Raw genomic sequence first — 69,623 nt, 5'->3', positions numbered from 1 at the left:
GAGATCTTTGAGTCATATGGCGCAGTGTTACACTATCAGTGTCTCTGAAATTGGTAGCAAAAAGCATTCGCCTCGTTGTGAGCTCGACAAACTCAATCATATCCAGCGCTCTAAATGTGATCAGTCAGCTGTCTTTTACGGTGAGGTTTAATTTATTTTTTAGAGAATACCCGTGCCTGGTAGCCTAGCTAGAGTTGATGTAAAGGTCTACGGCAACCAGCCGGGCAGTACGCTGTCAGTGCTGCTGGTCAGAGCACGAACCTTGCGAGGGCTTGATACTAAGTTTGCCTGTCTGACACTCGCAAAAGACACGTGCACACTATTTCAAAAGGATGAAACAAAGATTTTGCTATAGGCAAGTGGTACTCAGCAAAAATATCAGGCCCATGAACGCGCTACAACCCCCCCAAAAAAAAGTGTAATAAACGACACCAGTAAATCTTAAATTAGACGGTTGGTAGCGTGCCTTGCTTTTCCTAAAATCGGCGCTTCTTTTGCTGAATTGGCCAAATCCACGAATTTTTTCTGCAACTTTGGAACACGCTAAACAATAAATAGGTAATGCATTGCATAAGGCACGTTTTCTTCGCCAGCAGGCCCGCCGTAAACTTGGACGCAGACCTACGCCGCGTGCGTCTCTGCGAGCACCGCAGGCTGCCGATCCACACTATCGGAGCTTGCAAACAAACTTCCCCCCTCCGCACCCCTCTCCCAAACAATCACCTATATTCCATCTCACAAGCTGTTTGCAGCACTGCGAAAGGCAGAGGCGCCGGCCCAGCCAGGATGATGCGCATTATAAGAAGTAATTGTGCTCCTACGCGTCAACGCCCCGATTTGGTAGGGGCGACAAGAGCATAATTATCTATCGTAGTGCGCCAGGGCGGCCGGCACGCAAGAGCCCAATTATAGTGCCCCTGCCCCTGAATGGGGCAGGAGCAGGCCGACAGCGTGCCCCACTTTCGCGAGGAAGTAGATGAAGCAAAGAAGGTGACGGGCCTCTCTGCCCTGGACCTGGGGCGTGATCCTTCGAAGAAATGGGTAAATGTTAAACCTTTGCCATGCTGCCTAAACTGATTTAAAACATCATTCACCGTATCCTGGTACGTCATAGCATGGCTTTTGCGGTGTTTATGGCGTGTAAGCAGCTAAGGTTATCTGAGCCAAACACGAGTTTATAAATAGCATCTTGAGATTAAGATTTGGAAATTTTTCTTGAACGTTTTCTTCTTTATTTCGCTTTTTCTTCAGAATGCGTAACCCTATTGTGTGCTTACGTAACCTGGCACCATCCTACTGCAAACGTGACGCGTACGTCACAATTTGAACAAAATTGTGAATTGGGAGGTCTTCGGAGTCGTATAGCCAACTAGCCCGCTCGCAATTGGTACTAAACTAAAAATTCTCGTTTCTTGAAAATTGAGCTTTTCATTTCCACCATAATCTCATATTACGTTATGAGCAATGTTCCGACCGTCCCTTTGTAGGTAGGGAGCGGGTCTCCGCAGGAAGCCACTAAGGACCGTGCGTCCCCTCATCATCCAACTCCCCCCCCCCCCCCCCCCCTGCACCCCATCAGCACTAGCCCAAACCATGAACAATACACTCCTCATGAAAAGAGGAAAAAAGCCCGTCTCTTTTCCCTTACGTGCCTAGCCTCTGCCTTCATAGATCGGTTAGCATCAGGTGAAAAATACAAAAAAAAAAAAAAAAAAGAAAAGTCTAACAAGCAATTTGGCGGCAAATCAGGTTGGAAAGGTAAAGAATAAGAAGAAATGCGACTAACGGCCCTTCAGCAAGTGCGGTGAACGCCTTTCATGTGCCACACCCTGCGTTTGTCCCGCTAACAGGTCCACTCGATTGCCAATAATCTGTCGGCTAAAGAGGCAAAGCGCTTTTCTGTTTGAGCTGCATCCGCCTATAGCACAATCTCGATTACTTTGCACAATAATTTTCGTCAGCAGACAAAATGTTACAATTTGACGTGATTCACGAACAAAGGTTCGTGAGTCACGGGCAAATCTCCAAAGTAAAAATGCGCAGACCAGAAATGTAAAACGGCACGTGGCCGCTTCCAAGAAACTGTTCAACACGCAAAAAATAAAAACAAAAAAATAAAAATAGGTGAGGTTCAAAGCCGGTTTGACCTCCTTAAGCGCGAAAATAAGGAACACGATTCCTTTTTATTTGATCTCCGCCTGCTGCTAGTACAAAATTTGAAAAGAATTCCTGTCGAAATGACGTTAGCTGCTAGTTTGAAGGGGCGCTGTCTGAATCCCAAGAGTGGCCCGCCCAAACGAACGCCACCAGCGCTGCCAGAATTGCTTAGTTATTGAAAGGCGGGAGGAGAGGTTATGAATGCATGGTACCTGCGAGGCAGTGGGCGCTTTTAATCCTTTAATCGCGACAGCAACAAAAGGCAAATGATTCCGGGAAATGGACATGGCTCACAAGAGATGTCTTCTGCGCTGCACCCTATTTCTGCCCACAAAACAGGTTTGGCCGCTATGGTGAAGGGAATTCCTGGACTCTGCGCCCTCCTTGGGCTTGACGGGAAACATTTCTGTACCTCCTGGCAAAACACATCAGCATCACAAGATACCTGCAGCACTGCGAAAGGCAGTGGAGCCCTTGCAATAGTGCAGTATACTGTGACCCCCGCCAATTTGGGGAGCGAGAGGCGCGTAGGAGCACAATTGTCTGTTGTAGTGCGTGTGATACTGATTGGGCCGGGGTGCCTCTGCCTTTCGCAGTGCTGCAGACATCTTGTGAGACGAAGTATACATCCACAACCCAATCGGCCCAAAAATGACAGCCCTCTCCAGCGCTCATATATTAAACAGACAACCAAACGGCGCAACGCCGTTCGCAGCATAGGCCCGTTGCGTTGCTTCATTGCCCACCAATTCATAAAAACGCGGCGAAGTCGCATATCGCCAGTGATACGAAGGATGCTAAACTTCAAGTTAAAAGCATTAATACCGTTTCTCGGGCTAGTTGGTTCATATTTGTAAAGTTAAAAGCTCGACCACATTCCAAACATCCCTACCGGCCCTTTGTCTTGGCGGTGGGAACATAACACATAGTTGGAAAACGAGCCCGGAGCGTCACTGCAACGACTCTGGCTGCTGCACGTGGCTATGTCGAGCGCGCGGGCACTGGCTTCGTTGCAAAACGGCAGCCAGTTTGGCTGGAATGCAAGCTGCCTCTCGCTGACGAGTTACCGAGCGCTCACATAGTACGTGACAAAAGCGGTAACTAACAAGCGTGTGTATGTTCTCTTGATAAAGTAGAAGTACTATAAACTGTGTTGCTTTTTGCAAGTCTACGCCGATGACGTTTCAACATCAGTGTAGACTTTTAAGCCGCGTTCGCAACAACATTGATGATCATACGACTATCATAGCAATCGATTTTAGTTTATATAGTACTGTTCCAGCTCGACGAAGGCTGCCGAATAGAGATGTCACATGTGGCGTCTTTTTCTCTGCTTGCATAAAAGACAGCTACAAATGCAATCGCTTTCCAAGCTTCAAAAAGCAAAGAGAAATCGCTTATAGGTTTGCGGTAACATGCACGGCGCATCAGTCCTGGAAGTTTATTGCAGTCTCTATCAGAGAATTGTAAAAGCAAACATGGATGCATTCTGGCAGGCTATAGCGCAAAAAAAAAAAAAAAGGGAAAAAAAATGCGCCAGGAGGAACACGAGTGACTGTTGCACGTACGTGGGCAATACTGACTATTAGGTCGTAGTAGGGAACGCAGTGAGATGACAAGAATCTACAACGAAAGGCTTAGGCAGCTGCATAGCAAGATACGCACTGTTGGAATAACCATCTCCAAGCGAGAAAAATTTTCCTGTCGTGCAAAATCGAGTTCAGCGTGACCACATCGAAGTACACATGCAGAGGACGGCCTTGCACGTCTGAGTTTATAAAAATGCGGGTCAATGTTTAACTGCTGAACGAGCACATTCTTCACCGAAAAGTTGTTTATAGACGCAATTTCATTGGCATATAAGAAAACTCAGTACATCGGAAGGTTGAATCATTTGCACCAATCTTTTCATAAATGTACTTACAAGTTGCCTCTCATTAAAAGTTCATATCGAAGAAAGGTGGAGATTGAATGAAAAAAGAACAGCGAACTTACCATTTTGCGGCGCCGATTGCGACTCGAGGAAGGCATCGTCTCTGTGGCTTGGAGAGGTCTGAGCGCCTAGCTGTCCAGGCTAAGATCGCGCGAAGGAGATATTTCCTTGCCTGTCACTGCGCGCACTGAAATGGCGCGTGGAGGTCGCACTCAACGCTCTTATATACGCTTTGGTCGCACCAGCCACGAGGCACTCGCCTGACGACATGAGAACCGCTCGACGGCGATAGATAGAGGGCATCTTTTAGTAGCGCTTGCCTCTTCTCTAGAAAGCGTATGCACACTGCAGGCACGACTTCTCTCCCTCCATTACTAACCCACCCTTTCTCTTTGTATACCATTCTCTTCTCTTGTCTACACTTGTGTTGGCACTTCTTTCAGTGAAAGAGTGAGAAGTCTGGCTTTTCTTTGTAAGAGAGGACGAAATTCGAAGAAAAGAAATCTTCAAGGGTATACAGTGTCCACAACGAAAGAAGAATACAGTGAACAGCAGATATCACAAGAGAGTTCCATGAACGGGGTAATTTTTCCGCATTAAGAAGGGTTGGCGGAGGGAAGTCATTTTTGGAGCATGTGTATCGAATTTGAATACATTATTCGATGCGCCATGACTCGTCGTAGCGGCACGTGGCATCGGCCTGCGACGCCAGGCGAAATGCATTGGCTCAGGCTGGATGGGTTGCCTAATTAACCCCACCAATGGCAACAAATGAGGATCATGTCATATTGCTCATTAAGCTTTGTATAAGGAACGCTTTCATTATAGAGATATAGCTTGCCGGACACGTACTATACTTAGTCTCACAAAATGTTTGCGGCACTGCGAAAGGCAAAGGCATCCCGGTCCAATCAGGATCACGCGCTCTACAGTAGGCATTGTGCTCCTACGCGCCTCCCGCCCCCCAAACTGGCGGGGTGACCGTAGGAACACAATTCTTTGTTATTGTGCGCAGGGGCGAGAGCCACTCAGGAGCACAATTGCAAGGGCTCCTCTGCCTTTCGCAGTGCTGCAGATATTTTGTGAGACTTGTACTGGTTTGCCGCGGGCTCCTGTGCACGCGCATTGACAGTGGTGAGTGCAATCGCGGCAACTGTGCTGCGTGGGAAACTAAATCTCTCTAATAGCTGCAGGCCCAGAACGCCTGCTGCCCAGTCCGTTCACTTCACATTAGGAGCGACATATATTTCCTGCTTTAGGACGTATTAGTTATGTCCTTATGTGTTATGGGCCTTTGTGAGACGGTCCAATTCGAACCACGGATTTCTTGGGCCTTTCTAGTACAAAAAAACAAATAGCTTCAGCACATTTTTCTATACACAGCCGATCCCGAATATGTCGCACCCGGATACATCGCATTGCTTATATCGAACTCCAAGAAAATCCCCTTGAATATCCCTTGCAAAAGTGCACGAGTGGTGATCGCCTATATGGGACTTGCTTTCGGTACATTCGACATTTCGCACTGCGCGCCGTGCGCCTGCAAGAGGAACTTCTCAATGACACCCCGAAGATTCTTTTTGCGCGCCCGGTCGGCTGCGCAGTCTTGGGCACATGTTGGTAGAGCTGTAAAACCGTTTTAATGGGGGAACGTCGACTCCGCTTCATGTTTTCAATGCGACACTGCTGTCATGCGAAAAATTCTAAGTTCAGTGCACCGGTTGTCATGAAGTGAAGCCAGCCTAGCGGCCTGATCTCTTGCGGCGGCTCTCGCGTATACCTGCATCACTGCTGAAAAAAGAAAAAAAAAAAAACGGGAAAATACTTTAGCCTATATTAACTAAACCGGTAACAAATTGGACCTCATGATCAGCTCAGGCTTTTGCACCGTGCGTAGCAGCTTTGTTGGGAGCTAGCCTAAACATCACTTGTGCCGGTCGACGCGAGTCGCTGAGTGTGAACGCGAGCTCCGGCGCTCCGACCTCTACATACCAAATATTTGGAGGTCGCGTCGCACACGGATATGAGCACACTTCCTCTAGTAGTCTATTTGTGCGAGGGTTTCCTAAAGACTGTTACACGGAGTAGTAGTGGTAGGTTACGATTACTACCACAAAGAACATTTTAAGCAGTACAAATATATGGGACGTAACACAAATAACAAAATACATGTGAAGATCCAAAACAAAGTCAGCGTTTGGGCGCGCCACAGCAATGTGCCTCAGCTTCTCTGGCAGTGCTTTGTTTAAGAAGCGGCACACGGTTAACATCTTATTTTTAATCGAACGCTAGAAGTTAAATAAGAGACAAGCATACAAACTGCTACACTCTGGTTTGCCCGCAAGCAAGACTTTGCACAAGCGAAAATCACGGGTAGCTGGAAGCCTTCGTTGGAATTATTGTAAAGACGAGGAGCTCCCTCGGCCACGTTTTTCAGGCCCTTCAGGCTGCCGCACATTTTTTTTCTTTTTCCGCGAGCCAAGCCTTTCTGGGAGTGGCTGACCCCGCCAGGGAATCAGACATCAATTCTTCACTCTTCATTTTGTTCCTGGTAGGCTGCCCTGCCCGGCTCGGACTCGAGCGACCATCAGCTACTGATCGCACAGGCAGGCCGGATCGGGCCACTGGGGTCCTGGACTGAGGAGCCTGCCCATCACGGATGGCTACAACAAATTTAAAATAAATGTTTTCACCACCTTGATAGCAATATTTTACCGCGAAATCCCAAGGTGATCAAAAAACAAAACAAAAAAAATTACTGGGCTAGACATGTACATGAGATAGACGCTACGTCATCGAGGTGCCACGTGCTTGCTCGTTGGCGAAATGCAAAAATGCACTTATTCTACGTTAGTATGCCTCCACCAGAAACCTCTACTGACTCGCCTTCTCTCCCATTACGGGTGTTGAGTCTTATTGCCGAAGCCCCGGAGCTGGCCCTTCAGAGTTTAGAATTATTACTAGTTTTGTGAGAATATTCGCACAAACAGCGATTATTAGCACTTTCTATCTGTATAACATGGTTGCCGCCATATTGCTCACTGGACTGCTTTTTGTGCCTGGCGCTACCAATCCATCACGCTTATTCCCTTGACCTGGGGTATTTTGCTGTCGAGGGCGTCTCTTTAGCTAGCACACTAATGACCATGAAACCACTCGTCATTGCAGCCTCCCCCTTCACACCTCTGTACTCCCAGCCCAATCGATGAACAATACATGCACTTCCTGGCGCAGGGGGACAAAAGCCTGTCTGGTTTCCCTTTAGCGCTTAATCTCTGCCACATTTTCCAGGGATCGGTTGGTAGCGTCAGGCGAGAGAACCAGTCCAGCAAGCCATTTGTGAGCAGGCTTTGTAGGAGCGTGATACAAAGGACCCTTCGTGCGTGAAACATCCAGCCATTGACGGCGTTGAGCGGCAAGTACGACCGTACGATGCGTTCCAAGGCGGCTCTAATCGCGCCACTAAGGGCAGATGGGGAGAAGAAACAAGAATAGTGATGAAAGTTTCAAGCTGGGATCACGGGAACTCGCGAACTACATCATTTTAAGATGTCGCATTGTGCATTCAAACGCGTATTCTAAGTATGCCGAGACTGCATTCTATGTGGTCCTCATTTTGGTGGTAGGAGTGGGTGCACCAATTCATACTTCGCAGAAAGCGCGTGCGCGCGCAGTTTTTTGCAGACAAAGCGTCTTGACTGGCAGAAAAGCATCTAAGCTCTCAACTGATACAATAGCAGGCGGGCGGTGCGCCGGCTTTGCATTTTTAATAAAATATTTTTGTACGCTTTCTTACATACCCTGCCATTGTGCTTTCTTTCGCCCCTTCTTTCCTTCCCCTCTCTATCCGTGTTCATTTAATTTCTGCAGGTCACATCACACCAGCACGACACCGACGGTCGGCCAAATCCTCGGCCGATCGTGTCTGCGGCTGATCGAGAACCCGATCAAGGTTGGTTAGTCTCTTTCTGTGTGTTTTTTTCCTGTGTGCGTCTTCTTGGCTGGTTAGTCTTTCTTCATGCAGATTTCTTCCCAGTGTGACAGGTTTTAAGACCGCGGGGACACTGGCAAAATCAGTCTGCCGGCTGTCGGTGGTCGATTCTTACGAGCAAAAAGATTCTAGAAACGTGAAACCGACTCTATACGCCATGGCGACGGCGAATCCCTTTCAGCACTTATATATCTAAAAAACAATTGGTAGTGGCTTAGCTCTGGTTAAGCCTGGTAAATTGCGTTAGCAATGACCGCATGCCTACGCTTGTGTGTTCGTTTGTGGCGTAGCTTGTGTGGTTCGATAGTTTGGTTATAGAGTAACACACGACACACAATGGTTACAACTGTTCTTCCGGCGATTCTTCAGCGCGCGGTCTTTGCTTGGTGGCATTGCCGTTAACAATATGATTTATAATTCACTATTTTCGTCTGTTCTGAACTATTCCTTGCAAGTATGGGCAACAACAACAGCAGAAAACATTACAAAGTTGCTACTCCTTTAAAAACGTGCAATAAGAAATATTACTAAAGCTTCTTACCTCGAACATACAGGGCCAATATTTAAGTAGCTAAAAATGGTTGATGTAACATCTTTGTATAACTACAGGCTTTTGCGATTATATAAAAAAGGCATCAGTAAAAAGGACAACACACTAATACTCATAGCAGCGCTTCAAGACAACATAAACACATACGACACCCGTAACCCGGCGCATTGACACGTTACAGCGTGCCGGACGAACTATGGCAGGCAGATGCTTCGCTTCAGGCTTAATTCCTACCAAATTGTAGCGTCCGAAGAAGAAGCGCGATCGATTGGGAAAAGACGACGCTGCTGCCGTGACTCACGCGCGGGCTGGTTCCGCTGCTGTTGTGCTGGACTGTGCCGTTGCCCTGCTGACCCGAGGTCTCTGCTGCCGTCGTGTCCCTGTGTGTCAGGACGTGACAATATTAAATCAATACTTTCCTAATAGTGGTCAAGATTTCTCTCTTCCTCCCATCAAATTAATCCGCGAAATGTTTCTATACATATTTTTAAAATTAGGTGTTCTGTTTTGCGGCGTGTCTGTGTTATTTTCATGTATTTTTTCTGATTTATTTAGTGCTTTTTGTAGTCTAATTATTTCTCCATTCATTGTTTATTCACTGTGTGGGCTTGACTTCTCTGCTGTGAAATGCCGTCATATACAGGGGCAGCCGCCCTGTCAAGCTGCTCTTCGAAGCAGATTTTTAGCGGCTGCTCCTTTCCTTTCCTTGTAGTAAAGGAAAAATAAAGTATTATTATTATTATTATTATTCCTGCGCAGTCATGTGCTCATCAGTAGCCGACGAGGTGGAAGCACTCGGAAAGCTAAAACGTAGTTGCCGAGCTTCATCTTGTGCACGACGCAACACGACGCTCTTCACGTTTTTCCACTGTCTCTTGTGCACATTGTCGCTTCCTTGCCGCAGCTTGTCGTCGACACCTCTCTTTAGCAGCCTGCATAGCAAAGCAGTCATGGTGAGGCCGAAGCAACGGTGAACCATCTGTTCGGCGCTGCAGCGCGTGGGGCTTTAGCGCGGCGCGCCGACAGTGCCGCCATCTGGCGGAGCTCGGCTGTTCAAGGTCAAGCGCGGCGTCCGCCGGGGATATGCGACGGATCGAAATTTGGCGCAGTATTGCTATCGCAATAAAAGTATAATTGATGCATAATCCCTGACTTAGACGCGAGCCTGAGCCGCCGAAATACGCAGGGCCGCCGGATGCGTGCGGAATGTAACAGAAGCATTTTTCGGTCGAGGCGAGGCGATTAAATTCGGAGCACGTAGATTTGCAGCGCGTGTCCAAGCCTCGAGCAACCTTTCCGCGTTTCCGAAGTGCACAGAACATGCAAAATGAACAAAGTATGAGAGAAAGAAATGACGAGAAGAAGCGATTATTTTTCTGGAACCAGCCTAGAGCTGCCGATACTCCTGTACTTCGATCGTTGTGTTTACAGTCATAACATAAAGTGGCTGCGTCACTACTTCGTGAGCCAATTTCAAAGCTACGTTAGGCATCATGCGAGAAATTTTTGGCATAATTCAATGTGTTTCAAGGAATTTGTGCGCGAAGAGAGTACAAGTTTCACTTATAGCAGAACTAACAGCAGCCATGTTCCCGAAGCCGACCCTGTGAAATCCGCCGAAAATCTACAGTTAACAGTATCTCTTGCTGGGCTAGTTGGTGTGACATTGCGTTAAACCAAAGGAAATACAGCGCTAAGTTTTAGACGAACCACACAGAAAGACGGACGGGACAGGCGCTATCCCGTCGGGGATAGCGCCTGTCCCGTCCGTCTTTCTGTGTGGTTCGTCTAAAACTTAGCGCTGTATTTCCTTTGGTTTAACGCAATCTACAGTTCTTACAAGTTCTAGTGATTGTGGCCTGTTGGTCATCGGCTCGTAACTGAATTTCGATCCTTTTTGCAGCGTTCTAGTTGACGTCCTCAAGTAACCGCACATCACCCAGAACGACGAGAAAGTCTGGCGTATCACGCTTATTTTAAGTCAAAAGCCTTTAAGCGCTCATACTGGCGGTGACCGTCTATCCGTTACATCCAAAGAAGAAGCAGAAGAAGAATTAAGAATCGCACGGTGGTCCGAAGCCATCCACTACAGCTCCTCTTTCTCTTAGTTTTCACTTCCACCTTCGCAATGACGCGATAGCGTAAGCTAGCTAAAGCCCCGCTTCAACCGTGCCGTATAAACGTGCCTGTGTGGCCTAAGGATAATGTGAATGCAGGGGTTTTGGCAGGCTGATTGTGATATCACCCTCCCGTATGAAAGGAAGGGCGGAGAAGCCCGAGTTGGCAGCTCCTGCCAAACGTAATTTCAGGAAGCCCGACGTCCAGTTAGTGCTCGGCCATGTCAGCTGCCAGCCGCCTTCCACGACTTCTTCTTCTTCCTCATTTTCTTCCTCTTCTGCTTCTTCCAGACACTGGATGTAAAGGACGGAGAGTCACCGCGAGTATGAACCTTAAAAGCTGCAGCCGTAAAACACCAGGCCGCACCTTATTGCTATACTGCAGCTCTTTGACTGAGTCGTCCCGCGCTTGGAGCCGAAGCTCCCCCCCCCCCCCCCCTCCAATTTTTGTACCAAAAGGCCGCCCTAAAATCCATTGGTAACAACGGACGTTCCTTTCCAGCCCGTTGCAGTCTTCATCGGAACCCGGTAGGTGTTTTCTTTGTGGGAGCTTATAATTGAAGTCTAACACCTGGGTAAGTTGCCAGGAAGATTTACAAGCACTGGTTAATACCAGTGGATACGAAGGACGCTGTATGCTTTAGTTTCTGCGCGATTAAGCCAGGTCTGATGGTATTCAGCAATTCTGCTGATCAAGTGCTTAGAATACAAGGGAGTGAGTTGCTAACAAACTGGCGGAATATGAATATTTCGAGATGTGGATAAACGAAGGACAAGTATACATGGAAATGCATGAACAGAATGCCAGGGAGAAGGAGAAAAGAGAGGCCGCGATAATGAAGCATATAGAGCATTATGAGGTACAACAGGTATGAAGAAAAACATTACAAGGGTTCAGCGCTGCTGAACCAAATATTGAGCGAAAGCATTAACTGCGGATGACCGAGCGTTCTTCTTCTTCACTTTTCTTCTTCCTCAGCCGCATATGAACGTGCCTTCGTGGCCTATAGGGGTAACGTGAATTCCAGGGTCCTAGCAGGCTGATTCTGACATAACCGTCCCTTGTGAAACGAGAGACACAAGTTGGCAGCTCCTGCCGACCGCTTTAGTTGGTAGCCCAGCTCTCACCCTAGTGTCACGTGGGGTGTGACGTCACAGCGTCACGTGGGTAAGACTTGGCTACCGGCCGCGCTACGCTGAAGGCTTGAAACCCAGAGTAGTATTGCTTTCGCAATAAAAAGTATTTAGAAAGCAATAGTGTTGCATAGGTTTTGCTTCGGTAAGTTCAGCCGGGGTCAGAAATAAATCAAAGGACCGTGGGAATATAAGCACTTCGCGTCCACGACGCAAAACTACTAACGAGAGAGTACAAGGAGATATGGGCAGGGCATCTTTCGAAGCATGAGCTCAAAATATTCTACGAAGAACGCATCAGAAAAATGGACGGTAATAGGTGGGCAGCTAAATCATTTAAACGCTCAAAGACGGCAAATGACCTCAGAGCTAACTAGTAATTATAGTCCTGTTTACACGGACCCGAATACGGGGGTCGTAGTTGACGGGTGGCGATTACGGCGGCGTCTCGCCTCGAGACGAACTAGCAGATGGCACAATATTCCGGTTTTCCTTTCCAGCTCATTCCTCGCGTTTCACATACTGTTCTCCACTCCCACTAGTCCCTGACTCGACTCGACAGCGTTTACATGATTCCTGAAGCGAGGTCGAGCGAGTCAACCCACCTCTTGCAGCGGAGCTGACTCGACTTGACCCCTCGACTACCTCACCCGACCCGACAGCGTTTATGTGAACCCAGTAACCGGTTTTCGACCCGATAACTCAACTCAATCTCCACTGTAAAAGCAATGTAAGCCGCTTATGTAGAAAAACGCGACAAAGAAAAAAAAAAACGACATTAAACGTCTGGTAAAAAGGAACACAGACAGAAAAAATTGTAATAATTTAAAGGAAAGGAAGCGAACTCAAAAAAAAAAAAAAAAAGAAAGAAGAGAAATAAGGAGGAGGCATTCGATAACAGCTAAAGAGGCAGCGGCTTTCTCTTTGAGGTTGGACCGGGGTGTTGGAATGCAAAAGCTATAAAAAGAAAAGTTTAACCAAGAAGACGAAGTTTAACTAAGACGAAGCCTGTTCCATATATGTGGTAGATGCTTAGAAACAATTGAACATCGTACTGGAATGTGGCAATATCCATTCAGGGGCCGTATTCCTAGTTTGCGTCGTTATCGAAAGTGTCGCTGTCTCCCTAACCTCGAGTCATCTGACTGGTGGAAACACCGGAACCGAAAGTGATGGCAATGAAACTGACATCCGGTTACGATGTTTCCACCAATCAGATGACTCGAGGTCAGGGAGATAGCGACACTTTAGATAACGACTCAAACTCGAAATACGGCCCCGGATGTCAGTCTGGGCAGTAACAAAATCCGAAGCCCTATAGAGTTTAGAAATACTAAAGGAAACGTAAATGACTCTGCAGTAGGAGTTAGCAAGAAGCTTTGGGAGGATCGATAACTAAAAAACAGGGCGGGAATATAAAGATCCTAAATCAGAATTAAAATGGCATTTATGAATATAGCGGCTATATTACTAAAGTTCATTAAAGTTAAAGGATGCTTACATAAATATAAAAAGCCGTGCTTAAATGTCAGGGTCCATCGAAAGTGATTACAGGTGGAGAGAGCAATCAAGAGAAAAAGAAGGGGTTGTTCTCCTTGACAGGCGACGATCACAGCTTCCCACTTTTTTTTAATAATCTCGCGCAAGCATCGAAAATTCGGCCAGTCAGCCGGAGCCGGTGAAATCGGTAACCAGTGAAACTAGTGAGGAAGAGCTAATCGCCAGAACCACAGTTCACTAAAGCTTCATTCAATTCACGCGGGCTTTTACCAGGTCACGTGGCTCTGCCCGTTCCATTCCATGATGGTAGATCTCGTCCTGTCTGCTTTATCAGCCGTTCCAAGTCAAATCAAGGCGGTCAAATCCGAAGTGTGGTGGGCGTCGTCTTCAACCGCGTGATTGCAGCCGCCCTTGTGTTTCGCTTCATTGTTCACTGTTTTCATTCTAACCGCAGGTAAACATGGTGAAAAAAATCGACACGAAGACCTTTGAGGAATTCCAGTCTACAATTAAATCATTGAAAGCCAAAGGTCTGGTCCTGTGTTTCTTCGCTGGGGCGGAAGATGCGAGCGGCGCAAGCTGGTGTCCCGACTGTGTTGCAGGTAAGGAGGTAAGGAATCACTAAGGCAGAATAATTATGCTGCGCTACGAGTCGATGTAGCGCAGCATAATTGCATGTGCAGTTTGCATGTTACTATGCTTAGCAGAAGCTACCTTTTTCTTTTTTGTAACGCATAGGCATAGACACTTGATATACATTTGCGGTCATGCCTCTAACCTTGTGCGGCAACGTTGATCGTTCGAAAGGACGATAGAACTAAGGTGAAAAGGCGAATGAAGAAAATGGGAAGCACTTATATACGTTTCTTCAAGCCCCCATTTTTACCCTTCCTCACTATAGTGGTTTTCCCGCTAACTTAAATTAGGGAGGGTGTTTAAATATCTATGCGGTGGAGTGGAGTAGACGAAAAGCGGTAGTTTTTGATATTCGCCAACTATAGCCCTTCTAAAAATCGGAGGACGTGTAGAGAAATGACGCGCTAGTTCTGAGCGTCTACTAACCGTTTGGGTGATAGGCGCTTTTCGGCTGCTTGTAATGTACCCCAAACAGCGCAAAGCAGCTTAGCTTGCCTCGCCACACCTTGGCAAATCAACCTAGTTAAAGAAATACACGTCCAATACGTACTCTCCATTTTGTTTCCTTGCCTACAGCAAAACCTGTGCTGGAAGCAGCACTGAAAAAAGCTCCGGAAGATACCACTCTAGTTTCATGCTACATAGAAAGGTCCATGTAAGTACCAAACTCCTGAACAATTGCGAAATGTTTATTGAAAAGCTGAGAGCTTGAACTGATAAGCTGAAGATGTGGCCCACTGCTCATTTGAGGGAAAGATGAAAAAAGAAGTGAAATGAGCACAGCAACAAATATAGAGCTTAGGTACTACAGTATAGGAGAGCATAGAATCCACACACACACAAAGTAATGTACTTCATTCAGAGCTTTTAGACTCGTTTTGTTATGTTATGTAGTTAAACACAATGGCCCGGCCACATCATAAATGTTTTTGTGCATTCAAGATGACTTTTTGGTAACCTATCCCAGGAATGCTGTCAGAATATTATTTTCAGTATTAACAAGCTCATAACTGTTTATCATAGCACAATATCAAATCTAGCTGTAAACAAGACTATAGACACACACTATGCCTTTGTGTGCAGTTCATCCACCTGATGACCCTGTTGTCTGACAAGCATGCTATCAGTAAAAACTTGTGCACAGTTGTCAATGTTGTGGTTCTTGTTGTTACTTGCAATATTATTCTGCTGAACAGTAACAGAGCAACGCTGTTTTGTATGTAATGTGTACACGTTGCTAACCCTCCTATGGTAGGATGCTTCTTCAAGGGACTCTTAAGATAGCTTTAACATGAGTTCAGAATCTCCAGTAAAGCCGACTCAATTTTGCACTGCTTCGACGCACTTCCTGGATAAAATCTTTCCATATCTCATTCTCTGGTTTGCAGCATCATCTGCAATGCTGTTATAAAAAAAAAAATAAACATAATATTTGCAAGTATGATTTGGTGTGCTTCTCGCTTCTCTTAGTTATGCCAACTCAGTGAACACCATACTTGTGTAAGCATTGCTAACTTACTATGAATAAGCGATTAATATGAGTACCAGCGGTGCCAACAAGAATCCTTTATATTTCTCTGTTTTATATAAAAAGTTTGAAAGCCTTGCTCAGCTCCTCTTGCCATGCACAGGCATAACTAATACCCACATTGGGACTGCAGAATATGCTAAGCTAGAACACCTAGGGAATAATTTAATTGCAGGTTAGTAGCTATATCGACTATATCTCACCCAGCTGTAAACTCTTTGTGCATATGAGCAGTTATTCGTGCCAGTTATTTCTAATCATTTCACAAAGTACATTTTGCAATGTTGCCTTTGTTCAGGAGCTTACATGAAGCTGTGCTGCTGATATTTATTGTCACAGACATGAATTCTGCATAGTGTAACTTGTATGCTATCAGTGTATTGCTTTGTTTCACTGAAAAATATTGGGTGCATTATCCTTGCAGCTGGAAAGATCAGGCAAACCCATTCAGAACGGATAAAACACTGAAATTGACATGTGTTCCAACACTGATACGCTGGGGCACAGTAAGTATGTTTAAAGGCTACTTATGAACAGAGATACTTCATTTGTGCACTTCTGCTTTGCATGTATAGAAGCATGCTCAACAAATAGTACCATACATTTAATGCATGTGATGGTTACATAACTATTATCCCAACAATGTTTACTGTCATGAACAATAGTCACCTGCAGCGCGATCCATGTTTCTTAACGGCTTACCAAGATACTTCGTTGGGCAAGTTGGTACACATTCAGTATTAATTTCAGCGCAAACACAAAGACAAAGGACAGGATAAAAGAAAGCCACATTACAAGCGCTTGTACTGTGGCTTTCTTTTATCTTGTCCTTTGTCTTCGTGTTCGCACTGTTTAAATTAATAATGAATTTCTGTAGTGGGTTTCATTTTTTTTTTTATCATTGGTAGCACATGTAAAATAATTTTCAGGGTAAATTGCAAAGTGGAACACTTGTATGACAATGAATGCCTATCCTCCTCCTTGGACCATTTCATAATGCATTAGCGAACAAGTCAGTGGATCAGTTTCAGTTACAGGGCCTGTGAAATGGTTTCTGTTGGGCACTTCTGAGACCCACGCAGCGGAGGAGTCGTTGTGGCTGTAGGAAAAAGGAAAAGAAAATGCACGGGCCTTGGCTCTGTAGCAGAGCCGCCTCCGCTGCCTCGTGCGGACAGAAGAGAGAAAGTAGAGAAGAAAGAAAAGGAGGGGGAGAAAGACGCACGCCGCAACAGCCATTGTCCGCCACCTGAGCGGTGGCGGGTGCAATGACGGCCTACAGCAGATAAAAGTTTAGTGGCAGGCTAGCCCCCGCCGCAATTCCTAAAGGAGCAAAGCTTTCTCATTAAAGCTTGGCAAAAAAAAAAAAAAAGTGCCTACCTGCTGTGTTTTGACTTTGCTCAACTACACACTAATGGTTAGCAGCACTTGCCAAGAGAATACAGTATTTATGCTATTGTAGGTCTACCTGTTTTTTAAGTATGAAAATTATTAGTTGGGGGAGGTGGGGTTTACTTGCAACTGAATGCAGATCATAGCTCCGCCAATAAGGACGAGATAAACAAGATATCAGGGACACTAAGGTGTAGCTACAATTTTATGTTTGCCCTATGGTCTTTTTCCTACAGCATGAAATGCTAGACATAAAATTGTGTAAATATGGCAATCTATCACCTCGCAATGCAAGAATCTGCTCTAGTCAGCAAGCTCAGGCACTGAACCTAGCAATCGGCACAGCTGCTATCTACACCACAAAGTGAGAATTGTGGCAGTGTCATATTAGGGCAGAGATGGCCTTTATACTATGCAATGGCAAAGACTTTACAGCAGCCCTTTGCTCTATGCAGACCACAAAAGCAGTAATTAACCTGGACTTGGACCTGTCAATACAGCATGGTCCTGGAAAGGTGGTTCAGAAAGTGGTTGCCAAATGCATGCATTATGTAGGGGAAATGCCACGGAGCATGTATACCATACAAGTCCACAGAAGCAAGCAGATAATTTACACAACATGCTTAAAAATTTCCACTTCAGCTTTAGCGCTGTGTGGCGACCCACGATGCCAGAGTTCTTGCACATTATGTACATCGTCTAGTGCAAGTGAGGTCAGCCGCAAAGTGCCACGATTGGTTTGCCAGTGCCAGAGTGAAGAAGGTAGGGTGCCCGCCTGGCCTGGAAGGAGTGTGCAGTGCATCTCACATTTCACTCTCTCCTCTGCTGTCTAGTTGTGGTGGTAGCAGGTGAGGGGAAAAAAAGAAAAAAAAAAGAGTAAACAGCTGAGCAGAGTTGGGTGGTGACACTTTCGTGGGCAGAGCATGGTACTGGTCCGTAATGCTTGTTTTTCTCACTCAGGCCAGCATACGAATTGAGGGCAAACACGGAGGCCATTTTTAATTGCCAACATCTCTGGTGCTACTTAAGCTAGATTAATTTTTTTTTTTTTGAAGTATGATAGGAAATTCAACATGAGTATCACTGGCTTTTTACCCTTTATATGGCCCCTTTAAGATGACAAGAAAATAGACATTATTGGAAAGAACTGTAGTATTGCCTGTGTTTGAAAATCTAAGAATTATTGGTCATCACCCAACTAGATATCCTGTGGCCAAGGGAGGCTGAATGTGCATGAAGCTATCATTCTAATTCATTAAATATGGCAGCAGTCAAGATTCTAGATTAGAGGGCACAATTAGGCTTTACTTGAATGTCTACAATACCTGCTTTGCAGACTTAAGGCATTAGACTGTGATGGTTGAAAGCATTCTGGGATCTTGTTGGCATTATTTCTAGCTGTTCAAGGAACATAGAGGACATCTGTGCGAGATCATTCAGATGTTAGCAATGGTGCATTGCTGTGAACTCCAACATTTACTGTAGTGCATTATTACTTTCAAATTGGCAGCAAATGCTCCAATTTATGCATCACTGAAATATTGATATCAGGATTTTACAAATGTTTATGTAGGAGTAAGCTGCAAGTGATTAGCACTTCGGTGATACACTTTTGGGCAACATATTGCCATAGGCGTGAAATGTCAAACAGGCAACAAATTTTTTTTTTTGTACATTCAAGAAGCATTCCAAAATACCCCCCCCCCCCCTTTTTTTTTTTTTTTTCCAGGAGAAGAGGCTGGATGATGCACAATGCCAGAAGAAGGACATGGTCGAAATGCTCCTTGAGGAAGACTAACTTGGCAACTTCCACTTAAGAATGACGCTGACACAACAAATCTTGGCATAAAATGTTTTTCAGAGACACTTGGTTTGTCCAAAGATTGCATTTTGCAATGTCCACACACTATTTACAAACAGCTCACAGCCTAGAATGTCTGGCTTTGCGATCTTTGTGATGACGACGACCCAGCATTCGACCCCTGCAAAGGACATCAATATAATACCAGGTTACACAGTGTTTTCAGCCATGGCATTTCTCTAGTAACCTGCACATTTAGGCACAACTAAAAAGTGAAGCTTTGAAGTTGGTAAAATTATGCACTTCGAGTTGCAAAAAAGAAAAAAAAATTGTGGGTGCTGCTGAGAGCACCTTACTTTTAAAAGTAAGGCATCTTGCAAGAAAAAAGCACTTGCCAAGCGTTCCAAGTTGCTAAAATACAATATTCAGGGATTGCAGGAACATACTAGCTTTCTTTCTAATCAAGATTATCATGGGCCAGCCTTTTAGACCAAAGTGCTAATAGTGGGCTAGATTAAAATGCTCAAGCACAGTCGCTACTAGTCATGCATAACTTGAAGTTTTAAACAAAGTAACAATTATGGGGGTAAATGAAAAAAGTGCTGTAAAACTCTGCTGGTCATGCATCGCCGGAAGTTACAGGCTCCATGCACATCTAAATCCAGAACAATGTGCCACCACCAATGGCCACTTCTGCATCCAAAGTGGTATGGTGTTGCACAGAAATAAATCCAGAACCTTTTACAAGCATATTTATGATTCCACAGGGCACCTACGCTGTTGTCCCTTCATGAAGAAAAGCCAAATGCAACCTGGAAGAGGTAGTAAACGTATGAAACTAGACAGCCTGGAATGTTCTACATGAAAAGCAGTACTCGGGCGGCATGAAGCGCAGTGAACAAATCGAACTACTCAATGTGCTCGATAGCTGTCAGGAGTAAGTTCTTGTTAGATTCTTCTTGAGCAATTTTCATTACACATGCATTTCTTCCTGTCCCAAAACAATGTGCTCGATAGCTGTCAGGAGTAAGTTCTTGTTAGATTCTTCTTGAGCAATTTTCATTACACATGCATTTCTTCCTGTCCCAAAACAATGTAAAAGGCTGCCTCTCTGCTACGTGTGCTGTTTGGAGTGAAACAAGCCAGTATAGTACCCTGCTTTTTCCCTTTGCCGGAGGTAATTTCTCATCTGCCTACTGTTCCAGGTGGCACTGCTGCTTGACTCTTATCTCGGCTGGATTCAAAAAAGCCTGAATGCCTTTAGCCAAGTTTTCGCCTTGTAAGAAACTTGTCAAGCCACTACTGACCGACCGGCCGAAACCACGTAGCAGTCTGAAACATGGGGGCTTGCGCACACGATGGTGGAAGTAGTGAGGTTATCGCCTGCGCCGTCGTCTGCCAACGGTGTGCATTTTTTTTTAGATCGCTTCTGATGCCTTTCAAAAGCCGTTTTTCACACAGGGCATTCTAGGTTGTCCAGCTGCAAGGATTGTGCTACTGAGCCAGTGCAGTGCAGTACACATAACAGTATGTTAACCCAGGAGAAGCTTATGTGATTCAGAGGATCATCAGCTTTACGGAGTGCCTGTTAGGGGTATGTCTGGCTTCACATTAGGTACACACTTATAGTGCCATTTTAAAAAATAGAGCTTCGAAATTTCGTTCTATGCTTTGCTGCATAGTTCTTCAAAGCACATGCCAACTGTGAACAACAAGTGGCTGATTACATAGGTACATGACGAAACAAGGAACATTTTTCAAAATTTTGCATGCGCATCTCTATGGATCATGCTCCCATAGGTTGCTGGATGATGGGTGACTCCCAAGTGCATGTATTGCAATTATTTAAATATATATCGCGTTTTGTTTCACACTTTTGTAGTCTGTTCTAGGCTGTACTCTGCTCTTCACGAAGAGACGATATTGTAGGTGCACTGTGAAGTAATAAATATGCTTAAGTCTTTCCTGTACATGCTCTTACGGGGCATCATGCCTGACAGGATACAGAAACGACCACAAGTGGCACTGAACGGTGGCGCATCCGATGACGTGCATGGAGCTTATACGGGCTGAAGTTATAGAATATATAACACCTTTAACCGTAGAAAATATACAAACTGCCTTCAACTATCTTCACCTGGAATTCAAAAAGATTGGCGACTGGGTGAGTTGGTAATAATTAATTATAAACCAGTCAAAAGGCTAGACACAGAGAATAGAAGCGAACAAAACGAGGCTGGTCTTGTTTGCAAGTTTCCAGTCTCGTCTTGTTCCCTTCTCTCCTGGGCACAACTATCCATAACAACCATAGTGCTTTTTGGTGGTGATATTCCCTAATCAAAAAGCGCAGAATGCGCGCACTAGCAAACAGTGCTGCTCATGACTTCCATACCTCATTCTGCCATTGCAGCGGGAGTTTATATACCGAGGTGACCGCAGTGGCACAACAGAATAAAGCCGTTAAGGGATTAATTTGACCTACGCACACTGAAACGTTGAGCAACCTGCGGTCACCCAGCTCCATTTCGTTTAACAATGTTTTAAAGGCACACATGACCGCTATTGAACTGCTTCGAAGCACTGCGTCGTGTGCCCGCATATTTAGGTCTGCTTGTAAGAGCAAGCACACGTCTAGAGGCGCATATAAACAACGAGTGCAAACTGCCGCACAGAACACGCATATTTAAAAACGACACTCGATGGCTGCGCGCAAATGAAGCAGTGCGAATAGGGCCTCAGTAAATTTACCTGCCGCAGCCTATTGAGGTGATTGAGAGCGCCGCAGAGGAGTCGGCGGACGGTGATGACCTCCATCATAGTAAGGTGGTCGACCCTCGCATGAACCTCGTCACTCTTGACGAATGCATCCACTGAGCTACGTAGCTTGGCCTGTCGGATGTCCCAAATATCTTTGACCAGTGTCCGTACCTCGCTGGCGTTGGGAATGTCGGCGGCACCGACGTCGAAGAGCATTTGCGTCACTTCAAGGTAATGTTCGCACGGCATTTTGGTGAAGACAGGTGAATCGATCTCCTCTTGCTTTTTCTCCAGAAGATACTCTTTGCAGAGCCAAGCCGGGGGCAAAATGTGGCACCGTTGTCTCTGTTTCAGGTTCAGAGCCATCCAAAGCGGAACGCTCACCGCTTTGCCTGGCTCGAATGGACCGACGTCGCCAGTAATGAGGTAAAGCTTACCCTCCTTGAACCTTGGAATAATTTCCACGAGCGTCTTCTCCGCGATGAACTCGGCGTCAGCGCACTCCATGACTGTTAGGGGATTCAAGTGCACTAGATTACAGGGTTTTCGAGCGCCGAGTTTCTACAGGTAGCCGCCGAAATTTAGCGCGCGAAAACGAGATACCAATGCCCATTGCCCAGTCACGTTTTGATGATTCAGTCAAGACGCACGTTACATTGTTTCGTTTATACGTGTCTCGCATATTCGGAATAATAATAGGTGAGCTAATAGCAACGCTATATTTTAAAATAAAAACATTATTTTTATTGTGCTTGTTTCGTGAGTTTTTATTGGCCGAAGTTTGCTAGCGACAGATACGCAGAGTCGGCGAGTCTTTGTCTGTAACCGCCCGGCGCCCGCTTTTCACTGGCGTACTGTAACCCTGTAACTACTGGCGTGCGTGGTAAAAGCTGTGTGTTATTTGATACTGCCAGCAAACACAGACAAAAATTAAAAAAACAAATATCCGTGTTGTCAACCAGATCCTTGGTTTGACTTGGCTGTGTAGTAGGCAGTGTATCGAACACCGTGGTATCGAAGTACTTGCATAACGAAAGTTAACCGGTAGGGCTGATGTCAAGGCAAAACGAAACTGTCTGCCGCACTCTCACCTGTGCTGCTATCTACAAAAACGCGAGTCGTCGCTGACAGCTTGGATTTTCAATATTAGTATGACTGAGTCGTGCAGCTTTTGCTCCTACATTTTCACAGACGTGCATATAGTGTGTGTGGACTGTAATCCTCAAGTTCCCATCTGTATACGGTGCTTCTCTAAAGGTGCCGAATCCCTTGTACACAAGAACGACCATCGGTACACCGTCGTGGTAAGTTCTTCGCAGTTACGATTTGCGTGGGTAAACTTTCACATGCCGATTATTGCACATACTTCGTTTGTGAACGTGTCTCAAAGCGTTATATCTTCCTCTTCGCAGACAACAGAGTTTCAGTTGCTGTGCAAAACGTGGACTGCCAGCGAAGAGTTGAAGCTGCTAGACGCTCTGCTGGAATGCGGCATTGGAAACTGGTGCGGCTTTACCGTCTTTCGTTCTTCTTTTTCCTTTTTCCTTTTTTTTTTTTTTTTTTTTCAGGCTTTGTTCATTCTACTGTGAGTGAACAGAGCCTGAATGAAAAGCCTGATAGCTGATGTAAACAGCCTTGCACAGGTCTGTAAAATTCAACAAGTCATAGTAAATGTCTGTACTGAAATGTATCCAAGCATCAGATTATGCATTGTCAATGAGGCGGGCCTCTTAGGCACGATCCTCTCGGACATGCCAATGTCGGTCTCCATTAAGTGGTACCAACGAGCAATTAGTTTGCCTTAGCTGGACTTGACTGTGCCTAGTTCGTGTTTAGTAGGCTGAAATTCCTTACCGCGATTAATTGTGCCAGAAAGCTGAGTGAGGTTTATCCCACATGTATGAAGGCCATTACAAATGCGTCCCAATTGCTTGACCTTGCATAAGTCATCTTGTCATACATGCAACATGGATCGGTAAAAACTTACCTTTTTCTTTTTTTTTTTTTTTTTTTTTAATGGCTGTGAGAGTACCAAATATCAGACGCTGCTGTTTGTCACGAAAAAAAAAAAAAGAAATTCACACAGTCTTCAGCAGCCAATCGCAGTCTGGAGAATTTCACCTAGGAAATTTTTTTCAGCTGCTGATAGAATAGGATACTGCGTTGCAAATTAACATGGCTATGACTGGATCTTGTAATAGCCTTGAAGATGATATGTAAGGGTCATTCTTCTTAAGGTAAGGGTAAACACGCGAGAAGGTGGTTGTTCTCCTTGAAATGTCTTTGCGTGTGACACAGCTGTGTATTGAAGCAGAGTGGCTCAGTCACAAGGGGCCTGTAGATGATGCTTTCATTGGCTGTCATTTTTCTTCTATGTGCGGCCAGGTTGGACACATTGAAGCACTGAAGAGAACGGTCACGCACTGGGTGTTAACCTTAAAAGTGGATGACACTGTACCAGTGGTATAAGTTTATGTCTGTTTTAATGATACCACTAACTCGATAGCCTAGGGCTGTTTCATACTTTCCAGGTTTGCTTCTAGTCTAGTTCAGTTGATTCCTTGACCTGTTGAAAGGATGAGCTGAAAAAATAAAAACTTATCAATGTGTGTACTACATAATACCGAATTGAGCACATATTTTGGGAAACTGTATAGTGCCCAATGCTTCAGAAATGTGATTTAAAAGTCGGAGTGCAAATAAATAGATAAAAAAACAACAACCTAGCATCATATGCAATGGGTACATAATGCAGCTGGGAAATTTAACAGCAAGGCATGTTTAAAAAAGATGTTTCCATATTAGAATGCATAATCAAGCCATTATGCTGTCTCTGCAACTTGTTAGATTATGGAAATATTCATGTCTGTTCAGAAGATGGTATGCAGATGCAGTTGTCTTTTCAAGCTTTATTTGTTCAGACATCTACTTTTTTTTCTTTCCAGGAGCGACATTGCAAAGCACGTGGGAAAGCATTCTCCTAAGGAGTGTGAGGCCCACTATCTTCAACATTATATATATGCACCAGCTGGGGACTTAAAAGGTTTGTTTTTCTAATCATGCATTTTGCATATCGTGTGCTAGATGGGTGAAACTGCATGGGTTTTTTGTTCCAATATATTTATAGTATCTGTAGCTGCTTTAAAGTTGTATAGACACTTAAATTTTTGTTTTTGTATTTTACTATGTGTAATGATGGGTAAGACATAACTATACATGGATCGCCATATCCCCTTTGGGCACGAAAAAAATCTTTGCAATACGAAAAATATCTGAGGGCTATTTTTGGTTCTACACACTTCAAATGATGTATTCTGAAAAAAAACTGAAAGACAAAATTTATTTTTTCATTGTCTTTTGCAATGCCCAATTCGGGGACAGGGCACCTCAATACAGAGACAGTAATGCATGCTACTAGCAGCAAGTGCGATAGTGTACTTAGCAAGATATTGGGCACAAAAGTTGGTAATATATTATTGCTTGATTTTGTAATTAAATCAATCACTTAAGAGTATACTTATTGTAAAAGAGGTAAAAGCAATTGCTCTAAGCCAGCATGCACAAAAAAATGTGGCACTTTTGGCAGCGAATCTGACACTTCGCTGTGCATCATTCACGGCAGCAGCGCTGTGAGTTCAGTGTGTTGACATGCCCTGGCCAGTAGTTGTAGCCGTCGTACCTAATGGTAGCTGTCAGTAACAAATGCGGTTTAGCATTCATCACAACAGGCTCCGCATACTCACTACTTGGCCGACCGCACTATTTTTGAGGTGTTGTGCTGTATGCAATTAGGCTGTTCGCAACATCAGTTTTGAAGGCCATCATGTCCAAAATAATTTTCTGTGCAACCTTCTCAGCACTTGTGTCTCACAGGTACGCTATCCAGCTGTTGCATAGCGCAAAAAATAGAAAGTGAGAAATTACCTCACCGGTCACTTTCTGGTCTTGACCTAGTAGGATGCAGTGACTTAAGGAAGTCGAGTTCGTTGACTTGTCGAGTGTGGCGCGTTTCGAAACATCCAAAACGACGCTTTTATAACCTTTTTGCACAGCAGGGCGCACAAAGTAAGAAAGTGGCACTGAACACTCAGAAAAGAAGTTTGCCGGCAGAGGCGGCTTTGAGGTGCCCTGTCCCCGAACACGGACGCTAACATTCGGAAGTGCATGCAAGGCTGATTACGCTTGTAACAAGGATGATAGCTGTTATTTCACAATCACGGGCCCTTCCTCCAATAAATAAATGCTAATATTTTGGGTAGCACAAATTCTTAATAGTCCAAAATGACAAAAACTAGAAGCAATTACTGTTAGCTCCGTAGAACGTAGCTGTGTTCATTTTTGCATTGCTTTTCAGGCAGGACTTCTTTTACTTCGCGTAAGATGGTGCCAGTTGTTCAGTATAGTGGCTCAGGGCAAGTGTTTTGAAACATTCAAAACGGCGTTTTACATTTTGCGTCCCCATACAGGGACACGGCACCCAAAGGGGATATGCTGCTTGCCTATATGACCGCTAATAATTAATAATTGAATTGCTCTTCTGACCTGTTTCAGTTTAGGACTGAACAGTTTTGGTTTATAGGTCACATGAAGGATGGAAAAAAACCGCGATATGTCCACTCATGTTGAAACACAACGCGGGAAAATGGGACATGTAAAAAGACAACACAAGCGCTGTCTTTCTCCCTTTTTTCTGTCTGTGTCTTTCTTCGTGCGTCCTGTCTTCCCGCGCTTTTTTCCGCTATGAATCAATGAATCAATACCAACTCGCCCAAATCACAGCCTTAATATATACACTCCTTTTGCATTTTGATTGATTAGTGTTGCCAGTCTATCCCAAGAACAAAAATCAATGAAGAAGCAACAATTGTCTTGTAGTTTTCCTCCCTCATGTGGCCTTGATGTCATAACCGTCACTTGGCTGTGTAAATCGAAACAGGTGAGAAAGAAAATGCTTAAAATAAATTATTTAGCAATTGTAGGAATAATGTCTAGCATATCATTAACAAGAAGAGAAAATACAGTCAAGGTTTGGTTTGTATGCTGCTTTAAAGTTTCCAGCTTTGTGGTTGGGTCAGTACAATGATGCAAGTTAATGTTGAGCTTTTATGTCAAAGAAATGTTGTTGGCTATGAAAAATGTCATGTTTAAAGGTATCAGATTAATTTTAACTTTTTTATTGTCAGTGGAGTCTCACGACGCGTCTGCCCTTCCCCCAAGGTCATTGGTTCGATCTCAACCATGGTGGCAATTTTTAGATAGCAACATAACACCAAATGCCCATGTACTATGCGATGACAGTGCACAATAACTCTTTCCTTACCATGGTAAACATGGCAGTTTCAGGGTGAGGGTTTGTGTGTAAAAAGATTATTCAGCTATAAATAGAAAGTATTGTTTTTTTATTGATGCACGAAAGTTAAATATATTCAGGCAGAGAATACGAGAACAAAAAATATGAAATGTGCACGTTTTGTATTACAATATCAGGAGTGAGTATGCATAGTAGCATAACTGTTTGTGGTAATCTTTTCGAGCTGCAAAACGAAATGAATTGTTTGCACAGACCATTTCGGACTACTTGGCAGTGGGAATACCAGTTTGTCCCTAGGCCGTGTTGAAGGAAACTTGACTCGCTTCGCTGCTGGTGGCAAAGAATCGTTCAGAAAATGTCCACTACTTTGAGAGAGGCTCAGAAAGCAATGATTTTCCATAGCAGTGAAAAGAAACCACGGTGTAGTAACTGTTGACAATCCTGGCTGGTTGGAGCTGGGTTCAGTATCTCAACTGTAAGAAGATGAGTGAATGTCACCTTTTTATACATTGCTGTCCCTTGCGTCTACAAAGTTTTGGTGTGTCGATGCTGAGGAATTGCTTGAACGGTGCCATTGCTGGGAAGAGGATTAGTGTGAGGTGAGGACAAGGACATCACCTTGGACGCCATGCTTGCTGTGATTGCTCTGTGCCGAGAAGGATTGGTGGAACTTAAACATACTTGCTCATGAGACAGAGAAGAAAATAATCTAGCAGGAATAAGGCATAGCTCTTTTGTAACACACTTAATGGCACTACAATAAAAAAATAGCTGTGAATACACCTTATGAGCTATTCTGTGCTGTCATTTAAATTGATTTCGATAGGCACAGTAAGGAAAGAGGTAAAAAGAAACAGTAAAAAAGTTGAAAAAGTTAGTAAAAAGAAAATAATCTATATAGTCATTCATGATGGCTTCCATCATAGTCCCAGTGTTGCTTTGGCATATTAAACCCCAAAATTCACATCTGCACTTCCACTAATAATATGTGGTTTGGCTTCAATCTCTGGCTTTAAATAGCCTCTCATTGCAAACTGACGCCTGGCAACATGTACTGCCAGAACTTTATTCAGTGAGGCTAGTCTAGCAGTGCTGTTCGAGGAACAAGAGTAAAGCAAGGGATATTTATTTTGTACTGGCTATTTGCGGGAGTAGTGCCAGGTTGTTTGGTGGTCTTTTGGCAAACAGTGCACTGGGGTAAGCCTATTTTCAGCAGAAAACTAACATCATTTCTCCTAATCATTCTGTGCTTGAAGCTGATGATGATGATATGGCCCAAACCCTTTTTAATGAGTGATCACAATGGGTTCTGGATCAGGCCTAAAACAAACGTTGCATACAACGCTAGTGCGTTGTTCACAAATTATTGTCCAGACGTCCCCGCCACCAGTGCTGCTGTTGGTGCACAAGGTTGGCTTAAAGAAATTGGTGGATGTATTTCAAATATAAGGAGCCCATGAATGTGAAGTGTCTTAGTAAACATTTTGTTTGCTTCTTCTTTCAATACCCACCAGAGGCTGATGGGAACTGTTTCTAAGCTCAGACTGTAGATCCATCGCACCAGAAGTGCTTCTCTGTCATTGACAGATGTGAAAAAACTGGTCACTTTTATACTTTGTTTTTCAAGAGTATAGACTATACAAATGATTCGAAAGGCTAATACATTAGTAATACAAAAAAAAAAAAAAAAGGCTGGAACTGTCTACCTGGAAGAGACTCCCACTTTTGGCAGAGCTGATGGTAAAGTACACTAGTTTTTAGACAGTGCATGAAAATTGAGGACAATAGAGTAAGAACTTTGTTTTGAATGCTTTCACACGTACCAGCCCTGTAAATTCTTCCTGGTGCAATTTCTCATTTTGGTTCAAAACAAATATTCTTCCACCAAAATACTTTAGTATATCCAGGCTTCAGAAAGCTAGTTCTGCCGTTTTCTGAAAGCGACAGTATATGCCAGTGGGCACACAACCTACGAAATTTCTTAATAATGGCCAAGACAGTTGGAGACTTTAACAATAACCTCGTCACCTTCGAATCCTTTTGCCGAAGAACTTCTAACCAAAATTGCTTTTTTTTTTTGTGTCATTGAATGTGATTGTTGTAATGAAAAGGAATTATCCGACCCTCAAAAGAAAGGACAGGGGAGCACTTAAGTCACGTTACGTGCAGCAAGGTGAAAGCATTTTGGCCGCCCTTATGCGATCCTTGGAACGCACCTGATTCCTTGACAAAAAGAGATAGAGGAAGACAGAGGCTGTCCCTCTCTCTAACTTTGTACTTTCTCTTTAGGTACTTTCTCTCTAGAGAGAGAGAGAGTCTCTCTCTCTCCACTCTCTAGAAAGAGAGAGTCTTTTTCTCTACTCTGTTAGGGAGAGTGAGAGGGGAGGAGGAGAGAGGGAGAAGCCCCTTCCTTTCTTTCTCTCTTTCTTATCACTATCTATCGTTATCTATCGCTAACTGTAACTATCGGTCACTATATACGAGAACCCCATCAATATCCTGCGGAACCTCGAAGACATTTCTTGCGCACAGTTCTTGTGCACACTTTCTGCGGACAGCACTCATGACCTGTTAAAAGGCTTTAACTAAGTCAGACTAGCACAATGATGTCATCTTTTTCATTGGAAGAACTGCTTATGTCATTATCATAACTGTCCTCTTTTGTTTCTGAAACAGTGCAGACTTCTGTGTATGAATAATCATCTGCGGACAGTGAAACACAGAGAAAGAAATGCTTCATTTCTGTGATGATGGGATAGTAATACCTGCATTGCTTCCACCAGACTCCATTTTAAAAATCAAGATTGTCATATAAAGACTTCAAGTTGTAGATCAAAAAGCAATAGGGGTCAGTGGCGCCATCTTTCAAGCAGCACACAATCTAAGCCGCAAGTGAGCATCGGCTTTTAACGAGCTTTCAATATTGCTGTGTTGAAATGCACAAAACACCATGTAATCCTATTAGGGAAAGATGAAAATGCACTGTGTAAATGGCTTTCTAGCGTGATAGTGTTAAAGGCCCCATTCTCCAGAAAATATGGCTTTTACACTGTCGGCGTCGCAGTCACGAGCGAAAAATCGGGCACGGCTTTGGCAGGTGATGTCTGGTAGGAAACATGGTCGGGCAGTGATTGGCCATAGGATTATGTGACGTCATGCAACCATGTGACAAGGTGTTTTTTGCAGGATCCCCGAACTTAGGTTTCTGAATTCAGATGGGAGGTTGAGGAGAATCGAGCCCTCCAGTACTCCCTTGCCTTTCGAGCTAGACATGCTGCCCCTAGGTCACGCAGGCATATTCATACAGTTTTGTTAAGCGGACCTTTATGTCTAGGTTGGGTAGTCTTTCACATAATGTGGTAGTCTACCACTGTATGCTAAAATATTTTTGAGATGAGAGGCACAAATTAAGGGTTGGTGGTTAAAAGAGTTGCAAAGTGTACGTATGCTAATGAAGGTTCATAAGAGAAGTCACTCATGGGAGCCATTAACGCTGTCGCATCATACCTTTTGTAAGAATGGGGGTTTATTCAGCAGATCAACAGGACTTGATCAGCAGGACTGAGCAGATCAGCGGTGAACACAGCGGCAGCGATCACAGTCAGATCCAGCACGCGCAGCGATCACGATGCCACTGACTGGCATGTTCCTTGTGCACTTCTTCCTCTTCACAATTACCCGCGGGACGAAGAGGAGACATCCTGGCGACTTACGGCGTGAGCAAGACGGCAGGGTCGTAATAGGGTTTGAGGCGCTGGACGTGAACAACCTCGCGTCCACGCCGGCGTAGATCATGGGACGGCGTAACAGGTTCCACCACATAATTAACCGGAGAGGTGTGCTCCAGAACACAGTATGGGCCATGGTATTTAGCAAGAAATTTTGAAGACAGTCCAGGGGCATTGGAAGGTATCCATAGCCACACAAGAGCGCCAGACGAGAAGTGCGGTGTCGAGTGTTGGCTGTCATGGTTAGATTTATGGCGGTACTGGGTGTTAGCCGTGAATGCGCGGGCGATTTGTCGACAGTCTTCCGCATGCTGGGCTGCTTGAGACGCAGGTGTATACTCTGATATGTCTGGCTGATACGGGAGTATGGTGTCGATTGTAGCAGAGGGGTGACGGCCGTAGAGGAGAAAAAAAGGAGAGAAGCCAGTAGTAGACTGCGTTGCGGTATTGTATGCGTACGTGACATACGGAAGGACGAGGTTCCAGTTTGAGTGGTTGGAGGAGACGTACATAGAGAGCATGTCGCCAAGGGTACGATTGAAACGCTCAGTGAGGCCATTAGTCTGGGGATGATAGGCGGAGGTGGTTCTATGAATAATGTTGCACTTGGTGAGCAAGGCTTTCACAGCGTCACTCAGGAAAACGCATCCTCTGTCGCTGAGCAGCTCTCGAGGTGCGCCATGGCGAAGAACAAATCGCTGCAAAATGAAGGAAGCTACTTCTGACGCTGTGGCAGATGGAAGTGCGGCGGTTTCTGCATACCTCGTCAGATGATCAACGGCTACGATAGCCCAGCGGTTGCCGGCCGCAGTGTAGGGAAGCGGCCCGTACAAATCAATGCCGACGCGGTCGAAAGGACGTGGTGGGTTGGGTAACGGCAGCAACTCTCCAGCAGAACGTTGAGGAGATGGCTTGCGACGTTGGCAGGTGAGGCATGAGCGAACATACTTGAGTACAAAGGTGTACATACCCCGCCAGTAGTAACGCAGCCGGAGACGAGTGTATGTCTTGAAGACGCCCGCGTGACCGGATTGTGGGTCAGCGTGGAAATAGTCACAAATTTGCGAACGTAGCTGCCGGGGAATAACTAGCAACCACTTGCGGCCATCTGCGCAGTAGTTGCGGCGGTAGAGGAGGTTATTACGAATGGCGAAGTGGGAAGCATGGCGGCGGAGAGCACGCGATGGAGAAGCAGCTGTAGGATTGGAGATAAAATCGAGGATAGATTTTATCCAAGGATCTTGCCGCTGCGCTGACGGCATGTCATTGATGTGAAGCGATGGCGGGGAATCGTCGGAAGGGGAAAGGCTCGCGACCTCAGCTGTAAGGGGGCAGCGGGAAAGTGCATCGGCGTCGTGATGTTTGCGGCCAGAGCGGTAAACAACGCGGACATCATATTCCTGAAGGCGAAGAGCCCATCTTGCCAGTCTGCCGGACGGGTCTTTCAGTGAGGAAAGCCAGCAAAGCGCATGGTGGTCCGTCACTACGTCAAAAGGGCGACCATAGAGGTAAGGGCGGAATTTAGTAAGAGCCCAAATAATCGCTAAGCATTCTTTTTCAATAACAGAGTAATTGGATTCAGCCTTCGTGAGTGTACGGCTAGCATAGGCGACCACGTATTCAGTACAACCTGATTTGCGCTGAGCGAGCACAGCGCCGAGACCAATACCACTGGCGTCTGTGTGGACCTCAGTAGGCGCTGTGGGGTCGAAGTGACGTAGGACAGGCGCTGCCGTGAGAATGTGTCGTAAAGCATTGAAGGCATCGTCGCACGCTGGTGACCACGACGAAAGGTCGGAACTGCCGGACAGAAGTTCTGTCAAGGGAGCAGCAATGGAAGCAAAATTCCTAATAAAGCGGCGAAAGTAAGAGCACAGCCCGAGGAAGCTACGTAGATCTTTGATGGAAGTCGGTTTGGGAAAGGCCGTTACGGCACGAAGTTTGGCAGGGTCTGGAGATACACCTTCTTTGGAAACAACGTGGCCGAGAATGATGAGCTGGCGGGCGGCAAAACGACATTTTTTCAAATTCAGCTGCAGTCCGGCATCAGATAGGCAGGTCAAAGCGTGCTTCAGACGGTAGAGGTGTGTGTCAAAGTCACGAGAAAAGACGACAATGTCATCGAGGTAGCAAAGGCATGTCTTCCACTTTAGGCCACGCAAAATGGTATCCATCATCCGCTCAAATGTTGCCGGAGCATTACAAAGGCCAAACGGCATAACTGTAAATTCGTACTAGCCGTCGGGAGTTACAAAGGCAGTTTTGGGGCGATCAGCCGCTTCCAAGGGGACTTGCCAGTACCCGGAACGTAAATCTAGGGAAGAAAAGAGTTCGGCGCCTTGCAAACAATCGAGAGCGTCGTCGATGCGTGGGAGAGGATAGACGTCCTTTCGCGTAATCTTATTAAGGCGGCGATAATCGACACAGAAGCGGATAGAACCATCTTTCTTTTTTACAAGGACAACAGGTGAGGCCCAAGGGCTGCTTGAGGGCTGAATCACGCCATTCTGGATCATTAGGTCGACTTGCTCTTCAATAGCCTGGCGTTCGGTTGCAGACACACGATAGGGGCGCTGTCGTAGTGGTGCGTGGGTGCCGGTGTCGATGCGATGAGTGACTGTAGAAGTTTGACCCAAAGAACTTTGATGAGAGTCGAAGGAGGAGCGAAAGTGATGTAGTAGGTTCAAAAGCTGAGTGCGCTGCTCTGGAGGAAGATCGGCATCGATGGAACGGAGGAACAAGTCTGTGGAGGTGGGGAGCGGGCGCAGGTGAAGGGGGGCTGAGCGCAGTCACGGCACAGTGCGGCGCGTCGTCAGGTTCCTCAGAGATCAGAAGAGATGCGATTGGCTGGATACTTCCGAGGCATTCACCATGGCGCAAAGCAGTAGGGGAGTTAAATGGGTTAGAGACCCATAACATGGAAAGGCCAGTGGAAATAGCGAGCACTGCGTAGGGCAATGGAAGGCACTTGCGGCGCAGGAAAGTATGGGCTGGTGTGAAGAGAACGGTGTCATCGCTAATAGATGCACAGGCGACACGAACAAGCACTGAAGAGCAGGGAGGAAGGTCGATATCTTCGGCGACGAGGGCTTTAGCACCGGGATTTGATTGATCAGCGTCTGGTAAGGCATCGGGCACAGTCGAGAACCCCACTTCAGCTCGAGCACAATCGATAATAGCAGCATGACGCGACAGGAAATCCCAGCCTAAAATTACAGCGTGCGAGCGAGCAACTTGGCAGCACGACGAACTCAATCGTATAAAGGGAATTCTGGATAACTACTCCAGCGGTGCACGCTGCTAAAGGCTTGATATGCTGAGCGCTGGCTGTTCGCAACGAAAGTCCTGCAATTGGCGTCTTCACTTTCTTTAAAGTGCGACATAGTTTTGCGTCCATTACCGAAATCGCAGCACCAGTGTCAATTAGAGCCATGACAGCAACACCCTCGACGAAAACTTCAATTAGGTTTGTCGGCGACAGATGAGGACTTGGGAAGTTCGACTGGGTCGCAGTTCTCGCCTCAGGAACTGCGGCCTCTAGTTTTCCTCATGTGAAGCGTTCTGTCGACGTCGCATCGGAGAGATTGAGCGGCGTCGCGGCGACGGTGAACGGCGGTCGGATATGGCTGAGCGGTCTTGGGAGAACTGAGGGCGGGCTGGAGGCTCGGTAGGCGCAGAATACTGAGGCGTTGGAGACCAGTATGCAGAACCATGAGTAGGTGGTGCCGACACCGGGAGACGGTTGCGGCAATAACGAGAAATGTGTCCAGCAAGCCCGCAAATGTAACAAATTGGCCGGTTATCCGTCGTGCGCCAGGGATTACGTGGTCTTAGAGCCGGTCGCATAAACTGCGCCGGTTCTCGCGCAGGCGCAGGAGGCGGCTGAACGTAGGCAGGTGGCGGTGGAGCATATGTAGGTGGCGGTCGGGCCGCAACAGCCGCATATGTTAACGGCGCTGTAACAGGCATGGGTTGAGGGGCTGGAGGAAGAGATTCAGCTACCTGTTCTTGAATAATGTGGCGTAAACTGGGAGCTAGGTGTGAGGAAGGTTCTTGATGGCAGGATATAAGGGAGAGCTGTCGAGCAACTTCTTCCCAAATGAAGCTCTTAATTTGTGGCAGGAGCGCAGAATGTTCTCCTGCATCTGTCAGGCCAGCAAGGGACTCAGAGTGCATGGTGTTCGCGCGCGTTATGGCCCTTTGTTTCCGCAGTTCATCATAACTTTGGCATAGTGTGACCACTTCCGCGACGGTGCGGATATCTCGAGTCGACAGCATCTGAAAGGCATCGTCATCGATGCCTTGCAGAATGTGCTTGATCTTCTCGGCCTCTGACATGTGTGGGTTAACGCGCTTGCACAAGTCGACGACGTCCTCGATATAGCTCGTGAAATTTTCGCCAACTTGCTGAGACCGCGTACGCAAGCGCTGTTCAGCGCTGAGTTTCCTCACAGCTGGTCGGCCGAAAACTTCAGAGAAGTTGGCTTTAAACGCGGACCATGATGAAATATCCGTTTCATGGTTTCGAAACCATATGTTTGCTACGCCGGTGAGATAGAAAATGACGTTGCTTAACTTTGTTTCCGCGTCCCATTTGTTGTAAAACGCTCACTCGTTCATAGGATGTGAGCCAGTCCTCGACATCGTGGTTGTCAGTGCCGCTGAAGATGGCGGGGTCTCTCTGGCGGAGGGAGCCGGGACAGATGATGGCAGAGCCAACTTGTATGGCTTGGTGGTTGACGTCCTCAGGCGGAGTTCCAGGGCGAGCGGATAGATCTTGACCGGCAGCTCCACCAAATGTAAGAATGGGGGTTTATTCAGCAGATCAACAGGACTTGATCAGCAGGACTGAGCAGATCAGCGGCAAACACAGCGGCAGCGATCACAGTCAGATCCAGCACGCGCAGCGATCACGATGCCACTGACTGGCATGTTCCTTGTGCACTTCTTCCTCTTCACACTTTATATGTGGAGCTTAAGTATCCCCCTAAATTTTTTCTTTGATTGGTAGTAGCCAGCATGCAAAAGTATGGTACCATTGTTCATTCGCTGCATTTGAAGCTAGCGGGACAAATGTTTCCCACAATAGTGTACACGGTAATAATGTATACTTCACAAGCAGTGCTGCTTTGTTGGTGATGTTTTGACATTTACCAGTACTTGTGAATTACGAATGGCCAACTTTTACTCAAGTATGAAATAATTCGTAAGTGCACTACTAAAGTATAACTCTGCTGTTAGGTTTTTTGTGAGACTGTGGCAAAGCATACCAGCTGGCAAACTTACCTCAACATAGTGCGTGAAAAAAAATTGGAAATTATTATTTGTCTTTTTCTTTTAAATTTCTTTGAAGCGTAACATGGTATTCTTGAATTTTCAAGGCTTCATAGCTCTCGCAATCATTGTGCATGTCTGAACCACCCAGCGATGGCTCACTGCATTAAAAAGGGAGCTCAGGCAGAGTTAGCAGTGGTGTACTGTTTTTGCAGAGGCTGCATTAACCCTGCACAATTCCCACTGGCAAGCATCCACAAAGTGAATGTTTTATACTGCAGGGGCAACAAAAAAAGCATGGTGGGACATAAAGGCCTTCAAGCCAGCCCATGGATATGAATTGCATCCTTCAAACAGCAAGGAATAAGAAAAACAGAACACTTGAAACAAGAGCCTCTTGAGCTAGCCCGTGCAGCTGCACTTCATGCAACGCTGCCTGAGTGCCATCTCTCATAGCATAGTTTCATTTCAGTGCAATTGTGGTCATTCATGCTTGTATCACTGCAGCACTGGAACTAGGCTAATAGCCACAGTAATATGGTGGCATAGTGTGTAATCAGGGAACGATGCCACATTTCTGGTGCAATAGCTGAGCTTTGATTGCATGAGTGTCTGTGGTAGCTAGACCGGAACTGGCTCATGAAAATGCAGCACCTGGGAACATAAGAGCCTGATTATATTGAGTCAGAAATTTCATGTGGTGCCATAGTAAAATTTTATTTTGTTTGTTTTTGCATAATTCTTGTAGGTTTTTCAGCAAGTACTCTTACAGTAACTGTAGTGTACGGTATTTAGAGCTTGGGCTGTGAGGTACATCGTACTGGCAAGCTCTAGAATAATTTAGGCCACTTGGAGCTCTTTGTTGTGCGGTGACATTGTGCAGTACATGAGCAGCTTTTCTTTGCACCTCCATTGAAGTAAGGTCATGAAGGCCGGAAACAATCCTGCGATCTCAAGATCAGCAGCTAAGACCAAAGTCACTGAGCCACCACAGTGGGCGCTGATGACTGGGCCAGAATGAAAACTTTGTAAAAGTGTAACTCTATCACAAGTTAGCAGCTGCTATGTATTGCTTATTCCAGGAATTGCACCAGAACCTAGTTATGAGGGCAGCTGCCACCTTGCTCCAGTGCCATACAAAGGTGAGGAAACAGTCTTCTACTTAAAGCAAACAAATTTTTTTGATGGGCTAGCTTGTAATGCATTCTCATGGAAAACAGGTTAGTGCAATATGAAGCAATGTTCCTTAAATGAAAAAGATAGGGTACTGAAAACAATACATTGTAACATAGCAGAAACAGGTAGAGCAGTCTGAATTAATGAATTGTTAAATGAAGTTATATGAGCACAATTGAAAAACTTAACGTAGAATCAAGTAGTATCATGGGTGTGCATTAGCTCATGAAACTTAAATGGTTCTTTTTCTGCGCTGGGGTGGGGGTACCTAGGGTGGTAATTAAATTGTCTTGAAGCACACTCAAATTGGTTCATCAGATGTCGGGAGTATAAACTGCCGGGAAAGTTCACCAGTGTACAGAATGTGATAATAACGTTCCGTGGTGAGTGCTGCTCTTTGCCACATGTTCTGCATACTGTCTGTAAAAACACCACAATGTGAGCATGTGTTTTGTGATGCAGTGTCGGGAGACCCCCCACGCCCTGTGCTCTGCTCCCAGCAGCAGGCTGACATGGCTGGCTACATGGCAGCCCGGGGAGACTTTTCCCATGAGTTTGACAACTATGCCGAGATGGATATGGCTGACCTGGACTTCAACCAGTGTGAAGATGACCTGGATAAGGGTTAGTGCACTTGGAGGGGTGGTTCAGCACAAGCTGTTTTTTAATGCGATATTATTACAAGCCTCGTCAGGAAAAAAATTGCGGCAGCGGTCAGGACAAGACAGCTATATGTTTCTATGTATCTCCATGGTATCCATATCACCACATCTAGATACCTTCGAGGAAACATACAGCCACCAGCTGAATGACCTGAAGAGGTGTTTGGTTGTGTGCAGACTGACATGTAGATGTCGGCAAGTACAACCATGAAAAATGACAAAATTCAGTGTAAAGGAGTGCACAGCTTCTAACGCTATCACATTGCCAGCACATTATGTAATTGAGTGTCCCATTGAATTTTAGTTGTTCAGTTATTGTTCTTATTGGGCTCCTGCATTTGTGTCTGTTTCTCAAAAGTTGATAGCTTTTGTCACTTTTTTTTTTTAATCTTAGCTATTCCCTGTTTTGTTCATGCCATATAAGCATTTAATTTTTACTTGTGGCAGTTCTGAATCTAGTCTTGGTTAGAAAAAAAACAGTGGATAAAAGACACAGCCACAGGATCAGCGCTCGTCCTGTGTCTTTCTTCTGATTCCTAGTCTTTTGAGCGCTGTTTTTCTCAGGCGAAAGCTTTTAATGGCTCATACCGCCGTCGACAAAAGCTGTTTGTGCGAGCGGCACACCTGATTGGTCGACAGAAAAGTGACTTCACCAGCCGCCAAACCCGAAGTGACCAACCAGAAGTCTTGTGTCTAATCACCAGTGAATCGATACTTAAAAAAATGAATAAACCTTGTCCTCCACCGGGGAATCGAACCTCCATCCCTTGGATCCCCAGCCCAGGGCTTTACCACTTCGCCACGCCCCGGATCGTGAAGCGCTGTTCATAATTCCCTTCGTCTACAGTGAGAATGATAGCAGGATTCCATGAGTGACAGATACCGTGCCTTTCCTTTCCTGTAGACGAATTATAGAACGCCGGTGAACTTTAATGCGTTCAATGAAATGCTGGTTGTGTTCGACAAGAGGCATGCAATGTACCGTCATGACAGGTCATGAGGTCACAAGGCGATTCATGCATATACGAAGCCGATCCCACCGGGCGTCCGATCCAGGCGTCCGTGCGCCCTTTCATTTGCCGCTTCCTCGAACGCCACACCATACAGCAAACAGAAGCAGAAGCAGGCATTAGTACAGCAGGTGTCAGCGGTGTTTGAAACTGATTTACAGGATAGAAAAGGCGCAGTATCTGTCACAATCCTCTGCGGACACATGTACCACGCTGTAAAGGAAGGGAAGAATGTGCAACAGTAGTCACCCTCTTTACTCAAAGCATTATTCACCGCCACATTCGCTACAGATGCGTAGCAAAATGCGACACTCAGGCTCTCGCCTTTCACCACTTTAGTCACCAAAGTGTCTCGTAATTTTTCCAACCATGAACCTGTACCAACCCACCCAGTTCTACAAAGACTGAACCTGAATGTAGCTCATCTATACTACTCTGCCGTTGGACGAGTTTCTAATATTTGAACTGCAAGACAGGTTATGCTTGTACTAATTGCTTAAAGTGGGTGCGCCACACAAAGGAAAAAGTACAATGCACTATAATCAGGCTAGGAGTGTGGGACGAGCAGCTCATCATGGTGTCCAGGGCTGGTGATATCTCTGTGTCATCGCCAAATCGACTAGATGCTAGTTGCTTGTGGTCTTTTTCATTCACAGAGCTCCAGTTGGCAATGGTGTCAATTTACCAGAATCGGATGCGTGAGCGGGCACGGCGGAAGTGGCTCATGCGCAAGCACGGCTTGGTGCATGTACTAAAGACTCAGCAGAGCTTTCGTCAGTACAGCCCCACCCTGGGTGAAGGCACTGTGGCCCTGCTGCGCCGCTTTATGCAACTGCTTTCGCCAGATGACTTCGAGTTCTTGTGCGAAGGATTGCACAGTGAGTCCATGTCTTAGCCAGTCTCTCTCGTTGAGAAAAGAAGCTGCATAGTACAAGATCAGTGAACCTTGACTTGAGTCAAACATCTTGTATATATGCCTCGTGGCTTTTGCTTCATATAGTTTTGGAGATAAACGCTAGGCCTAATGCTTATTGTGTATCTCTCACTTGGCCCGTGTGCCTTTTTGCTGGCTATTATGTCTACGTCACAAAGCCTTTGGAGCCTATGCATGAGAGCACATGATCACAAATGGTGGCGGTGCTCCTCCAATGCAGGCGAGCAGCTTCTGCGTCAGCAGGTGCAGTTGCTGCAGGAGTCTCGCAGTATGGGAATCACACGGCTGGACAGCATCTCGCTCTTCAAGCAGTGCAGCCGCTGGAGGACTGCCCACCGGCCCAAGCATACGGCTTTCACAGAGCTGCTGTCACATATCAAGGTGGGTGTCGACGAGTTAGTGCACCTGCTCTTCTCACAGATTCCTTGCTTTTGTGGCAAATAATAGCCATTCTTAGTATGCTACTTAAAGTTTTACACCAGGAGACCATAATTTTGTCAGCACATATCCTGCACAGGGACTCCTGGAAGACTGCTGTTTAATGGAATGCCAAGTTACAGCTGTCTGTTGATGATTGAAAAGTGTACCAAAAATTTGTTCAATTTGTGTGTGTTCATTAAGAGGTCTTTTAATAGGCTCGTCGCTAATGGGGCTAAAGTGCCAGTTTGAATAGTCTAAATGTTCTCACAAAGTGGCTCCGAAGTGATGAGGTCTCCCTGTATAAATTTACCTTCATTTTGAGCATTGCATTTAGAACTTTCTCTTGGATTAGGAGTTATTCTTCTTTTTGAAGACTGGCCAAATCTACCTGAACAGGAACCAGGAAAAACATGAAAGCTTGTTATCCACCTAAACCGTACCTCTATCCAAGCTGTTATATGATCTGCTTTACATGTAACTCTACACCACCACATGCTAAAAGAAAATTCTCAAATAATCGAGGCAAAATGAGCATGCAAAGTTTGGATTTGGCTCTTCTTTTGAAAACTGATTCCTACAGTAGTAACTCATGTGCTGTTTATGAAAATACTGTTTAAATTTAATTGGGCTGTGAATTCAGCAGAAAAACAAATAGAACATTTATTGTATGCAATGAGGGTCACTGCTTTGCTTCAGAATACAAGCGAGTAAATGTGAATACCAAGCTTCTGTCACTAGTTCTCACGTGGCAGCTTTCTTTCTCACTTCGGCAGTGGGAAGGTAAATCAGCCAGAATTTATAGGCTCTAGTATTTACATACTTCTTTATAGCGTCATAAACTCAAAGATAGTAATAAAAGAGAAATAGTAGATGTAGGCAGGGCACAGAGTGATAGGACAACCACTAGTCCTATCATTTTCTCTCTGCATCTGCCATTTTGCTAGAAACAGTGAATAAGGAAGTCCATATCAAGTAGCTGAACTAAACACTTTAAAGTTCAGTGTAACAGAGGTGCATCCTCGCTTCCTTGTCAATGGAACTAGTAATCTTTTTGTTATTGTCACCTTTTGAGTTCAAACGTTCTTCCAATCCCTTGATTTCCTATGAAGCTCATTTTAAAGTGGTGCCGGAGGAAGAATACAGTTGCCGACTCAACAGGTCGCTGGAAAATGGTCCAAAAAATCTGCGAACTTAAAAAGAAAATCACTTCGCTGTGAAATACTAATTTCACAAATCCGAACTTTCATGTATTCCATGTTCCTTTTGCAAGCAATGATACTAGAATTTAACCAAGCCGGGGTCAAGTTTTTTTCATGTCTGCACGATCTCGCATCACCAATATCAGCCTAGCTGCAGTGTTTGCCCCCAGCTGCATGAAACGAGAGTGGTGTTTCTCTGTGCAGCGATGGGCGCAAAGATAGAAAAAAATCCTACTGGAAGATGGGATACGATGCGAGTGCCTTTAGCTGCACCTCGACGCCTACATCCCCACATCTGCCTTGCATCACGTGCAGCACCGTTTAAGTTGCGGCCGATGCCGCTGCTGTTCTACTCTTAGAGTGATTGCACACTTTTCTTACTAGGTAACCCCGATGGCAATACTAATGAGTGTGCCATTAAATCGAGTGGTAACGGATGAAACAAATAGCCAAATCTATCCAAATCACTCCGTCCGAGGGCTTTTCAATATGGCGATTTTCATTCAAGGTGGCGCCTTTCACAACAGTGGAGGTCTGGTCGTCAATGATGACAGCCACTCACTTCTTTGTCGGGTCAGAAAACTGACACCATAGGGTCTGAAATAAGGGTTGCGAATATGAACACATGCCTTTGAAGTGCCCGACAGTTCTTGAGTGAAGTGCAAGATATTATTTAAATCCAAATCATTGGAGTCCGCTATATATGAACTCATGCTCGAAGCAGCCCAATCTATGAGGCCCCAGAAAACAAAACAAGTAAAGGCTCTCATGAGCGGATTTAGCTCATTTTTATCCATGCATCAGCAGGATCTGGCTCACTTTTCATTTGAAATAGGATTTGCATGCAGGTTTCCCAGAGAAAGAGGAAGGAAACTTCCAGTATCATGGTTTCATTTTCACAGGAAAGACTCATAAATTTGTTGGTCATTCGAGTATAATTTGACATAGTTTCGGTGTGGTGTGGATTTGCCTTATCTTGAAAAAAAAAACTAAGCACTTCTAATACAGAGCCACACTTTCTTTTAAAATTTTGTGCAGTGCCTATGATGTAAAATATTACTCCTTTGAGAAGTATTATGTTTCTGAATCCAGTGCCTGTGGGTGTCTTGCTGACTGAGCGTTTATTGCAGAATGAAACGTCAACACAGGTTTGGCTTCATAAGCAACTTGTGAAGGATACATCCCTGCCTGCATCCCCAAAAGGCATAGGTAATAGTTTATAGTACCTATTTTTTTTTTTTTTTGCAGCATGTTAAAGAAATAGCATTAAGCGCCCCGTTCACCCATCAGCATTGTCAGAATTTTGAGCTAGAAAACTTATGGTTTTAATCCATGCTGCACGAAGATTAATCCACTGCAGGAATGCATGCATGTCGTTCAAAGTTCTGATCCCGTGCATACACAAGAAACGGCACAAAGAAGGCTGTCACTCATAAAAACCTTTGTACACTCGTTCCATTGTGCTCACATGGCAGAAGCAATGACATAGCATGCATGGCATAGAAGCTTTGCCTGTTTTCAGTGTCTTGGCACCAACATTTACAGTCAAACCTCTCTATAATGAAGACTGATTGACCTTGAAAATTAGTTTTTTATATTTGATATTAGTCCTAAAAGTGCGTGTACAAATTCCTGCGAGCAAGTCTACTAATAAATACAAGGAAAAAGCACCTTAACATGGATAACACAAAGATGGGAGCAATTTTTTAACTAAAAGCTTGGCATAAACATAATATCTTGCCTTTCGTTAAAGCTTGGTGATGCAACCACAGTTAATTGAGAATTCTGAATAATTCAGCTGCCTGCGCATGCAGTCCTGCCCAACACCATGCAAGTCTATTAAGTCTATAACACTGGACGGTCACTAATTCAAATGCTACACACTAATTCGAGCAGCCTCTCTTTGGAAGGCTGTGTCCAGTTATGACCAGTATGGCAAGTGATCGTCTAAATTAGTTCAACTCAAGCCTGAATTGAATGCTGTATTGTCTCTTACACGATTTGACGTGCATGCAACCGGCGGCACCCTCTGAGAATAGTCTGCCTGCTTTGTTTCGGTTCAACTTTCCTAAGCTTCGCAGCTGCATTTAGTGGCAGCAGCGGCCGCGCATCTGCCTTCCAGCTGAGCATATCTGCGCACCCACATTGGACGCTGATTGGCTCCATTGCATATTTTCTCTCAAATCAATATGCATGATTCTTCAATTGTGACAAAGCCATATGCTCTTCATGTGCCATTTGAAATCTGTGTGGGAAAGCCTTGACACACACAACACAAGCAACATGTCGCACCGTGAAGGATGCCCAGAGGCTCCTAACAGTTTATAGTAGTTCTGTTTCAAAGCCTGCGACAGCATGCATGCAAAAGAGCATTAATGAAAATTTGTGTGAAAATCATCATTTGTCATTTTCATGGTGTTCAGAGGTCAAAAGCTAGGCACCTATTGCGCATTCTTCCACCACATAAATTCACCTTTATAGGACGCATTCAATAATTCAGAGGTTTTTCTAGTTCCTTGGCGTATAGAAACATGGTGCGCTTAGTTTTTTTTCAAACTTAAATGTACTATAATATAAGTGGTTCCTATTGGTTTGTTCAGGTGCATTTTATAATTAGGGCATTTTTCTACTTCCTTGGTGTTCAAATTGACGAGCTTTCATTATAACTGTGTATGGAAACATGGTGTGCTTAGTTTGTTATGGGCTATAATGTCAGCCAGTTACTGCAGTATAATGTCCAACTCTGGGAGTATAATACAGATAAATAGCTCGAGCAAAACTTGACAGTCAAGCTTGGATATACTGTACCCGGATGTTTTGAATTTATCGTACGTCTAGACTATCCCCTTGAAAGTCCTCTGTAAAAGTATACAACTGTACCAAAGCAAAACCAACTATGCATTCATTTTGGGAGCGCTTACTCTATATATAGCATACTGGCAGCAAGGTTAGACTGATAGGCACTGCCTAGTTCCAAAGCGCATCCACACTGCCTTCGATGTGGAACAGTTAAAAATAGTAATGCCAGCAAGTGGTGTGCTGCTGGCATGCTGGTGAGCAGCACGTTGCTGCAAGAAGCATGCCAGTAGCATAGGTGTAATGTATTCTCATTTTTGGGTTGCAGATAAGCATATGTTTTGCCATTTTTTAAATGTTGAACTATTTTGCAATCGCGTTCAACTTCAATATATCCGGGTTCGACTGTATAAGGTCTGCAAGTAAAATGTTGTGCATAAACTTTTGAATCTAAGCTGTCAGCTATTTTTCATGCATTTGGGGTGGAAATGCAGATTGCTTCCTGCTCGAAATCGTATTGTCAAACCTTTCGCGCCAATATTTGACATTTTCCTTGCTGCCTAATAGGAGCTCAGGTTTCACTGTTTGTGCATTCCTGCTTGACAGTTCAGCGTAGTTTCAAATGGCGCACTAACTCTCTCTTTAGACGACTCTTCAAATAGCGGTTTTATTAATTCCTTAGTGCGGCGTTCAGCACCACCGCTTGCCATTGAGGGTATGCCCAGCTATGAGAAGCTCAACGACAGAGAAAGGGGGGTGAGTTTCATCGGTTTTCTTGACAACAAAAATTGTGCAATTGCATTATGAGTCCACTGTTTTTGGATTTGTGCATGGACATTTGTTGTGATGACTTGGATATAATCACGTGAGATGCAGTGGCAATGTTGTAGGGAATTTACGGGATTGCAGCGGAGCACCAGAACCACGTGAGATGCAGTGGCAATGTTGTAGGGAATTTACGGGATTGCAGCGGAGCACCAGAACAAGAGGACCAGTGTGGCAGGTTTCTCGAACGGAACAGCCCGTGACGTGAGTGCGCACCCAGCACGCGCCGTTCAACTTTATTTTCTTCTTTCGCTGGCCGGAAAGAGCGATCTTAGTGCCTTCGCTTTACAGCGTCGCTGTGTGTTACAGGGACCCCCAGACAGAACGGTGAAATGTATGTGCTGACGGGGCTAGGATGAGGGTGCCTCAGCAGCAGGCAGGTCAGCAGATAAGCCAGTAACATCCGAGGGGAGCTCCTGGGGAGGTGTCTCCATGTATGTTGGTTTGAGGCGATCCAAGGAGACTACCTCTTTATGACCATCCAGCAGGATAGTTGCAGACTTTGTCGTCTTGTTAAAGACTCGATACAGGCCGTCATATGAGGGGGTAAGTAGCGCCATTACAACGTCTCGCCTTACAAAAATGTGCATCGAGGATGCAAGGTCTGAGTGCACAGAGACCTGACGGTCAGATGTTAGAGGCGGGACTGGGCGCAGGTGTTGAATGCAGTTCTGAAGGCGTTGAAGGTACTGCAGAGGCTGGGACGAGGAAGCCGTAAAGAACGAACAAGTCTCCGGAAAGTCGCAGGGGTGCACCAAAGACGAGTTCGGCTGCTGAACAGCCAAGGTCACGACGAAGAACGGCGCGTAGACCAAGAAGCACCATAGGAAGGCGGTCAGCCCACTGCTCATGATCCAAGCGAGCAGTGAGGGCAGTCTTGAGCCATCGATGGAACTGCTTGACCATGCCGTTGCACACGAATGGTATGCTGTGGTGCGACAGTGTTGGCCGCTTTGAACCAGGCTTGACTCTAATCTTCAGACGGATACTTACAGAAAAACAATGGACAACATATTCCTGTCGATTACAGTGGCTCGCTCACAATTTCAGAATTCAGTGGGGTGCCGAGCAGACGGGTGAGAGAAGTGCATTCGAAAGGGTACATTCGAACTGGTGGCCGCGATCCATGGTAACAATACCGGGGCTACCGAAGCGGGAAACCCATGCTGAACTGAAGGCTTTGGCAACTGTTTCCGCAGTAAAGGCTTTGGCAACTGTTTCCGCAGTAATGTCCGGAATGGGCACTGCTTCGGGCCAACGAGTCGATCATTGTCAGAATGTACCGGCAGCCATGAGAGGGAGGTAGCGGCACGACGGAAGGCCTCCAGGATGAATGCATGCGGTAGAGCCAATGACATGTCGCACCAGAGCAATCCAGACACAAGCGGATGAGGCACGAGCTGTAAATGGAGGGCACGGAATGGTCATGCAGGGCTTGAAGCTCAGGGTCTTTTAGCTGCGCCTAGGCCAGACATCCCCAGTCCACAGCAGATGTAGCCACGCTGATGGAGGTAATGCGTGAAAGTGCATCAGCTGCCTCATTGTCGATGCCTTTGATGTACCGGATACCTGTTGCGAACTCTGATATGTAGGCCAGCTGAAGTACTTCGCGGGCGACGTATTTGGAAGAGTTCGTACGGAACACATACACCAGAGGCTTATGATTCGCTAGAACGTAAAATGGCTGGTCCTCCAAGAAGTGGCGGTAATGCTGGATCGTGAAGTAGATGGCAAGCATCTCATGGCCAAACACGCTGCAGCGAGTCTCGGCAAGCTGGAGCTTTTGAGAAAAGAAACCCAGTGGGTGCCACTCCGAGCCGATTTTGTGCTGGAGAACAGCATCAATGGCCGCGCTGGAAGCATCCACCACAATACGAGTGGGCATGAAAGTCCTAGGGTGAATGAGAAGGATCGAATTGGCGAAGACTTGTTTTGCAGCCGTGAAAGCATCCTGAGCTTCGGGAGACCAGGAAATCGTGGAAGAAAAGGATTTAGTTGTGCGAAAAAGGTCGGTCAAGGGGTGAAGAAGGTCGGCACAGTGTGGGATAAAGTGCCGGGAAAAATTCACTAGGCCCAGGAACTCGCAGAGCCTGCGTAGGGTAGTGGGTGCTGGGAAGTCTGACAACTTAGACGTCAGAAGGTAATGGATGAATTCTCTGCGCCAAAGTGTGGTGGCCAGGATCTCAAGCTCAGAAGAGTTGAAAACACATTTCTTGGCGTTCGACCAAGCCAAATTCTTGGAGGCAATGAAAGAGTTCCCGGAGGTGACGCTCGTGATCTTGTGGAATACAACTCACGGCAAGGATGTTGTTGATGTAGGCAGATACAGCCGGGAGTCCACGTGTCACTTCAGCAATGAATCTTTGGAAAGTTTGAGCTGCGTTGCGTAGCCCAAAGAGCATGCGCACATACTCAAACAGGCCGAAGGGTGTAGCAATGGCCGTCTTCGGGATATAGACTGTCTTAACGGGGATTTGATGGCACGCTTCGACAAGGTCCACTTTACTAAAAATCTTGCAACCCTCCATATGTCTAGTGAAGTCTTGGATGTGTGGAAAGGGATAGCCGTCGTGGACTGTGTGAGAATTGAGAGCCCTGTATGCCGCACGGACACCAGTCACCTGGTTCTTTCTTGGGCACCAGATGGAGCGGTGAAGCCCAAGTGCTGGACGAAGGGCGAATAATACCCAGCTTTGAGCATGTGGTCGAATTCCCGTTTACCAATCGCCAGACGCTCACTGAAGAGGCGGCACGGACGAGCTGCGACAGGTGGACCACGTGTGACAATGTGGTGGGTTATCTATGCTTGGGTGGCTGGTGGAGATTAAAAGGCCTCGTGACCTCGGAACAGTCTGCGAAGACTTGGGTGTACGGGCATGACGGGATCAGCGTGCAGATGCCAGTGGAAGTGACAGCCAATATAATGTCAGTGATGGAAAGGCGCATCATGCTGTCAATGAGACAATAGTGACGTATACCGACGTCTAGATCAAACTGCTTCAGGAAGTCTGATCCGCGAATGGGTTGATGGACTTCTGCGACAATCAAGATCCATTGAAACGTGCGCCGCAGTCCAAGGTCCAGAGTGAGGGACCGGAGACCATGCGTGGCGATGAAGGTTAAGTTGGTCGCATGAAGAGTAAATCCAGGTGACTTGGAAGTATGCTCAGCCTTGGAGGACGGCAGTATGCAGACTTCGGCATCACTGTTGACGAGGAAGTGCGGGCCGAAAATGTGGCCCATGACTACGAAAAGGCAGTCATGGTGAAGGGCGAGGTCACTTGCCGCCGTCAGTAATCTCGCAGCGCCTTACCCGACCAGTTGCATGGTGGAGTGCATTGGCGGGCACGGTGTTGAAAAGTGCGGTGGTACCAGTAAATACGCTGACTGCGAGGACTGGAAAAGCGCAAAACCTCTCAGCGATGATGAATGACGGCGAGGACTTGAGAAGAAGCCGTGCTGGGCATGAGAGGATGTCCGAAGGGCATCGAGAGAAGTGGCCGGCTGGTCGATCCGGGTCTCTAATGAAATGACGGAGGACTCTGGTAGAGAGGAGAGGGCGATGACAGAAGGAGAAGTCGCGTCGTGGACTCGATCAGCAAGCTGGATGAGGCGGCCAAGGGTCAAGTCCCCGTAGCAGCCAAGCATTCGAGTCGGCATTGGTTTCGCCCAGGAGCTGCTGCATGCTAGTGAGTAGCTGGGAAGGGCGGCGGTCTCCAAGCTCTTCGCAGGTGAGCAACTGCTGGGGATGCACAGTCTCAGATGCAGTGGTGTGGTTCAGAATGCACTGCTTAAGTCGCTGGTACGGAGTATCACTCAAGGGTCTAACGATGACATCCGCCACCTCTTGAGCCACCTCGGGAAACAGGTTGAAAAGTGACCAAACTGAGATGCCTTCGAGATGACGTGGTGCAAATGGAAGATGGCTTCCACCTGGGCAAACAAGATCTGCAGATGCTTGGGCCAGAATGTCGGCAGGCGGGGGAGGATAGCTGTGACGTCCCGTGGGTGAAAGGTAGCGTTAGGCGGGGGGTCGGTCATCTCATAGGCCGGAGTCACCAATTTAGGGAATTTACGGGGTCACAGCGAAGCACCAGAATAAGAGGACCAGCTTGGTAGGTTTCTCTAACCGAACAGCCCATGCCGTGCGTGCGCACCCAGCACGCGCCGCTCAACGTTTTTTTCTTTCGCCGGCTGGGAACGCTGATCTTAGCGCCTCTGCTTTACAGTGTCGCTGTGCGCTACACTGCTTTGTGGCAATGTGTGGGTTTGTAACTTGGTGTCATTTTTTGAGGCCCAGTCCACACTCGCCATCATTGAATGAAGCAAGTTGTAGGTTTATGTCAATGAATTCATTGTGGTGGTTAGACGGATGAGAGAAGATAGACATGTGGATGCAAGGCACTATGTTTGCGTGATAACTTTAGAGTATATTGGCCTTTAAATTTAGAAATAGGGGTTAATGGTTGAATATCATCATTCCCCTTGAGAGACAGAAAGAAAAAAGACAGAGAGGCTAACTGGCATGTGTATGAGAGGCGATAGCAGTCTGTCAGTTTGCTGTTGTACCAGTAGGTATGTCATATTCCAATTGTCACATGCAGACAGGAGTTCATTGTGTGGCATGTTGTCATATGGGGCCCTTGTTGCCGAAAAGAGCAGTATGTCAAGTTTTAGCTTGCATAAAAGGCAGCACTTCTGCTTTGAATGGACCAGACTCGGCCGAGGCTTATGCAGTGCTATTGCAGAGGGAAAACAGCAGCTGTAGTGCTCCAACCACACTAAGTTGGTGTCACTTGTCTTGACCCCCTTGGCCTGTGTGTTTTTGCAGCTATGTGCCAGCTTGCGCCTGATGCCAGAGGTGTACCTGCACTTCAAGGCACTCCTTGTCAACGAATATGAGAAGTTGGGCACCTTGCGTCTCTCCAATGCTCGTGCCATCATCAAGATTGATGTCAACAAGACCAGGAAGCTCTATGACTTTTTGCTTGCAGAAGGGGTGGTGAAAAAAGATTTTTCTTGATGGCCAACCATGGATGTCACAGCATCCCCTCTGAAATGAATGCGTTTGAGAATGTCTGTGTACTGCTTGGATTTCTGCCATTGGTAGTGTGCTTCGAGCACACTATCGCTGCTCTCTTGGAGCTTTGCCTGCACCAGCCGTGATAGTTTCTGCAGACGGGTATGATTGTCAAAGAAGTGACAATAGAGCCATTTGGCTACTTGGTTCCCTGCCAAAAATAAATTACAGGAGTTCAACATTGCTGAACCAAATATTTAGCGAAAGCATTATCTGCGGGTGACCGAGCGTTCTTCCTCAGCCCACATATAAAGCCCCGCTTTAACCAAGCCGTATGAACATGCCTTAGTGGCCTATAGGGGTAACGTGAATGCCAGGGTCCTAGCAGGCTGATTCTGACATAACCGCCCCATGTAAAATGAAAGATCAAAGTTGGCAGCTCCTGCCAACTGAGCCGCGGCTCCGACGGCGCCACGCCGACCGCTCGAGTTGGGAGCCCATCTCTCGCTTTTGTGTCACGTGGGGTGTGACGTCACAGTGTTGCGTGGCTACCGCCGCGCTACGCTGAAGGCTCGAAACCTAGAGTAGTATTGCTTTTGCAATAATAACAGACCAAGTAAAAGCGTGCATTGAGCTTAAAGGAATTTGTTGAAGTTTGAAAGATATACGCAGCAAACAAGTACAGGTGTGGCCAAATATTATGCAGCTCGCTTCTAGGATTTGAAATATAGAAGATATGAGGGTTGCTTGAGTCATACAAGGGCGTGCCAGCGGCATGTGTAAATGTATGTATTATATATTTCCTGATATTCACTAGGTTATGCATGAAAAAAGCTTTTATCGCCAAGGTTTGTACAGGGGTAAAATTTTGCAGGATGCGGATTTGTAGAAAAGCATACATTTCTTTGTTGCCTAGCTAGTTTTTTCTGGATTCAGTACATTTAATCCACTGTGTTTGCCCAATCATGCAGAAATAGGGGCACTTTGGACCACTAAAGTATGATGAGGGGAAAGCCTTTGTTTGAAACGCCGCCGAGTCCTTTTTTACTGCACCTACTTCTGTATGCTGAGTGGTGCAGTGCTCAAGGAAGCGCCAAATGAAAGGGGTGCACTGGCACCCGGATTGAGTGCCCGGCGGGGTCAGTTTTGCATGTGTGAATCGCTGGGGTGATGTCATCGGCCATGATCAGACGTGACATCATGACCGGATATGATGTCATGATGATGTCAGTTCCGGTTCTTATATGTGACTGGATATGATGACGACATCACATCCAGTCATGGCCGATGATGTCACCAGGTGATGATGTCACAATCTCTCGGTATCCCGCGGAATCTTGCAAAGAAGTGCGACACTTCTCGTAGACGTACACACAGATGGACACGCTGGCAAGTCATGAGCCATAAAGGCTTTCATTTTCCACAATTTCGCGTCCCACAAATTTTTGTACATTAGTATAGTGCTCTCATCTGCCACCTCATCATTACGTACTTCTCACTGTGGAAAAGTGTAGTGCTAGAAAATTAGGGGAATATGTATTTGGGCTCTTTAACCATGAGCTAGTTATGCTAAGTAAAAAAGCTGTGTGACTCAATGCATTAGCCTTTTTCCTGCCTTGGGGAAATTCCCATATTTTGTGGGCTTTTGTTAAATATCTTTCGTTTGAGAAGTATGAATTTAAAATTGAGTGCAGTTCATCAGAATTAAGCAAATTACTCACCTTTCAATATAGTGAGCTTCAAGTTTGTTTCGTCTCCTTATCGAATTGCATTTGTGAAATCAGGGTTCTTAGATAAAATTTAAATAATGCTTAGACACACATGCTTGTATCCAAAAACAATCAAACCTGAAATATGTAAAAAGTATCGAATCCAGACTAAATGATGTGGGCACACCGCACAAGTCCTCCTTTAAGTATATGACACGACAGGTAACCTGATTTGACCTGACCTTACCTGAACTGACAAACTAGCCTAGCCTAACCTAACCTAACCTAAACCTAACCAACCCAACAGCTCCCATTCACAACTTTCTTTGCAGATTCTAGATCACATACATGCACATTGCCACTCACTCAATCATAATCTCTTAATTTGTGCCTCTATTATCTCACAGATACTCTTTAGCATACAGCTTTAGGTGCCATACTATGCGAGAGACCATCCTGACATAGATATAAAGAATCGTCTAGCCAAACCGTATGAATGTGCCTGTGTGACCTGCGGGTGGCATGCCTGACCCGGAGTGCCAGATCCTGGAAGGTTTGTTTTCCCTTGTCATTCCATCTGAATTGAGAAGCCAAAGTTTGAAGTTCCTGCCAAATCGGCCATGTTATGTGGTCGCGTGACATTGCACAACCCATGCGACCAACCAGTGCCTGGCCATGTCAGTTGCCAGCTGCCATCTCCCAGACCTATGCCTGAATGTTTCGCTCACAACGTCACCAACATCAAAGGCGGATTTTCTGGAGAACGGAGCCTTTAAAATTGTCATGTTAAAACACTACTAACTGAAAAATGCAGTCTTTGTGCCACTGTACATTATAGATGGCCTGCTGATGCACTTGTCTCCAGCTTAGTCAAAATTTCAACTTGCAGCCTTATTCATTGGTGCTTCTTAATTTAAAGAAATGATTTTGATCATTTGTACACAAATGCTTTATTCTAAACGGCAGACAAATAATTAATACGCAGTATTTCCCTATACACTCAGTTCACCGCTGAAAGGTGCTGGTATACATTTGCTGTGAACACTTTTTAGCTGCTTCTGCTTCGAGTTCCTGAATTCTGGTGTAGTATGTGTAGATGCTGACTAATATGGCTGCCTGAAAAAAAGAAAAAAAAAAGGGAAACATCGCCGATTAGGAAGCAGCGTACAGCTCATGTTGGGCTCACAGGCTATCTGATAACCAGAGATATTCCATTCAGACAGTCTTCGTTAATTTTCTGAAAATCTTGAATATTATCAGGGAAATGTGGGAAAATTTTGGGAGTTAAAGATTAAGATCATGGCCAAGGCAAGCTGCTAAACTTAACTACAAACATGGTGAATAACACAAGCAATGCCAGTGTAGAAGACATTCTTAACGGTTAGGTACAAGACATCTGTATGCGTGGCAGTTGCTGCCACTGGCACTGAACCAAGATTTCATGCATTCCATGTTTTCAAGGTGGCCACAGGAAAGATGCCAGCAATCAGCACTGTGCCCCACACTGTCGTCACCTTTCCAGCGTTGGCGTGCCAATAATGTTGATTTATTATGAGATAAATTATTGCACAACACCGGTGATGCTGCTGATGTTCGGCTAGCTGTTCAACATAGACAGAAAATTTTGTTCCTTTTTTCCTCCTTTCTAGCACTCTCGTGTGCATTACTTCACATTTCTTGAGGTGGTGCCTCAATAATTTGTGGCATGCTGTGCCTGTCACATAATTCACACGTTGGGTGCTCAAAGTACTGTTGGCCGACTAGTAGCACATTCCGGCATTTTTTACAATTCCCAAAGTCAGAGTGTTGGCCTGTATGATAGGGAGTGGCCCATATGGGGGTATATATAATAGTCTTGTTGAGGAGACACTAGCCTGAGCTTTAAAAGTCTACAGTGGTTGAGGTGTGGGCTAGAGTGTTGATCATGTTTGATAAAACTGCACAAAGGATGTAGATGAAGATATAATAGGACATACACAGCGCTGCCTGACAACTGGTGGCATTTCCTACAATGAGAAACTTTTTGCGAATGAACCATATTGGTGCCCATTTTATCAACCAAAAAATGTGCACAGCACAGACAAGAGCATGCTCTCAAAAGGTTGCTCATGAGTCTTCTTTTCTCGGAGAGAGAGTGATTTTAATCCAAACAGTCGATTCACCCTTCTGGGAGAATGTGGCCTTACCTCTAGAAAGATCCACACATAGATTGGTACCACCTCTGCTGAATACGTGTCCTGAAAGAGTACAGGTTCACACATCAAGTGAGGCATGTTCACTGATGCATTTTCTAGTGCAGCAAATTTTAATTACTTTATCTGGGTTACCAAATTGAAAGCATGTGACAAGAACTAATATTTCCTACACTGATCCTAATGCTCTCAAGGTGTGGTCTCTACTCTATATTACAGCAGTAAGAATACAGTTTTTACTCAGCTGTGTTGACTTAGACGTTACTGTAGAGTCTGGAATTCTAAAAAATATTGTCTATAGTCAACCTTCCACATGCAAGGCAGTGCTACAAGCTTACCGTCATAACCTCGTCTTCAGTGTAAGTTGGTGGTGGTGGTGCCTGTGACAGACAATGTGGGTGCATAATAATGGCAGAAAGCAGATGCGAGTCATTCATTTACATGGTTGCAAATGCAGTTAGAACTGTGCATAGAGGGTATTTTCATTTCCGACATTTTGTGGATGGTAATGATAAAGCGCTTCCACGTGTAATGTATAAGATAGCATACTATATGTTTCAGCAATGTCTTCTTACAACCCGTTTATACGAAAGATGAAAACCTAGTAGGATCATTTTATCCGTGCTGAGTGGCCCTTGGTGTCCTAGCATTCAGCTATGCCTTCTGTCATTCTTTCTTGAAGTGGCTGTATCCCTCTAATTTCACTTGCTCAGTCCAAGGCATGACACCAGATTTTCGGTGCAGATGTCAGGTGTTGATGTGGTGTAGCTCTGTATTTTCTGTGAGGTGACCTAATTTATTTAAATGCAAAAGTAGCAGCATTGCATACGTGCATATTCTAACTTCATTGCTGTGCTAAAGCAGCACTTAGCTAATGTATGTTTCTGGAACTGGCACTGTATATTAAATCACGCTGCAAATCTCACCACAAAGAAGTGAGAACAAGTCATTTTACCAGAAATGTGTCCCTCACGACTTCGCCAATCTGCGATAGGATGGTTGTGTTGAAGTGGACAAGAAAATAGATGAAAATCCAACGAAGGCCAGATGTGTAGCTCTGTCAAAAAGCATAAGAAGAAGTAAAAATGAATGCTTCTTTTCTGTGTCAATCTTAATGATACACTATTACTCTGTGCACTGGATTTTTACAGCATTACTGCTCGTATGCTGGTTACAGAGGTGTGGAGAAGTGGTATATATGTCACATGAAAGCAAAAACTTGGAAGTCTCAAGAACTGCAAGTTGAAGTAAAAATCTGCTAATTATCAAGTACTTGTTCAATATGCACATACAGCTAGTTGATATACAATTGAATGAAGCCAATTAATTTTAGAGCTTCCCACTTGGCCTCGAAATAATGTAATCTGTTATTGAACAGACAAATTCCAGTCACTTCGCCCCCTAGGGGCATAAAGAATAATGAGTTTTTGTATTGGCTTGAAAAGCCATTGAAAGAGCTCTGCATTTTTAAGCATACGTATTTTTGAAAAACAGTTCCACAGCATGCATCGCGCACTCTCTCGTGCTTGCTTACAATGCTGAGAAACAGAAGCCAGAAGAGACAGACGACGATGTTGACCAGCCTGTTGAAGACTGCTAGTCCATACATGGCCTGCACAGCTGGACGCTCTGGAATTGGGCACACAGAATAACATATCGGACTTCCTGTATAATAAGAGTTTGATGTTCTTACTTTCTAGCAAGTACATGCATGAAGACATCCATGGTTGTTACCAGTGTGGTCAAGGGTAGCAGTATAGCTTGCCATGCTGCCATATCCTATGATGATGCTGCCAGTATTGCACGCCTGGAATTGGAAGTATGGTGAAAAGGATATCGATAAAGTCATTGGTAGTGCATGTGGGCATAAAACTGCTAGTCAGCATAGTAATTACCACATAAAATGCTGCCAGGACTATAAGGGTCTCAGTCGTGCAGGTTGTTTTGGCACCCATGACGTCTTATAGCTAGAAACCTGCAATTGCATATAAATAGGAATGGGCTAAAAGTTAGTCACTGGTATTCGCAAGGAATAGAGTCACCATATTACTGGTTTTAGTGCAGCGCGTATTACGGAGAAGCTGATAACGTACCTTTTTCTTATGTTGCTGCGCGGATGGCTGTATATATCTGCCGTGACCGCGTGCCGCAAAAGCGCGTGATGAAGTTATTGGTTTTTTTGCCACGGCTTTAGTGCGTGATCAGTAAATTTGCGTTCTCTAATGTAAGCTAATGTATGCTGTCTTGATTAATGCCATCCTTATTTTGCGCCAGTTTACGTTATGCGAGCCAAATACAGGTACGCCCGCAATGTTTCGGTTTCGTTCATGGTTTCTCCACTTTAGGTAGTGTTGGCTGCGTACAAGTCGAAGACGTTCATTTATCCGGCTATTAACTCTGTGTGATGTCGGCAAGCCATATCTCAGCGTGTGTGGAAGCAGTGAATTACACGTGGATTAGTGGCTACTTACTGTAAAAAAGGGGTGCTGCCGCTATGCCTCTAGCCGAGATTGTGTGGTAGCGTGTGATCCGTCTCATGTGTTTGTGTTTGCTGACCCCTCGATCACAGAGCGGAACGTTATGGCCCTGCGCATGTTGATGCAAGAATTTATGCAAGTCCCTGTCGTCACTCGGACATACACTGCAGCGTGTGTGCTTACGACCGCGGCAGTAGTAAGTATGCGTGTAAACACTTTCGTTCTAAAAATTCTTCTATGACGTAGACATCTGATGCCCCCACGTACACCTGACGGTCGTCGGATGTCGCACTCCGGTTTATAGAGCATCGTTTCTTTTCGCCGGGCGTTCAGTTAACAAAACTAAGGGGGAAAAGGAAGAAAAATGGAAGGATGTTAGATGCGAGATTGATCGTTTTTCTCTCGGCAGAAGCAGTTCCACAATCTGTCGTCGTGTTGTGCTGCCGAGTTGTGACAGCTTGTTCGCAGCGGCTCGTGCGCCCGGTGGCGCTCGTTCCTTTAGCGAAATTTGTTTCGTGGTCATGCTGTCGAAGGAAGAACGAGGAAGGAAAAAAAGTTCTTTCGAGGCTTGCTTACGTCTGCGCGATATCGCAGCTATTTACTTGGAAATGCATACGGCGTTATCGCTTGTTACGCAAATGATGTTCCAATTGGAATGGAGTTGTTTCGTTTTGAATGCAAACAGCACTGAGAAGCTGCATAAAATGAGCCGCGAACACATTAGCTCATTAAACAGGCGCCTCGTTAGGTTTCTGCATACTTTTACTTTTCTTTGTTTCCTCTGTGGTTAGCTGCAAATGAGCTCATTCGGCTCAGTTGAGAAAAATATTGTGACGTTCTCGTCTGAAAGGACAATGCAACAATTTGAGGTAACATTTCTGCAATTGCACGAGACAAGGGTCAGCGGGAGATGTCGAAGTCACTCCACAGCGTTCGATCTGTTAATCGGCCACCACGCTCACACCTTTTCTGACATTTATTATTCTACGTGTCCCTGCAGAGAGACAGCGAGTAGGTACACTTCACTGAGCAGCTTGCGATTCAGCGCCGACTGTTCTTGCCGTCCTTAGCCGAATGAGCTCAGTCCTAGGCAAGCCAAGCACTCCATGTAGGAATTGTAGCTTAGGGTAGTTTGGGTATCTGTATGGCTAATGGCAGTTCGAAGAGTGGGGCAGGTTGGCATGGTGTTCTTTCCATTAGCGACATGGAGGTGTCTCCTAGTGACAGAACAGATGCGCCGTAGGCCAGTGATGTTGCGCTGAATTTGGTGTAAGAGACTAAGGAATGAGTTGGAGAATTCGGAATGGGCTCAAGGTATATGTTTTAGTAGTTTGTGTTGATGTGCTTTCGATATTGAAGGGAATTCAGCCCAAAATATGGATATGGGCTAGGGATCACAGTTGTTCGATGTGAAGTTTCGCATGCATGCTAAGCTTTTTGCTCACTACCTGCAATTTCAATATGACTAAAGAAAGTGGAGGAACCACACGGTGCGAGCTTCCTTGCTTGTGCCAAAGCTGGTTTGATGATCTCTGTACTACACAGCATTATTTTCTGTCATTTGACCAGAGTGACTTAGGCTTCAGCTAGAATACAACAATGCAGGCCTCTAAAGTCTAACAGCTGTAGAAGCTTTCACCTTTCTGGGGAAATTCTTAATGTAGTCACAAAGGCAGCTAAATGCATTAGTTACAAAGTATGAGTTCCAGGAAAGGTTTGAATGCCGAATTCTAACAAACGTAATGTTCTCGGGAGGCTTTCACTCACCAGGTGGAGCAATGATTGTTTTATCTGTTACCTGGAGACCCAAATGCAGTGCTAACTATTGCGGGGTGGGAGGCTGCCCTGTCCAGCTCTGGACTCAAGGCCCAAAGGGCCCTCGTAATACATTCACAGACAGTAGCAGCAGCAGCCGCTGGAGCTCTGGATTAGGGACCCTACCCACACATATCCCTCCTTAATCTCTTAGTAAAGCTTTTTGTTCGTTTAATTAGGGCTACTAGTGGCAACATAAACCAAAGTCCACTTTAATAAAAATGAAACAGTATCTTAAACAATAAAAGAAAAAATTAGCTGACAGTTGTGATACTTGGTAATGCTTAATTTAAGTGCAGCTCTTTAAGTATTTTAGTTTTGCAATATGCAAAGAGAAAGTGTGAGAGACATGTTTTTGCATCTATGCAGTTGAGCTTGCCTCCCATAACCATAAGTTGCACTCAGTTCTTTCCCAGTTCATGATTGTTATAAAGGAGGTGCTTTCATTGCACCTGCCGACGCTGCTGCTGTGTTTTGATGACCTCGAGCGGCACATGGGTGATGTTTCTCTTCTGTACACACATATATCACAGTAGATAGTTTGCGCATTCCTTAAGGTTTGCCTTTGAGGACATGATGCGCCTGCATTAAGGGTTCCCATCTGTGGCTCTCCTTTCCAATTTACGTTCTCGTTCATGCACTTCGCTACTTAACAGATTTGTGTACCTATTACATTGCATGTCATCTCAAACACACAGCATACAGTCGTAAGCTGCCAAAGTATTTGAAAAATCAAATGACGTGTGTAAACCCCTCTTTAACCAATCCTTCCAAGTGCCCTTAGTAGTCTGGGCGTCGCACGTTTGACTAGAATTCAATGGTTTTTGGTTTGATTTTTATGTTACGTTTCCATCTGACAGCTGCCAAGTTGGCAACTGGACATTTGGGTAGCAGTCTATACCAATCCATATGACTTAACAACTCTGACCAGCCAAAAGCATGCTCGTGATGTTTTTCTCACAACACCCACTGCCACCACCTGCCCTCCTCCGATTTTCACCTTACAGTTCTACCTTCTGCTCTTTTGGTGCTGCCCGCTTCATTCCTTAGGTGCCACAGCAGTACTGTCTGCATTGCGTGCAATGCTTGGTGTAGGGTGGTCACCCGGGAAAACCTATCTCTAGTATGCTTAGGCTTCGCTTGAAGGGTAAGATGCGATTGCGTTAAGGAGCGATCCCCATGCTGCCAATGACCAGGCTGTCCGAGAAGTCTGCTTTCTGGATGGCTATGGAGGGTTTTGGGGGCTGAGCAGAATCCTTTGCACCCGATTGGTCAACGTCCCACCTATGATAGGGTGGCTCCTTGGGCCACTCTGTAGCTGCCCACTGGTCACGCCAATGGAAACAGTGACACCACACAAGCCAGGAATGGCCCAGCTTTAGTGGGTGTATATAGATGAAATGCAAAAGGCGCCCATGGGCTGTGCAGTGTCAGCTCACATTAAAAAAACCACAGGTAGTTTTAAATTATTCTGGCTACCTTCACTATGGCATTCCACATAGTCTGTGGGTACCTTCAGGATGTTAAACTCCAATATTTTATTTTTATTTGTTTCTTTGTTGAAGGGCAGGTGCTTGTGGCTCTAAGTATGCTTGAGCAGAGGGCTTCATATAAGTAGTGTGCATATTGCGAGGCAATTTTTCCTTCATTTACAAGAAGGTGTGTTTTGGCATAAATATTGGCACCTCCAGCACAGATTCCAGAAAGCATGTTTAAGGTTATAGAACATTTTCCAGAAAAATATTCTCTAATAGGAAGCAAGGGAAAATATTAGGCTTGTCTTTATGATGAAACTCCTAGCTCTTTGCCCGATCCAAATCTCTCGCTGGTCACTAGGGTCTTTGTGGCTTCTTATTAGGAGTAGTGATGGGGAGAAGGGTAAATATTCTTGTTATCACAAGACACATTAGTGAATAGTGCTACTTTTAGGTAGATATTACCGTGATATGTAGTATCAAGTAAGTTTAAGATAAATAAAAGTGACCATTGCCAATTTGAGGAGTTCATGGCTAGTGCCCCACCACACCCGCAACGGGCCACATTTCTGCATCTTCAGAATGTTCATGGCTCAACGTCTGGGGAATAATTAAAGATTGAAAAAGATGACCTGTCCTAATCAATCTTATTTGGTCAGCAGTGACAGTTCCCAGCATGATGCAAGATGCAGGCGTCATCTGTTGAGGTGTTCTTTTTGTCCTACCTACTACGGAACTCTGTCTGAGCTGCTTATCACCACCTGTGTTGGCCTGTACAGATGAAAATGGTGTCCATCACACAACATGAACTCCATCTGCATCCTTTATTTAAAAATTATAGTCCACACTACAGTCTGCATTATTAACACTAAATGAATGTGTCGCATAGGCCTTTCTACATTTCGAATACTTTCTATTAGCATATGCAGCCTCAGCTTATGCATCTGGGATCACAGAGATGGCAGAATTACAGAGAGCAGTAGTTTGTATGCATGGATTTTTCTTATCTTTCTGTGCATCATTAGTGGAAATCTTATCAAAATTCAAAGATTTTGTTCATTTTGGTGTGATGTGAGCAGCTGATATGTACTGGTGAGTACATTGCTTGGGGTAGAACTGGATTAGAACTCTAATTGTTTTCTCATATTGTAAGCTGTAATGAAGAGGCCTTTTTTTTTTTATTTTTTTATTTTTTTTTTTTTGTAATACCAAGTTACTGTGGCATGCCATATGACCATGCCAACCATGTATTTTGTCATCTTCAGTTATGAGGTGTTAATGAACAGTTTGGTCTTCGACTTCTGCAGGGCTCACTTGGTAACCAGTTTATTCTTTTTGTTTTTCAGCATCTAGATATCATTTCACCATTCCAGCTTTACTTCAACCCTACCTTGATTATAAAACACTATCAAGTAAGCCTTTCAATTCTTCGCTATTTTTTGTGAAAACAACAGTTGGTTTTATATTTGTGCTATTCAGTGATGTTCTCTGTGTAATATGTCATTTGTTCAGGCCCGTATTCAGATAAATTCAAAATGTACCTTAAAAACATGGGCTAAGGTCTTTAGGCACTTTTGCCAGCTGCACAGGAATTTGTGCAGACATAATAGTTGCTAATCGTCATGATTGCTTTTATTCCTTATGGCCGTGCTGTAGCAGGTGAACAAACTTCTGATTAGAACCTGTAGCTTCAGCTTCACTTGTGAACTATGAAACAACGTATGTGAGGCTTTCTTGAGAGTCAGTCATGTTGCCAAATAAGACATCTGAGGTTTTGTTAGCACTAACTCTAGATGCTGTGCTCACCAAAATCGTGAGAGTAAGTAAGCACTTTCCAGTGAAATAGGAGCTCTACTATGAGGATATCAGCAATAACATTGCTCAGGTTTATTAATAACAACATCATGTTTTATAATTTTTGGGTTATGATAGGAAGCATGAGCACCAAATGTGGTTGCCTTTTCATCCTTGTGACTCCATACTTTGTCTTGTAAGCTATGCAGGTTACATGTAACTTTTTTTTGTCATGCAGGTATGGAGACTCATAACGACTTTCCTGTTTTTTGGCACCCTTGGCTTTGCCTTCTTTTTCAACATGCTATTCACTGTCCGGTATTGCCGAATGCTGGAGGAAGGCTCCTTTCGGGGCAGGACAGCAGACTTTTTCTACATGTTTCTCCTTGGTGGATCACTGATAATTGTATCCTTTTGGTTTTCTATGTTTTTCTTTTTCTGGCATGTCACAGTGTATGAGTTGAGGGTGCAGAGGAGGAAAATCATTTTCAATTGTCAGTGTTTGTGGGGTTCATGAAGTTGCAAAATTATTGTTGTAGGTTGACAGGTGATAAAATGCCTATTGCTTGTGCACTTTTCTTAACCTTGGTTTATGTTGTTGCATAGCCCCTCTAACACCCCAGATTCTGAAGTGCACCCCATTTTGCTAGACTTTGTCATCAATTATAACCCAAACTTAATACCGGGATGAACATATATTCGCATCTGTGTGCCACCCAGCTGTGTACACATTAATGTAACCAGTGATTTTCGACTTATGATCTTTCCATTAAGCACATACATTTAACCCTCCTAATACTGCTGCTTTGTGAACTGCTTAAATTGCCTTTTTACGAGAAACTGTGCTGTTCTGCTAGCTACACAAACTGGTGGCATAAAAAATATTTTGGTGTCAGCCATATGACCACAGTAGTCCTGTAGGTCTCACACTTCATAACAAGCAATTTTCAGAATTGACAGCACCACACTTTCGGCACATCCTGCCCTGCTTAATGGATCGAGAGAAAAATACTTCATTTACCATGGAGTTTTTTCCTTGGTACGCTGAGAAGGGATGAATTTGGCTCGAAATGTGGAGAAGAGTTATCGTGGAACAGCAGGCAAAACATACTGGTTCGATTTGGATCAGCCAATGAAAAACACATTCTGTGCTGAAGTGCAAGAGTAGTTGCTCTAAATCAACAAGTGGAATTCACCATTAGTGCCCTAAATACTAGTAAAGGTCCAGTAAAAGTTCTGAAGGGGACCCTGAATGTTTTCACTCATGAAAACAAATCTGGGTAGCCTTAATGCAATGCCATGCCAGAATGAAGTGTGAACAGCGATGTGTTCTATGTTTCCTGTGTCTCCCTTGTCTCATTGCGCCAGTTGGCACCCACAGCAGAAGTTTTTGTGAACTGGGATGCATAGGCTTTTGGCCTTCTCAGTTCACCCCTGGGAGAAAATGCTATCATGATCCTAATACTACAATCATTGGGTTGTGCCTAAAGCACATTTATAAGATGCGCATCGAAAAGCGTAAACTTAATTTTTCTTGGTCGAGTTTCAGTTTTGACTACTTGAGCAACCTTTGGTCATTGCTGTTGCACATTTAAAAAACTCAGAGCCAGAAATGATTGGGGAATTATTACAAAAACTTGGCGGCTATAAGAGGTGTAGATCCAAACAATTTTCAAGCACATGATATATCAAATAACAGCATCACCTGCAATTGGGCTTATGCAGGCTGGTAGGTTTATTCTTTTTCTCACCAAGGCTGGCTTTGCCATTTCGCACTTTAAGAAAATAATAAAAACAATTTCATTGCCACAACTGAGCTCTTTCTCTGTACTTTTCTATAACTTTCATTTATGTTTTCTTTTCCACATCTTGTTTTGGGCCAAATGTGCTTTTGCTTACAACAATTTATGCACTGTTTTTAGCCATATGAAAACCAAATTTGTCATACATAATCATTGAAGTGTGTACAATGCAGCTATATAGATTTCAGTGCAGACATTGACATCCTTAGGACTCAAAAGTTTCTTAATATTCAGGCATGAGCTACTGAAAATTGTACATTAGATTTAACGGCTCTAGTGCGGGATCACAATTTGCAACCTGAAGTTGCTAAACTCAGGTTTACGCTGGGAGTGATGAGCAAATGAATCAGCATCAGAACTGATTGTTTAAACAAAAGCATTTATTACAATCTGTGGCTGCCTGAAGAAAGTTCTGTTCACCATCTTGTGGCTGTGGCTGCCTCATGGCTCCCTCACACTCTGCTATCTACCAGCCCTCTTGAGGTTATCACCAGGACTTTCTAGGGCTAACAGGGTCTTTCTTTGCTTCTCGCATTCAGGAGGCAGGGGTTCTATTGCTTGTCTTACCTTTCTGTCAGCATGAACTCATGCCGCACGTTACTGTGTCCAATCTTTTCACCATAAAGGTTCTGTCCAGGTTGTACCGTTGGTAAAAAAAACAATAAACAAAACTCCTTTGTGATTCCTTCCCCAATGTCTGAGGTCGAATGTAGTGCAACGAACCGCCTTTTCACTCCTTGCTGTCGGTTCTTGTCAGACTTGTACAATGCATGTGTCAGCTTACCGAATTGCTGGTTGTCAGCGTCATTTACACCACTTGGCAGCCGCACCAGGTTGACCATCTTGGGTGGTGAGGTGTTTTGTCTGAGCTTCTGAAACCAACGTCGGCACCTTTGACTTGATCCCCCAATAAGCTGATCATGCATTGGCATGGCGTCCGCCACAGCTTGCCAAGGGGACGAGCATGGGTCCCCTTGGCTAGCTGTGGCGGACGCCATGCCAATGCATGATCAGCTTATTGGGTCTGTCAACACACGTCATCGTCCATCTTAGGGACTTTGAAGTCATCACATCATTCCTGTTGAAATTGCATGCTTGAGAAAGGTCATTGGCAAGGCAGGGATGATGCTTTTGTAGATAGATAGGGTTGAGCTTTTCTTGTCAATTCCAAGCAGCCATCGGGAGGGGGCAGGGCCACCAAAGGGAAGGTGAACAATGGGCATCTACTATGTGTGCACATTACATAAATGTAAGTGTTCTCAAAATGGTGCATGCTATGGGAATGACATCAGTAATGCTCATTTGTACACAGTGGGGCATTAGAGACAAGGAAAACTATTTTGCATTGCTCTTTAATGCTTATTGCCATGTCTGGCTACTGCACAAAAATGCACTATTCACTTCTTCATGACATTTAGAGCAAGAAAGCATAGAGTTGTCTTAGAACTAAAAAGACTTCTTGAACGAGGAAATCAATATAAGTGGTAGTTTTCATGCAACTAGCATAAATGTTAAGAAAATGTTATTGATATGCATGTGTCCAGAAACAGTTGGTTAATTGAGCATTAGTGTAGCATTACAAGTTGAAATGATACTATGTAATGTGTGCTGATGCTTTATTTTGCTAGCTCTGTGTGTTTTTGCCTGATATTATCTTATTTAAAGGAACACTGAAGACAACTTATTCCTTTTTTTTTTTTTTTGGTTCCTATCAGACTGTGTTTTTTGTTGCTCTCCTGACATTTGATCAGCTGCCAAAGTTGTGGAATATTATTTTTTGCTACCACTTAATTGAAGCTCTTAACAATGACTTTGTTGAAAAATTTTTATTTATTGATAGTGGGGTCTGAAGTAGACAGCAGTGTGGCCTAACTTGAGATATTTTCAGCCAAAAAAAAAAGCGTCTCTCATAGCCTGAGTTGCTTTGGGACGTTAAACCCCACAAACCACCACCACCAGCCAAAAAAACTTCTTATGTCATTGCAGCTTGCCAGTGATAATCCCAGTACCTGCAGAAATGCTCCGTTTTCATTGAAAGTGGCCGTTTTATCGTTGGAATGTAGTCCTCAGTCTATGAAGGACAACTTCAGTTTGTCTCTAGTGTCCCTTCAAGTTTGTGGCATGGTTCTTGCAGGCTGCATAGGTATGAGATCTTGATGTATCTTTTGTTGTATGCATTCACACTGCAAGGGCTTATTATTTTTAAGTATTTTACTTTGCTCCAAACTGTCCAATGTCTCTGTTCCTTAGCACCTTGCCCCACAGGTAATAGGGATGTTTGTAAATCAGCTCTTTCTTGGGCATGCCTTCACCACAATGCTGGTGTACATATGGAGCCGGCGGAACCCGTACTTCCGGCTCAACTTCTTCGGTCTCATCAACTTCCAGGCACCATACTTGCCTTGGGTGCTGCTGGGCTTCTCGCTCATCCTGGGCAATTCAGTGATAGTTGACATTGTAGGTGAGACCTTGGGCCATCGCTGCTCCAGCCTCACTTAGCATTGCAATGCCAGACTGCCAAAGTAAAAATTTGAGCCTCCCTTTCTTTCTCTTTGTGTTTAGGTGTATACACAACTTTCTTTTTCTGATAGAATGCTGTGCCAAGTACCCCTACATGTTGTAGGTTTTATAATGTGAGGGCATCTTTTTTGTTTTGTGGTTTTCAGCTTTAACCTTTGAACGGAAGCTCCCAATAAGCCAGGAAAAGCACAACTTATAATATTTCCACTAACTGTAGGACATCTCACGACACTTTGAGCTGCAAAGTGTGCGTCCTTTTGTCCTAGCATATTATAGGGATTGACGTGTAGTGCACCTGACTTTAATTTGAAATTTGCAAAAGGACAAAGAGCTTCAGTGTTTAAGCTGTCATCAGTGTTTACCTGTAGTTCTTTAGCATAACTTAGTAACTGTAGATTGCCGCTGCTCACTGGCAGTAGATGGGGTACAGAAAGTACAGAATTAATTTTTTTACCCTTCTTGTTTCAGTGCTGTACAATACAGCAGCAGTAGAAAGAGCTTAATTTCGGTGTTCACTCTGATCAGAGTGTGATCGAACTCCTTCTTCTTCATTTCATTGCAGGTGTGATTGTGGGTCATATTTATTACTTCCTGGAGGATGTCTTTCCGAACCAAAGAGGCGGATTCCGCTTGCTGGCCACACCCAAATTCATGTGAGTTCCCCGTTTTATCTGCACTTTGTGGAGGGTACTGTTGTTGAACGCATTATTGATTTGATGTTACAATAAAAATTTACTACACTGATCTGTCAAATTCAAAGCCTTCTTCAGCTACGCGTGGCATCTTGTGAACTGGGATAGTTAACTGTAACACTGGTATCATTTAAGCTCATTGCTTCAAAATCTGGACTGCTAATTCTGCTCTTTCAGCACTCTGTGCAAGACTTTCTATTATCTGCCAATTTCAATGCAGTTCCTGGTAGGTCTTCTATATGGTCTCTCATCTTTTTCATCTCACCTGTCCAATGGGCATAAATCTCAAATGGTTGTTGTCTTGGGCCAATAGGTATGCACTGAACTGAAATAGATAAATCTCAAATGGTTGTTGTCTTGGACCAATAGGTATGCACTGAACTGAAATAGATAGGAATAACAGAAAATATGGGATGAAGGAAGTCTTGCAGACAGGCACAGGCAAAATCTCATTGTAGCTTTGTCATTTCTATATGCTTTGTCTGTGTCCCTTCCTTTCTTCCAATTTTCCTCCACCATTCTCATATCCAGTTGATTTGGTAGACAGGCTATGACACAGGTGGCAGCACCCAGGGGGCTCTTATTATTTTACATTAGCATTTCAATGCCCAGTGTTAAATTCGATTAGGATAGTGTTGAAGGAATCATTCAATTATATTCTGTACTGCATTTACAGTTGATCCCGGATATATCGAACTCGAAGAGGATCACAAAATAGCTTGATTGATAATTTGATATGTAAAACAAACCAGCACCACCACTCACTATAACAGGTGTGATTAGGGCTTTTGGAGCACTGTAAGCTGTACAATAACTCAGTTAAAACAGGGTACAAATGATTTCTCCGTCTCCTCCATCAGCGAAGCAGGCCACGTGGCAACCTCCGCAAGCCTTTGGTTAGCTAGGTTGGCTTCACTGCATGATAGCCGGTGCATTGACCACTGGCTTCCCGCATGATAGCATTGTCACATTGAAAACAAATGTGCCACACAGAAGCCACTTTCAAGCGGACTCGACGTTAACCTCATCAAACTGTGCCCCAGGCTTTACGGCCGACCCAGCACCACGTGCGAAAAGTAATCATAGGGCCCTCATAAGAGAAGCACACGTTGCAGGGACGCGATGTGCAATTCGATATATCAAATTTTACTCTGAGTGGGAATTCGAATGGTGGCTCATAGACTTTTGCATGGAATTTTCGAGGGGATATTTTGAGAGTTTGATATAAGCAATAATTTGATATGTACATCTGGGATTGACTGTACAATCCTGTGAAGTTTATTTATTTATTTTTTTTTTGCCCTTATATATTCCCTTTTCATTGACCTTTGCTCGAGAAAAAATTATTGCACTTCTAGGTACAAATACCTCTAGGATACGTTAGAGGTCGTCTAGGTACACAGATAGTGATTTTACTGTCTCACATTAGAGTAGGTGAGTTAATCTTTCAACTTCGTAAGTGTGGTCTCAAACCGTAAGCCAGTAACTTTGCTTCAAGATTTCATTTCTGCTTGCATCTCCCGGAAGCTCACCCCTGTTAACTTTTCTTGTCTTTCTGTGTCCTGTCTCAGTTGTGGTAAAAAGTGCTCTAATTATGCCAAACAAACTTGATGAGGAGCATGTTATATTGAATTGCATCTGACAGTGCAACTTAAACGAATGTCATTCTTATTTTTTACAGTGTTGTCCAATTTCTATATGTATTAAGTTTCTGTTTTTAATGAGCCCTCACTACTTGACACTACACACAAGCCTTATTATAATGAAAACATTTATAATGAAATAATGGATGTAACAAAGGAGTGATGATTGTCCTGGAAAGCTCCCATAGAAGCCCATTGAACAGGTTATAACAAACCTTTGGCTATGAAGTTATCGCCTGGCCTCTTCAACTTCATCATAATGAGGTTCAACCGTATCATTAACCCATTCCCCTCCTGAGCTTCTTTCTGTAGGTATCTGTGCTTATTGTTTTGCCACTTGCTCTTATGCCATCTTTTTGTTCTGTTCCCACCTTCATGTTTCCTCGCAGTCTTTCCAATGTATTTGCCCCACAGCTTTAACTGACTGCGTTTGGAAGGGTTACATAGTTGCAACCAGTTGGACAGGTAATGGTTGCGGTTATGAAGACATAATTTCTTCAGTGATTTCCATGAACAGATTACGATTGTGGGAATTGAGCAGTACACTTTACCCCATACAGTGGAAAAGTAATGGTAGTGGTATAATTTTCTCATAATTAGTCATTTTGGTACTATAAGGTTACAGGGATAGCTCACTCATTAGGCCTGTGTTTTCATGTTTTTTTGCAGCAAGTACCTGTTTGAATCGCCACCGCCTAACCCCAACTACAACCCACTGCCTGAAGACAGGCCGGGGGGTTTTGATTGGGGGAACAACGGAAACTGAGGCTACTGGCCGCAGATATTTTCTTTTCCAGAATTCTTTTTTGTTTTCCAGCTTGCATGTTGCTGTTGTTGGCAGCTGAAGCTGGTGAAGAAATTGGGCCTTGGGCCTTCTGTTTGTCTTTTAAATTAAAGCTACAGTTATGTTCTTTTCATGTTCTTTAGTGCTCCATACTTTGCGACTGACAATTGCTGCTTTTCATATTTGGCAGTATGTCACATTTGCAGTCACGAAACTCGATGTCAGTAAGTGAAGTTTGTAGCTGGTGGTCATTAGTTTTTAATGATTTATTGCAACCTTTATTGAGTCCTTATATGTATGTGTGTGTGCTTGCGTGCGTGTGTGTGTGTTCTTAGAGTAGATCACACACTTTAGATTCCCATCTGGCTACAAGCGCACATAAACGTAAATTGGTTGGAAAGGTGCAGCATTTCTCACGCTCCTCGGCAGACACCTAACCTTCCCCTTCACTTAAGGAAAAGGAAGCAGGTCAAAAAGAGAAAGAAGTTCGGTAGTGGATGGCTGCAGAACAATATTGTTACGTACTTTCACGCATGAAGTAATTCTAGGTATAGACTTTTTGCAACAGTGTGGTGCAACGTTAGACTGCCGTAGTGGACAGATCTCGCTTAATGCTGCGTTGATGTCGGCCCTTGTAGAAACCTCGTCGCTCGATTTAGGAGCGTTTTCTGTGTCTGAAGATACAGTTGTACCTGCGATGTCGGGAGAATTCATTCAAGTTATTTCATCTACGAATTTGTGCGAGAATTTCGACGCCGTAGTGGAACCTACAACGCTGGCCTGTGCAAAGAAGAGTGTCTTGGTGCCTCGTTGCATAGTTTCAGTCACCAGAGGCCACACCTTGCTGTGGACTGTAAACTCTTCAGACGAAC

At 44.8% G+C, this 69,623-nt stretch overlaps 5 protein-coding genes across 8 annotated transcripts; 3 read left to right on the top strand and 2 right to left on the bottom strand.

The window, feature by feature from the left end:
* The first annotated feature begins 13,732 nt into the window (after positions 1–13,732).
* Positions 13,733–18,801, top strand: LOC146197566 (thioredoxin domain-containing protein 17-like). Its single transcript, XM_084599474.1, has 4 exons — positions 13,733–13,984; positions 14,595–14,673; positions 15,971–16,052; positions 18,665–18,801. The coding sequence occupies exons 1-4, from the start codon at positions 13,843–13,845 to the stop codon at positions 18,731–18,733; spliced, it is 372 nt and encodes a 123-aa protein (XP_084455600.1). The 5' UTR covers positions 13,733–13,842; the 3' UTR covers positions 18,734–18,801.
* Psf2 (DNA replication complex GINS protein PSF2-like protein) lies at positions 18,779–22,130 on the bottom strand. Its single transcript, XM_084599473.1, has 2 exons — positions 21,485–22,130; positions 18,779–18,917 (listed from the first exon to the last, which is right to left on the bottom strand). The coding sequence occupies exons 1-2, from the start codon at positions 21,998–22,000 to the stop codon at positions 18,864–18,866; spliced, it is 570 nt and encodes a 189-aa protein (XP_084455599.1). The 5' UTR covers positions 22,001–22,130; the 3' UTR covers positions 18,779–18,863.
* Positions 22,131–22,307: 177 nt separating this feature from the next.
* Positions 22,308–50,092, top strand: LOC146197564 (transcriptional adapter 2-alpha-like). 3 transcript variants are annotated; one of them, XM_084599469.1, is made up of 10 exons: positions 22,308–22,797; positions 22,906–22,997; positions 24,439–24,536; positions 36,889–36,948; positions 37,445–37,606; positions 39,311–39,532; positions 39,809–39,969; positions 42,338–42,416; positions 44,650–44,759; positions 49,660–50,090. In XM_084599469.1, exons 1-10 carry the CDS (start codon positions 22,645–22,647, stop codon positions 49,849–49,851), a joined length of 1,329 nt encoding a protein of 442 aa, XP_084455595.1. In that variant the 5' UTR covers positions 22,308–22,644; the 3' UTR covers positions 49,852–50,090. The 3 variants fall into 3 exon arrangements, with proteins under 3 accessions (XP_084455595.1, XP_084455596.1, XP_084455597.1); XM_084599470.1 differs by having other exon boundaries at positions 44,686–44,759; positions 49,660–50,085; XM_084599471.1 differs by lacking the exon at positions 44,650–44,759 and having other exon boundaries at positions 49,660–50,092.
* A 2,390-nt stretch (positions 50,093–52,482) lies between these two features.
* On the bottom strand, positions 52,483–56,111 carry LOC146197563 (uncharacterized). Its single transcript, XM_084599468.1, has 7 exons — positions 55,843–56,111; positions 55,645–55,724; positions 55,484–55,556; positions 55,284–55,378; positions 54,705–54,806; positions 53,744–53,794; positions 52,483–52,673 (listed from the first exon to the last, which is right to left on the bottom strand). Exons 2-7 carry the CDS (start codon positions 55,702–55,704, stop codon positions 52,563–52,565), a joined length of 492 nt encoding a protein of 163 aa, XP_084455594.1. The 5' UTR covers positions 55,705–55,724; positions 55,843–56,111; the 3' UTR covers positions 52,483–52,562.
* A 39-nt stretch (positions 56,112–56,150) lies between these two features.
* On the top strand, positions 56,151–68,882 carry Der-2 (Derlin 2). 2 transcript variants are annotated; one of them, XM_084599466.1, is made up of 6 exons: positions 56,153–56,422; positions 60,863–60,928; positions 61,549–61,716; positions 65,378–65,573; positions 66,195–66,285; positions 68,637–68,882. In XM_084599466.1, exons 1-6 carry the CDS (start codon positions 56,330–56,332, stop codon positions 68,731–68,733), a joined length of 711 nt encoding a protein of 236 aa, XP_084455592.1. In that variant the 5' UTR covers positions 56,153–56,329; the 3' UTR covers positions 68,734–68,882. The 2 variants fall into 2 exon arrangements, with proteins under 2 accessions (XP_084455593.1, XP_084455592.1); XM_084599467.1 differs by lacking the exon at positions 68,637–68,882 and having other exon boundaries at positions 56,151–56,422; positions 66,195–66,289.
* The last annotated feature ends 741 nt before the right edge of the window (positions 68,883–69,623 follow it).

The sequence above is a fragment of the Amblyomma maculatum genome, chromosome 3 (assembly GCF_055883805.1).
Source record: "Amblyomma maculatum isolate TAMU_Amacu chromosome 3, ASM5588380v1, whole genome shotgun sequence".
Taxonomy (NCBI): Eukaryota; Metazoa; Arthropoda; class Arachnida; order Ixodida; family Ixodidae; genus Amblyomma; species Amblyomma maculatum.
Note: the sequence above shows the minus strand (reverse complement) of the source record. Positions and strands in the feature narration are given on the sequence as shown.

Excerpts from the sequence above, each read along its gene's own strand:
- LOC146197566 (XM_084599474.1), top strand. The coding sequence starts at position 13,843 with ATGGTGAAAAAAATCGACACGAAGACCTTTGAGGAATTCCAGTCTACA. Across the intron at positions 13,985-14,594 it reads GTGTCCCGACTGTGTTGCAG|CAAAACCTGTGCTGGAAGCA; the intron begins GTAAGGAGGTAA and ends CCTTGCCTACAG. Across the intron at positions 14,674-15,970 it reads TGCTACATAGAAAGGTCCAT|CTGGAAAGATCAGGCAAACC; the intron begins GTAAGTACCAAA and ends TTATCCTTGCAG.
- Psf2 (XM_084599473.1), bottom strand. The coding sequence starts at position 22,000 with ATGGAGTGCGCTGACGCCGAGTTCATCGCGGAGAAGACGCTCGTGGAA. Across the intron at positions 18,918-21,484 it reads ACCTCAATAGGCTGCGGCAG|GGGTCGAATGCTGGGTCGTC; the intron begins GTAAATTTACTG and ends TGTCCTTTGCAG.
- LOC146197564 (XM_084599469.1), top strand. The coding sequence starts at position 22,645 with ATGACTGAGTCGTGCAGCTTTTGCTCCTACATTTTCACAGACGTGCAT. Across the intron at positions 39,533-39,808 it reads CTTGTGCGAAGGATTGCACA|GCGAGCAGCTTCTGCGTCAG; the intron begins GTGAGTCCATGT and ends CCTCCAATGCAG. Across the intron at positions 39,970-42,337 it reads AGCTGCTGTCACATATCAAG|AATGAAACGTCAACACAGGT; the intron begins GTGGGTGTCGAC and ends CGTTTATTGCAG.
- LOC146197563 (XM_084599468.1), bottom strand. The coding sequence starts at position 55,704 with ATGGGTGCCAAAACAACCTGCACGACTGAGACCCTTATAGTCCTGGCA. Across the intron at positions 54,807-55,283 it reads GGCTTCTGTTTCTCAGCATT|AGCTACACATCTGGCCTTCG; the intron begins GTAAGCAAGCAC and ends GCTTTTTGACAG. Across the intron at positions 52,674-53,743 it reads ATGTGTGGATCTTTCTAGAG|GCAGCCATATTAGTCAGCAT; the intron begins GTAAGGCCACAT and ends TCTTTTTTTCAG.
- Der-2 (XM_084599466.1), top strand. The coding sequence starts at position 56,330 with ATGGCCCTGCGCATGTTGATGCAAGAATTTATGCAAGTCCCTGTCGTC. Across the intron at positions 56,423-60,862 it reads TGCTTACGACCGCGGCAGTA|CATCTAGATATCATTTCACC; the intron begins GTAAGTATGCGT and ends TTTGTTTTTCAG. Across the intron at positions 65,574-66,194 it reads AGTGATAGTTGACATTGTAG|GTGTGATTGTGGGTCATATT; the intron begins GTGAGACCTTGG and ends ATTTCATTGCAG.